The sequence below is a fragment of the Haemaphysalis longicornis genome, unplaced genomic scaffold, assembly GCF_048455015.1.
Source record: "Haemaphysalis longicornis isolate Haplotype H1 unplaced genomic scaffold, Haemaphysalis longicornis Haplotype H1 scaffold_1, whole genome shotgun sequence".
In the NCBI taxonomy this organism is placed as follows: domain Eukaryota; kingdom Metazoa; phylum Arthropoda; class Arachnida; order Ixodida; family Ixodidae; genus Haemaphysalis; species Haemaphysalis longicornis.
This window is the reverse complement of record NW_027526203.1, coordinates 97691597-97763685: the sequence shown is the minus strand read 5'-3', so window position 1 is coordinate 97763685 and position 72089 is coordinate 97691597. Positions and strand designations below refer to the sequence as shown.

At 47.5% G+C, this 72089-nt stretch overlaps 1 pseudogene; it reads right to left on the bottom strand.

Moving 5' to 3' along the window:
• Positions 1 to 50197: 50197 nt before the first annotated feature.
• Positions 50198 to 51079, bottom strand: LOC144143103 (serine/threonine-protein phosphatase 4 catalytic subunit pseudogene; annotated as a pseudogene).
• Positions 51080 to 72089: the final 21010 nt, after the last annotated feature.

Below are 72089 nucleotides of genomic sequence, written 5' to 3'. Positions count from 1 at the left end.
ATCGTCTGCATAGATAATGCACGTTATTGATTGATCCACGTTTACAATATCGTTGATATAAAGGTTAAATAAAAGAGGTCCTAATATGCTTCCCTGCGGTACACCGCGTTTGATTTTTCTGGGCGTAGATGTTTGCCTATTTATACACACACACTGGTAACGGTCACTAAGGTAGCTTTCTATTAAATCGCGCACGATGCCTCTAACCCCGTAATAAGACAATTTTTCTAACAAGGTTTGGTGATCAATCCGGTCGAACGCCTTCGTAAAATCTATGAATACGCCTAGAGTTAGCTTTCTTGCTTCAAAGTATGAACTCTTTTTGATGCAACAGCGCTGTCTTCGTCGATACATAAGACCTGAACCCGTACTGTGCTGTTGTAATCACAGAATGAGAGTCCAAAAATTTATAAAACCTAGTGAAAATGATTTTTTCTAGAGCCTTCGAAAATATAGGTAGTACCGATATTGGCCGGTAATTACTCATTTCGTTTTTGTCACCAGCTTTATAAAGTACTGCGACTTTAGCATTTTTCATCCGCTTAGGGAACGTACCTGTGCTTAAAACGATATTATAAATATGGGTCAGGCAGGGTAATAATAAATCAATAACAAAGATAACCGGTTCCATTTTTATGCCGTCAATGTCCTCACTTTTGCTTTTTTTAAGTTTCATGAAAACGTTGTTTACCTCAGTTTGCTCCGTAGGGTCAACAAATATTGAGGGGGCTATAGGTGTTGGCATGTGGCCTAACGCATTTCCGTCGTAAGTACTTTCTGACAAAGAAGTAAAGTACGCATTGAATTTATTGGCTAATGCTTTTCCTTTAAATATATGATTGTCAATTGTAATTTCGCCGACACCGGCCGTCCCTTTACTCGAAGATATAATTGTATTTAGTTTTTTCCACATTTGCTTGACATCTACGATACCGTTAAAAATAGTATAGTAATAGCCGCGTTTGGCTTGCCTTAAAGTTTTTGCAAGATTGTTTCTATGGGCCTTAAACGCTTTCAGTGCATTCAAATCGCGATTTTTCAAGAACACCTGATACAGCCTGTTTTTTGTACGTATCATTTTTAATAGACTTAACGTTACCCAAGGTTTACGTGCGCGTTTTGGCTTTGTTATTTCTTTGTACGGAAAATGTTTTTTATATACAGATGAAAAAATTTCTATGAAATGGTCATATGCGGTATCGGCCGTAGAGCACGCAAAAACCCCGTTCCAGCTTGTCCTGGAGAGTTCATCTCGGAACTGTGACAGTGTAACCGCGTTGATGTCTTGATGTATTATATTCATAGCGAATTCTTTTGCCGTATTGTGCGTATCAGTGACTAAATAGATAGGCAAGTGGTCGCTAAGTGTCACATTAATGGTACCAGAAAATAGGTCATGAAGCGGTAGATTAGTAATAAAAAGGTCAATAAGAGTTTCACTAGTTGCAGTGATACGTGTGGGGGTGGTTATTACGTTAAACAAAAAATGGGAATCGAGAATCGCGGATAATTCGCCCTGTTTAGGAGTTTTTGTCAGCATATCAATGTTTAGATCGCCCCCTAAAATTAAAGAGTATTGGTTTCCGTTTACAAACGAAAAAATAGCCTCTAGACACGCGAAAAATTCGCTCAAGTTACCATCAGGTGGCCTATACACTACCGCAAATACGAAGTTGTCGCATTTCGCCCAAATTACCTCAATGTCCGTTGTGGACCGAGAAAGGTCATCGAGGAAGTCGCAGGTAAATCCTAATTTTATGAACATGCATACACCGCCACCCCTTTTTGATTTCCTGTTCAAAGAAACGGCACTGTATCCGTCTAAATGTACGGAATCAAGATCAGTGTACCATGTCTCAGTGAGCATTATAACCGAGAAGGAAAACCCGAACTCGTTTATTAAAATGCAAAAGTCATCATATTTTCGGCGTGCTGACTGCATGTTCATATGTAAAAATGTTAATGGCGATTTACACTTTTCGACAATATCTGACCTGAGTGTGGTTTGACTAATACAAGATAAAGTCATTGCTGATTAGTATGGGTCGACATAAAAGTGCTTTGAGTTTGATTGATTGTGGGGTTTAACGCGCCGACGCAACGCAGGCGATGAGGCGCGCCGTAGTGGAGGGCTCCGGATTAATTTTGACCACCTGGGGATCTTTATCGTGCGCCGAAATCTCGTACACACGGGCGTTTTTGCTTTTCGCCTCCATCAGAAATGCTTTGAGTTTGCAGACAAGTAGTGACACACAGTCAAATGGGAAACAGACAATGAAAAAAATATATATATATCACTGTGCCTACAGGTTTCATCAACAAGGGCAGAAAAACGCAGCCAAGTTCTTTCCCAACTCGTGTCGCGATACAGGCATAAACGCAAGCAATCCAGAAAACAGCAAAAGAGGCACCTACGAACCAGTACGTCGAAAATTAAAGCGTACAAGACAAAAAAAAATAAAAAAGCAAGCAGCAGCTATCGCAGAGAACAAATGCGGGGCGAACAGCGCATGCGCATATGGCCCTTCCTCCGGGTAGACTATCGCAACATATACCACTATGTGTCCCCGTAACACATATGACCAACATGATAAGATGCACGATAGCACCACAAACAGCTCCTTCGAAGCGTGGAACATTAGTCTTATTTTCCAGCTTTCATAATGGGTTGACCATTTTTGCAACGTCCCCACTGCATGAAATCTTTATTTTTGGAGCGTTGTCCATGCGCCGTGCGAAAATCTTGCCATTTTGCACCCAAACGTATTTCCAACCTGTTTCGCGTTTGCGTGCAGTAGCCTGGCCTAGCAGACGTTTCAGCTCTGGGCATAGGTGCTCGTTAACAAAGAACGGCTCCTGCGAGTCAAGGCTACGTCAGAGCACTTGAGCCGGGCAGCACGCGCTTTCTCGAGGAAGCAGTCCCTTTTCTGCCTCCGCGCGAACTGAACTACTACGTTCTGTTTTGTTAGGTTGGCGGTTGGTACTCTGTGTACAGACTCAAAATCGGCTTCAACAAGCGGTACACCTACTTTCTCGCCAATTTTGATCACTGTATCTTTAAGGTTTTCAGTGTCGTTGTACGGGATGCCTGTGAGCTCCACATTTGCATTACGAGAATACTGCTCAAGGTGTAGCAGCCTACTCTCATGTTCTTTCACCTTTTGAGAAAGATCAGCGCACGTGGCCTCTAGCAAAGCGTTGGTCGCCTTGAGCTGTATATTTTCAGCCTTTACATCTTCACAATCAGTGTTTAGGGAAGCCACAGAGGACTTAAGTTCCCTCAGCTCATTCCGAAAGTCTCGCTCGAGTGCTTCCTTGAAGCCTTTGAATTCAGCCCGCAATCCACGCTTAAGTTCCTCGAAAAGTGATCTTATCTCTTTCGCCATGTCTCAACAAACCAAAACAGACAAGAGAACACTTGTGGCAGCACCAGCAGTAGCAAAACGAAACAGGCGAAAATTCAGGAAACAAGCAGGAATTTGGGCCCAAACCTGCGTGAAAGATGTGTAGCGTTTTAGTCCTCGAACTTCGCTGCCGCCTCTGCTGCCATGTGAAAGACGGGGGCGTTGTTCAGTCAATTTGTAGTTTCTGGTCGGGGTTGAGGAACCAATGCAAGTCGACGGTCCAGGCAGCGTCACAATCACACGGCGGCTGACGTGGAATGGCCTTTCTTGATGCAGATGAAGATAGCTGGGCTGATATCAGCGCATCCAAGCCGCCGCACGATGCCGGAACAAAATATTCCACAGTCCTGCGTGAAAGATGTGTAGCGTTTTAGTCCTCGAACTTCGCTGCCGCCTCTGCTGCCATGAAATGTTAAATGGGTCGTGAGGGGATTTTGGCGAATTCAGAGTTGTATGCATTGGTATTTAGAACTGCAGTGATGACAACAGACTGAACATTTTTTTTAAAGCACAATGTTTTGTCATCCTGCCCATAGGCTTTTCATCGAACGTGTGTTTTGGCTTTCAACCCCATCAGTTTATTTTGTATTGGCTGTACACTTTCCATAGCTTGCCGCGGCCGGTTGTTACAGCAACGCTGCACACCTCTACCCCCAAATGGTTTCATCGCCGTGCCAAAACCCATATTCGTTGGCAAAAACGCCAAGACAATCGAGGCCTAAGACGCCGAGCGCATGCTTCAGGCAAATCGGGCATACAGCACAAAGCTCTGTTTCGAATCGGCCAGCGCCGCCGTACTTTCCCGCATCACTGCTCGGCTGTGCGGCGAAGCCACTGCATGCGCCTTTCAGCCGTCAGGTGCCACCATGTCGGTGACTCATCATTCACGTTGGAACAAGCCGGCTCAGACGCTTGGCTATCGACGCATTTCAAACTTCAACGGTTGCCGGCCCGGCGAGGCGCGTCGCAACCCGCCCAAGGACACAGAGGCCCCGCGATCTCAGCGGAGTCCTCCTCTATTCCCTCTCCCGGACTCAACGTCCGCCGAGGTATCGACTGCTCACGAACTCTGGAAAGAGCGTTGTGTGTGTCTGTGACGTTCGTGGCGTGTTGCCGCTTGTTGGCGTTTTGACCGTTACCGCTTTTGGGTATAAATAGAAGCTCCGCAAGCGCTATAATTCATTCCTGTTAGAGCAGCGAATCCACGCTGACACTATGCTCGAGTCCTGTATTGTAACCTCGCCCGTCGGGGCATTGTTCGTTGGCTTCGGCTCACCTCTCGCTATGAAGAAAACAGTTACGTTAGCCTACGGCTTCTGGACTTCTTCACGGCTGCAACAGCGGCTGGCCGCTCGCATCATACACGCTACCACTCGTATGTCGGAGGCCACGGAGCTCGGATCGGGTGCCCCCACTCGGTCGCAACAGCTCACAATTCGTTTATGAAAACCACAAAACAAGCATCCAAACCGCATCATGGATGATAAGACACCTGTGAACAATGCTTCCCCTCATGTGTTCCTGGTAAAGATGATGTTTGCTGATTATCTTTGCAGGCTACTCAGCACTAGCGTCACCAAACAGAGCAGTTCTTGCCCAAGACGCCGAGCGCATGCGTCAGGTTAGGCAGGACCCAGCATTTGCCGCCAGAGAAGCCAGCTCAGTGTGAGTAGACAAGGTATTAGAGTACCGCCTCGTGGGCAGTTTTGCGAGATTGCCGCATCTACGGCCTCGCTGTTAACTTCGACAGCGTCGTTTGCTAACAACACCACCGAATCCGCAGCATAACAGCATCTTTGGACACACTTTTGCTGCTGAAATGCTGTTACACGCGTCATTTTTTAACACGAAAGTGGTTTATTCCCGGATACACGAAGATTTTGCTGACGTCATATCCGTCACGGAAGTGACTCTAGTACAACGAAGCAAGCGGCCTGTAAAGGATGCATCTCTGCACACATGGTCTTCTTGCGGGGAAGCAACCTTTAGTACTAAAGAGTACGTTATACTTAGGGCTGTTCATTTTCCGGTTTTATATTTGAACACGAAAGTGTTTCATGCCAGGGTACACCAAAATTTCACTGACGTCATATCCGTCACGGAAATGACGCCAGTATACCTTTGCTGAATCGACCAGCCAGCAGGACGTCGCTCTCCCCGCACACCCACAAGAGAGCCGCTGACCCGCAAACATGCACAGCTGCAGATTTCTCTGCACATTTCCCTTTCGTGTTTTACTGATTCCTATGACAGAGGAATCAACCACAGTTTTTTATTCGCATTCGGAACGACGTCAGTCGCGCTGCGCTGGTAGCGGGCTGAGCAAGGCAACTTGGGAACAGTCACCACTCCCATGAGGTTATAGCACATTGAGGGGGATAAGGACGAATGAGCACAATGACTGGCGAGGTCTACGGAAAGAGCCCAGGTTCAAAACAAACAGACTCCGTTCAAACAACCGTCACAACTTTTTTGCGTCATTGGTCTACGTCACACGCTAGGTGGAAAATTAATCCTTTCTTGTCCATCCTTCTTTGTCAGCGTGGGAAGTTCCCATTATTTTCGCGCTTATGTTATCTCTGTGTGCGAAAAACACATGCGCTCTGCGATAAACGTTGCACCCGCGCATCACCATAATGGGCCTCGTGGCGAGTAAATGGATCTCAACGTTAGTCGTACATTCTCGCAACCTCGTGGGTGACCGCTCATTAGTCCTAACCAGTACGTCACACCTGGTCGGCGTGGCATCAAGATAATTATTTCCACTGTCCATATATACGAAGCTTTTCTTCGCATGAGTCCAATCCGTCTGAGCATGATTTCAAAAACAAGAGAAAATTTTGTTGACGGGCCTAAATCGAACGCTTTCAAAGCTAACTTGCCCTAGCTGACATGTAAACATATCATATAATAGCTTTGACAGCGTTGCATTTCGGCCTGGTCACAAATTCTTGCTTGTTCCTGCAATTCCGTTCAGGTGGATATGACTCCATTAAAATAAATACTCACATGTTCGTCGTCCTTATCCGCTCCATTAATACGTAATTTTTACGTCCCTCTAATAAATGACACACGAATTCTTAGGCTAGCTATACGCGATAATTTTGGTATGTCTGCCTGTCTGCTGCCCGATTCAGCAGCCCGCCGAAAAAAGAAGGCTAGACCACGAGGATATATAAACAAGATGGTGCCAAACTACCAAAAATGTGGTCATAGCTCAAGCGAAAGGTCAGGCAAACTTTATGTACATAACGGAAAGTAGAATCGTTCTTTCATTTAAAACACACGTTGGATAGGGTTTTACGATACAACAACCAAACTAAAACTACGTGCTCATAGTGGTGCCAAAGGAGGGCAAGATAAAAGCAAACACTAAAACAAAACATTTCCGCTCATGCTGCTTATAAAGGAGTACTGACACGAAATTCGGAATCCTAAAAAAATGATATAATTAGCTCCAGTAGTTTGTGCAGATGCTTTCCAGCAATTTTTGTAACCAGCCGCTTCTGAAAACACATTTCAAATCAATTTCAATTGTTCTGTCCGCGAGCTACCTTAGATTTCCAGCGCAAGCGAAATCACCATCAGCGTCACGAAAGACATTCCGCACGCCGGGAACCGGTCGGTTCTGGACCACGTCGGGTAGCCCTTTTTGGAAGCGGAAGCACTCTCGTGCGCTGCTGTTGCGCCAGGCTGCGTCTCTCAACGGCATCGTTAACTTTGGCAGAGTGGCCAAAGATTAGCGACATGCTTTCAAAGACCATAGGAAGGCACAGATCATGAGCAGAAACGAACTGGAATGTTTTAATAAGAAATTAAACTCTGCAACTAAAGTCTAATTACACGAATTTTTAAATTACTTTTCAAATTTCCCGCCTCCCGGTTGCCGCCGGAAGCTCAGGCGGGCCAATGAAGACCTCGTGAGACCACCGCATATGATGCGGAAACGCTTGTGACGGCAGGGGTTTTTGGTTAAGTCACAACTTACCGTTCTGTGGCCCCCAAAGTCTGACGTAATAACGTCCCGTATTGGCGAGAACTGCCATCTGTGCTGCCGGAGACCGAGATCGAGAGTGGTAGAAAGCAATGCATTGCAACTATTTCTATGCTGGGCTGACTGCTGATCGGTTTTTGCTCCATTTTTATTAGTAGTGATCGAAGAGGTATTTTTACAGCATAAAAACGAAAAAGTTAAGATCTGGTGTCAGCACTCCTTTCAGCAAAACAACAAGCAGAAAATCAGAGAAAAGATGCGCGCTGTCCCAAAAGATGGCGCGACCAGGGCAATCGCGGGAACATTGAATTGAACAAGCCGTTTTTGCATTCATCGTTACAAGAGCATGAAGTAGGGGAAAAAGAGTGATGGAGGAGATGAGTGAGGGGAAAGAGAGAGTTGTGGCAGAAGTGGTAGAAGACTATGGTCTTTCGACGACATTTGCAGCGAGGCAAATGTCGTCGACTGAGTGCGGCATCAGCGTGGACAAGTTCCTGCACACCTTGGCGTTCTACCTCGACTCCACGTTCGTCGCCTACAATGATCAACTGTACCTGCAAAAGACCAGCGTCTGCATTGGCTCCTCCTTGGCACCGGTCCTCAGTGATGTGCTCCTCGCCGCGTTTGACAGGACGCTTCAGGCATCTCTACGTGACTTGGGTGTGGTGCAAGTCTTCCGATACGTGGAAGATTTTCTTGTCCTTTTTTAGGCTACGCCGGATACTTCATCCGAACGCGTGGATGAACTTTTTATTGTGTTTGTGTCCGCCCTCAAGCCCCTGGAGCTCACCAAGGAGGTTCCCGAAGAAGGCTCTATGCGTTTTCTTCACTTACTGCTGTCGTTCCAAGTTCGTCACATATGCTGGAGGTACGCTCCTAGAAGCAAAAAAAGGGATGCCGCCATATTCCTCGGCCCATTCCAAGCTTACGAAGTGTTTGGGGGTGCTTGCTGCTATTACGGCTGAACAAACGTCGTCCCTGGCCCTCGTCTCACATTATTATTCAAGCGAAACTTGCAGCCTCTCAGTGATATCATCCGTTGTCCACACAAAACGCACTGCAGGAAAGCCAACTCTCTCTGACCTTGATGATGATCGTGGGTGAAATGGAGAGAAATTAAGACGCTTCCAGCGGTCGGAACTACCTCGCGCTGTGAAGCCGACGCCTGTCCGATTGCACCACATCGGCACCATCGGATTTGGAGAGGTGTGTTCAGGTCACACTAACGGAACCCTATTCTTACCTTATGTGTAGGGTGAGGTGGCGGGATGTGGGTCCGCTGGGTTTTTGGTTCGTTCATTTGTGGCTCGGCTTGATTAAGGAGAGCTTCGCGTGCCCCCATCATTGTCGTTTCGGCAGAGTTGTAGTTGGTTATTTATTATTTTATTATTATGTTATCATTATTGCTTTTTTTTAAACAAACTTTTCAGAAAATTTCCAGCTTTCAGACCAGTTGCTTTAAATAGCTGACGCTCGTCCATCTGCAGAATACCATGTGCTTATAATGAATATTCCGTTCGTCTTGATATATTCCAAAGCTCTTTTACTTTGTTCTCTAATGAGTGAAAAACGGTTGTAGCGTAAGTACGTTATGTCATTCCCAATCTATGGACCGTATTTATTTTATGCAAAATGTGTTCTTGCATGTTTTTCACTTTTCCTTGTTTTGTGTTGCTTGAATATCTGTACGTTTTAGTGTCAGTGTTGGTAACGCTGAAGCTTTTTTTTCTTTTTTTCATTTTGGAACTTCCCGCCTTTTTGTCAGGAACCCTTGGTTTTATACGTATACTCTATGTCATGTTCAATCAATATTTGCTTGTATAGCTCCTACTTTTCACGTCTCTTGAACGTTTCGCTGGCCGAGTGCCATGGCTTGCAACACAAGGCCTGTCTTTTCTTTTTTGACCTTTTGTTCTTTTTTTTCCTTTTTTTGCTTTCTAAAATTTCTGTAACTATTTTTTACTTTATTGTTTTTGTCATACATATTGTTTTTGTGTGTTGTCTCGTCTTAATTTTAGTGTTTTTTTGTTTTGTATGGTGTACCAGCACCAAGACCCTAGGGTTGTTCCGGGGCACCGAAAATAAAGGTTGACTGATTATTATTATTATTATTATTATTGTTCTCTGCGCTGCTTCAAAACACTTTGAGACTGTACTACATACACTACTCTCTTTCTGCGTAAAAACTATATTATTACCTCAGAAGCACGGCTTTCTCGCTGGGAGATCAACCACCTCTAATCTTGTAAATTTTATGCTGCATACTTCGGAAGCTGTGCAGGGAAGAGGACAACTCGATGTCGTCTACTTCGATTTGAGCAAGGCTTTTGATGTGGTCTGCCATGATATATTATTTATAAAGCTGTGTCAGCTCGATTTACAACCATCCATCGCATCCCTTTTATGTAATTATTTATCTGGTAGGTCATGCTTCGTGCATGCAAACGGGCAGTCTTCCCTCTCCTACGAGGCCACAAGTGGTGTCCCTCAGGAATCTGTTCTGGGGCCACTTCTTTTTTCAATTTTTATAAATGATATTTCCTCAGTAATTCATGATTGTCACTTTCTCTTATATGCTGATGATGTCAAAATATTTAAGGCTGTTTCAAACACCGCAAGCTGTTCCGCTGTCCAGCGAGCGATCACGTCTTTTTCAGATTGGTGCTCACGCAACAAACTCTTTATTAATACATCAAAAACTAAGGTACATCATCAAAAAAATAACATACATCATACAACATACAACTAACATACATCATACATCAAAAAACTAACCTACACTAGAAAAACTGACAGCATATTGTTCTCCTATAACATTAACGGTGAAGCACTACCACGTGTTGGGGAGGCTAAGGATCTTGGTGTTAATTTCGACAGTAAATTGAGCTTCTCCCCGCACATCCGGGAGGTCACTCGGCGGGCCCTCCGATCTCTCGGCGTTATATGTCGCCTATCAATAGAGTTCAAGGAGGCGGGCTCTTTTCTGAAGCTGTACACGACTATTTGTCCTCCACAGCTGGAGTATGCTTCTGTGGTATGGAATTGCGCATGCAAAACACTCTGTATGCATATTCAAAGTGTCCAGAAAAAGTTTATCTCTATCTTCAATCATCGCTTTGCTAGCCATAACAATTTTGGGTCATTCTCTGTACCGATGCTAGAGTGCTTAAACTCCAGACGTATTAGGGCTGATCTTTTTTTCCTGTTCAAAATTATTCATGGCACAGTGTCTTGTGGTGAAATGCTGCAACATCCTACACTCCATGTGCCGCAAAAATCCACCAGAAGATACGCACATTTTTTTAATCCAAGCTATCTGCGTGGCTTGTGTCCCATGTTTCGCCTCCAGTGTACGTACAATCAGTACAACAAATATTTACACATATTTAATAATTCCTCGAGACAGTTCCGCAAACATGTCTGTGAGCTTGTCATGTAAGTGACCTTTTTTGTCCTCTGTTCACACGCGGTCACTTGAGCATAAAGTGATGACAACACAAGACTTTCTTTTTTATATATTCCCCTTATTCCATGTCTGGTTTCCTTTACATGTACGTTCCTTCCATGCTCCTTTTCTTACATATAAGCTATCTTGATTCACTCCGTTTCCGTGCAACTAAACTTTGTTAACATTTATGTATATTTTTGAAATTATCTGTGTATGACGACCACTGGCGTGATGTCACATGCCTTACTGCAAGGCACTGTACTTGTTTGTGTGTATGTGTGTGTTTGTGTTTTCTGTGAGTGCATGTATATTCTGGTGTACCACAGTGTGTAATTTTTGTGTGCGTGTGTCAGTATCGGTGTCCTTTAATTGCATTACCTGTGAGGTGTGGGCATCTTACATTGCCTGTTTTTTCTTTTTTTTCTTCGTGCGCCAGCACAAAGGCCCTCCGGCTGTTCCTGGGCACGTTTATAAACGATTGATTGATTGATTGATTGATTGATTGATTACTATTAATACTATTATTTTTGTAAATTTTCTAACTGATATATTCAATAATTGTCTAAAAACAAACGTCTTCCCTCGCACGTGAAAAATCTCTCGAGTGCGTCCAATCTCGAGTACGTCCAAGCTGTTTGAGACAGCGCTTCACAAAGTCTTATCAAGTTCTGTACAAAACGTCCTGATACCTAACCAGCATGGTTTTGTATCGGGAAGGTCGACAACAACAAATCTCGCCTGCTTCATGGAGCAGGCCTCCGCAGCAGCTTCAGAGAGGGGCCAATTGTACGTTGTATAGTGCGACCTGAGCAAGGCATTCGATCTTGTCTGCACCTCTTTGTTACTTAATAAGCTTTTACTGTCTGGTATTGATGCACCACTCGTGGCATTGTTGTGGAGGTATCTACACAATCGGTTTTGTTATGTGAGTGTTAACGGCAAGAAGTCCGCTATCTACAGGACAACAAGTAGTGTGCCCCAAGGCTCCGTGTTTGGCCCTCTGTTGTTTTCTATTTTTATAAACGATGTGTCAGCTGCAATCAAGAAGTCTTCGTTCCTAATCTATGCTGGCGACATCAAAATATTCAAACGTATTGAGTCCGCCAGGACTGTGTTTCCCTCAACAAAGATGTGTCCTTGTTCTCTAAATGGTGTTCAGAGAATAGATTAAATCTTAATAAAAAAACAAAGGTCATCTCTTATAGCCGAAAAACAAACATCCTTTACTTTCCTTACACCATTGACGGCGGCCCCCTGTCCAGAGTTCATGGTATCAGAAACCTTTGAGTGCTGTTTGACAGGTCCTTAACTTTCTCGCCCCATGTCGATCAACTTAATCGGCGGGCTCTTCGCTCTCTTGGTGCTGTATGCAGATTTTCACGGGACTTTCGGTCTCCTAATTCATTCCTGAAACTATTCAAAACACTTTGTATTCCTCAACTAGAATATGCCTCTGTCGTGTGGAATGGAACCTGTCATTCTAACAGTAAACGTATAGAGCGTGTTCAGACCAAATTTCTATCAATATACAGGCATCGTTTTTCATCTGCGCCTCCCGGGACTGCCTTAGCAGTATCCAGATCCCCATTACCTGTCTCTCTGAATTGTCGGCGAATCCGCCTAGATCTTCTTTTTCTATATAAACTGCTTCATGGTGTTATCTCAAGCCAGGAACTACTTGCACTAGTCAGCCTTCCTGTTTCGCAAAAAACAACAAGGTTTACCCGCCCTTTCCATAATGCTAAAGCCCTCAACACCCATTCCCCCCTCCAAAGAGTGCAGGGTCTCTATAACTGTCACTCCGGGAAACTTGATATATTTCAACGTCCCCTTTGGGAGTTTTCGAATGGGTTAGCTGCGATACTATAATTATTCTTCTTTTCGGCGCAGTTTTTTTTGTTTGTTTTTTATGTGTGCAATGTCTTCATAGTTCTTGTTTGTTGTTTGTAATTCCTGTATGGTCTTGACTTTGTGGCTGTAACTGCTTCATCGACTTGTCATATATTACTGTATGCTACTTGCCTTCCATCACACACGATATACTGTGCCGCGAGGAGCCACAGTGACGTGTGTGTGGTACTTTGATCTTCTATTGCTGTAATTTCATAAATCAGTTCCAGTATTTTGTTTCATACATTCATGTTTAATTGAAGCCTCGTGTTTTCACGTATATCTGCGGATATGTTTTTATGTCTGCTTGCTTCACCCAACTGCTGTGACCATTGTTCCACATACGTTTGCCATTCATCCACCATTAGAGTTTCTTAATCGCCTAATTTTGGTTGGAATACCTTTTTATTATCGTTTGGGTTAATTTTTAATGCTTTTTTTTCTTCGCCCGTCCTTCTCGTTGACTATTTATATTGCGAGCTTCTGCTGTATATTAGTGCAGCATTTTGTCTTCCTCAGTGCTCCAGAACCAAGGCCTCGGCTGTTCCTGGGCACTCTAATGAACATTGATTGATTGATTATTATTGTTATTCTTCTTATTATTATTATTATTAATATTATTATTATTATTATTATTATTATTATTATTATTATTATTATTATTATTATTATTATTCTCAGCCGTCTCAGAAACCGGCTGAATTCTGGAGGTATGTACGCGGCCGTTCTAAGGCGTCTAAAGAACACGTTAGCCTGCTTAATTCCGATGGTGAAGAGGTTGAGGATGTTGCCACCAGTTTTGCTCAGTACTTTCATTCTGTCTTTCAACTGCCAGATGGCAACGACGAACGCCTATCGTTTAATAACTCTAATTTTAACACACTTAGGTTCGATGAAAAAATTGTCAATGATAGCCTTCAACGGATGAAGCCATCATTTTCCTGTGGTGCAGATGGAATTCCAGCAGCCCTCATGAAGGCTTACGGGAACATTTTTGTGCCTGTCTTAACTTCCATTTATAATAACTGCTTACTTTTAGGTAAATTTCCTCGTGCATGGAAGATCGCTCGAATTTTTCCAATATTTAAGTCTGGTGATAAGTCAGCCGTTTCTAACTATCGCCCGATCTCACTCCTTTGTGTCGCCTCAAAACTCTTTGAGTCAGCTCTGCACAAAGTTCTTGCTGCCTGCGTCAAGAATGTTGTGCTACCAAATCAGCACGGCTTTTTCTCGGGTCGATCGACGGTCACAAATCTTGCAAGCTTTATGACACAGGCTTCGGCTGCAGTTTGTGAAAACGGCCAGTTGGACGTTATTTATTTTGACCTCAGTAAGGTGTTTGATGTGGTGAAGCATCAGTTATTAATTAACAAGCTTGCTAAGTCCGGTGTAGACGCAAGCCTTGTTGCCTTGTTGTCCAACTATCTCCTTGACCGGTCCTTTTATGTAGATGTTAACTACAAAAAGTCTAGTGTTTACCCTGCAACAAGTGGTGTACCCCAGGGTTCCGTGCTGGGTCCATTATTGTTTTCTGTCTTTATCAATGATATGTCAACAGTGTTAACAAACTCTTCTTTTCTTCTCTATGCTGATGATGTCAAACTATTTAGGCACATTAGCGGTGTTCAGGAATGCTGTGCCTTGCAGAGGGATGTGTCGGAATTATCGGTCTGGTGCAGGAAAAACTGCCTAATTTTAAACCCCACTAAAACAAAGGTTGTCACCTACAGCCGGAAAACCCACCGTCTGTTGTTTTCCTACAGTATTGAGGGAGCTCCTCTGCAAAGGGTTGAGGAGATTAGGGACCTAGGGGTGCTTTTCGACAGTACCCTCTCTTTTTCTCCTCATATTAGGCTCATCACCCGGCGAGCACTCCGAAGCCTTGGAAATGTGTGTCGGATTACAAAGGAATTCTCTTCTCCAGATCCATTTCTAATGTTATACAATGCAATATGTATACCACAGTTAGAATATGCTTCAGTTGCCTGGAACGGCATCTCCAAATCTAGTAGTGAATTAATAGAACGTGTGCAGAAGAAGTTTTTATCCATATTTAAGCACCGTCATCACAATCACAGTTTTCATCCTGATTCTGACTTATCCATAGTCCCTTCCATCCCTTCCTTGAACTGCAGACGTATGCGTGCAGACCTTACATTTCTTCACAAAATTGTTCATGGTGACCTTTCTTGCGCAGACCTGCTTAACTGTTTAGAGTTTAGTGTACCACAAAAGCCCACCAGGTCGCATCGCCCGTTCTTGACCGCTGCGCGCAACTCCAATCATTCTCCTGTGCGCAGAATACAGAATTGTTACAACCGCTTCTTTGAATGCCTTGACATCTTTCAGAAATCCTTTACAGTTTACCGTACAACGCTGTTGAATACAGTATGTTAAACACCTATGATATGTCTGTCGTTCTTTTTTTTCTGTAATTTGATTTCTCTGCGGTTGTGTCTATCCAACTGATAGTTGCCTATTTTTGAAACTGTTTACTGTCATTTGTTCGTTTTTTCATTTGTCTCTACACTCTTGCCGTTGTTTTTGTTGTATTACTGTCAAACTTTGTTGCTCTGCCTGTCGTGTGGCCTTTACGACGGGCAGAGCAACATAGGCATCTTCTTTTTTTATTTTTTTACCTGTACCCACGCTCCGCCTGTGCTTTATTTCTGTCATTTTCACTACTTCAATTTGTGTGTGTCTTGTCGCTTGTTTGTTTCTTGCTATATGTTTCTTGTATTTTGTTTTCATGTAACTACCCGTGCGCCAGCACTCAGGCCTCTGGCTGTTCCTGGGCACGTAAATAAACATGATTGATTGATTGATTAAACATGATTGATTGATCACCATCTTGTGCCAAGATGGCATCCAGCACAGATGTCTGCGTGCTGTGCTCCGCTGTTTTTTACGGCAGACAGGAGTATTTTCGATGCACATCGTGCAAAAAACGTGCGCACTCCAAATGTATTCAGCTGCCCGACATGGAGCTGCAAGCTGTGAAGACTGGTGAGAGGACCTTCCAGTGTAATCTGTGCCTGTGTTCGGCGTCGGAGGTGGTGAGTAGGCCTAGTGACGATTCCGTAAACGAGAGCCTGCCGGCCACGCAGCCACCCGATCCTCAGAACAGCGCTCCTCGACCAGGCGACCTTGGAGGGGACGCGACCGACATCCGCGAAATGCTGCTCCACGCTCTCGAGAGCCTTTCATTCCTGACGGACGAGGTGGCAAAGCTACGAGAGGCCAACGACCGCTTGAGCAGGGAGAACGCGCGTGCTTTCGCCCAGCAGTCAGGCATAATTGCTTCTCTGCGGGCGGAGGTTCGCAGCCTTCGAGGGGAGCGGCTCCCGCGGTTACCGCGGGCCGGTCCCTTGCCTCCCGAGCTGCCTGCCCCCCCCCCCCCCCCCCCCCCCTTCGACACCTGAGCTCAACGTGACGATGGCGACCCCTTCCACGCAGGGAGTGGACCTTTCATCCTTTGCCACTGTTGTGGCGAAGATAAACGCAGCGTCTACGCTTTCAGCGAACGAGCAGCTGACCCCAGCCCCTTCCGAGGCTTGCCTTTTGTTAAATGATGCATCCGGCAAGCCACCTTCCAACGACTCGGCCCAGTCAAACAAACGCAGAGGGAGTGCAGTGTGTGTGGGTGCTTCAGATGCGTGTAGCATCTCCGTCGTTCGTTCATCTAAGCGCCCGAGACACATCTTCGTGTCTAAACTGTCACCGTGCACCACTTCAGCCCAACTGACGGAGCATCTTTCGACGGTACATGTCATACCTCTGGCTTGTCAGCGGCTGAAGACTAAGTACAGTTCATATTCTTCCTTCTGCGTTACGGTCGATGAGGACTCCTTCGAGCGTTTGAGCGATCCTTTGTTCTGGCCGAAGGGCTGCCTTTTCAAACCTTTCCGCGGAAAGCTGCATGCCGAAATGTTCTGTTCCACTGATGTCCCACACGATGAAAAAAACTAACAATTGGGTGGACATTTACTATCAAAATGCGCGCGGCCTTCGCACTAAAGCGTCCGAATTTTTTGCTAATGTACTTTCCTCAAATTTTCCAATTATTGTAATTTCTGAATCCTGGCTCTGTAGCGACATTAGCTCAAATGATTATTTCCCTCCAAATTACCAAGTTTTCCGCAAAGATAGGAATTTTACTGGGGCTAAACAAAAGGGAGGGGGCGTATTAGTTGCGGTCAATTGTGGTCTTCAGTGTAAGAGGCGTCAAGACCTTGAGGGCGACAATGAGTGTGTCTGGCTGGACATCCGACTGACTGGGGGCGAGAGGCTCTTAATAGGGGCGTTTTATATTCCCCCCGATGTTCCTATTTCTTCGTTCAATGAGCTACTTACTTCTGTAGAAGAAGTTTGCGCTTCACACCAAAATCACCATTTTATCATTCTGGGGGATTTCAATGCACCTGGTGTACAATGGGACAGTCAAACTAACCAGCATTAGAATTATTACGTACAGCAAAAATCTCGCAATGTTTTAGACTTCCTAAATTTCACATCCATGGCACAACTGAATAACATCAAAAACTGCTCCGAAAATATCTTAGACCTCTGCTTCTCAAACATTCAGAACGCGCGAGTATCAATGGTGGATATTTCTCTTGTCAAACCCGACAAGCTTCATCCTGCATTTTCAGTTTCGGCTCCCGTTTCGATTCGGCATTGTGGTACCTCACTAAAGTATAATGAACTCTCTTCCTTCTGTTATGCACGTGGGGATTAAGTTGGCTTGTATAGCTTTTTTTCTTCGTTTGATTGGTCGGAAATTCAAGAACTCCCTGATTGCAATGCACAGGTCGAATGGCTCACCGAAATTGTCAAAAGCGGTATGGACCAATTTATTCCCAAGTATAAACCAAACCACTCCAAGCACCCACATTGGTTTTCGAAAGAACTTCGTACGACTCTTAAATTAAAAGACCGCTGCCACAGAAAGTATAAGAAAACCGGGAGTGACGAATGGAAACAGAACTTCTGCTCTTACCGTAAATTATGTAAAAACCTTTATGAGCGGGACCAGCGCTCCTATCTCGATTCTGTAGAGTAGTGCGAATTCTCAGCCTGAAACATTTTGGAGATACATCCGGTCCCGTAAGAACAACTCACATGATCTTATCAATCTTGTAGATTCCTCTGGGGAAGAAGTTCATAATGTCGCCAACCACTTTGCTCAGCACTTCAGTGCCACATGCGGCCAGCGTGACGTCTCTGAAATGAACATATTGTTAAATCGCGTACAAGGTTCTAGCTTAGTGCTTTTGGACGAGCAGTTGGTTTTGGAGAGCCTAAAGCGCCTGAAACCGTCATTGTCATGTGGAGCTGACGGAATACCTCGAGCGATTCTCAAAACATACGGCAGCATTTTTGTACCTGTTTTGACGGTGATATTTAACCAGTGTCTAAAAACAAACGTGTTCCCTCTCGCGTGGAAAATTTCTCGTGTGCGCCCTCTTTTCAAGTCAGGCTCCAAATCGGATGCAACAAACTACAGAGCAGTTTCTCTCCTTTGTGCTTGTTCCAAGCTGTTTGAGACAGCGCTGTACAAATTACTGTCAAGTTCTGTACAGAATCTTCTTGTAAGTAAACAGCACGGCTTTATATCAGGAAGGTCGACAACAACTAATCTCTCCTGCTTCATGGAGCAGGCCTCGGCAGCCATTTCTGAGAGGGGCCAGCTCGACGTTGTCTACTGTGATCTGAGCAAGGCATTTGACGTTGTCTGCCACACGCTGTTACTTAAAAAGCTTTTACAGGTAGGAATTGATACACCACTCGTGGCATTGTTGGGTAGTTATCTAGATAACCGGTTCAGTTTCGTTAGCGTGAACGGGCAGACCTCTGCTCTGTACAGATCAACAAGCGGTGTGCCTCAAGGCTCCGTGTTGGGGCCTCTCTTGTTCTCCATTTTTGTTAATGATGTGTCAGCCGCAGTTAAGATGTCTTCTTTCCTTCTTTACGCTGACGACATAAAAATATTCAGACGGATTGAGTCTATTAATGACTGAATGGCCTGGAGCAAGATATATCCTCATTTTCCAAGTGGTGCTCAGACAATAGGTTAAATCTTAACTCTACAAAAACAAAGGTCATGTCTTATAGCAGGAAAACGAACCGCACTTTATTTTGCTACAGTATTAACGGCAGTTACTTGTTTAGAGTTGAAGAGATCAGAGACCTCGGCGTGCTTTTCGACAGTGCCTTAACTTTCTCACCTCATGTCACTCAACTTACTAGGCGGGCGCTACGCTCTCTTGGGGCTGTATGCAGGTTTTCTCGAGAATTCCGGTTTCCTTCTTCATTCCTAAAACTATTCAGAACGCTTTGTATTCCGCAACTAGAATATGCTTCTGTCGTTTGGAATGGAACCTGTAGTTCCAACTGTCATCGTATAGAGCGTGTACAAACCAAATTTTCATTAATATTTAGGCATCGTTTTCCTTCGGAGTCTATCCCTATAACTGTTTCTCTAAGTTCCCGGCGGACCCACTCAGACCTTCTTTTCATGTACAAATTGCTTCATGGTATTATTTTATGCCCGGAACTACTTCAATCAATCAGTTTTCGCGTTCCACAAAAAGCTACAAGGCTCGCCCACCCTTTTAAAGCAGCTGGAGCCCTCAGCACACGTTCTCCTCTTCAAAGGATGCAGCATCTGCATAATGTTCACTCCGAGAAGCTCGATATCTTTCAGCGTCCTCTTCGGGAGTTTTTGGCCGGGTTGTCAACTCTGACACACTAGGTTCACCTTGGCAGTGCTCTTTTTCTTCACTTATCGTCCTGGCGTGTGCATTGACTTCACCGAGCTTGTTCTTGTTCCTGGTTATTCGTGTATTGTTTCTGATACTGCGACTGTAATTATCGTAGAATTTTTCTTTTTCTGCCGTTTTTATCATTAAAAGTTGCCATATTCACTTTATGCGTCCATTTGAAACTGAAAATTTACGCTTCCCGAATCTTGTAAAAACTTTCTTCTTTTCACTCACCCTTCCGTATAGTTACGCTCATTGTAAGATCTTGCAATTGACCAGACATTACAGTTTCTATTGATTGTGTAATGTTGCCTAAAATTACACTATGGTATTATTCTTCTTTGAAGTTGTAGTTTCTTCTTATTTTTTGCTCACTCACAGTTCTTTTGCCAGCTGTTGAAGCATTTCATTGCTGTCTTATTCCTTTTCTGTGCGCCAGCACGACTTGATTGTGTAAAGTCGGTTGGATTGCACTGTTTTATTTCTAATCTTCTTTGCCGTTTTTGTAGGTCTTTCTTTCTTTTTTTTTTTGCTCACTGAGTGTTTATTAGCAAATTGTTGATGTACTACAGTGCTGCCTTTTTTCCTCTGAGGGCTCCAGCATGAAGGCCTCCGCTGTTCCTGGGCACTATAATAAACATTGCTTGATTGCTTGATTGATTATTATTATTATTATTATTATTATTATTATTATTATTATTATTATTATTATTATTATTATTATTATCGTAATATTATTATTATTATTATTATAATAGTCCCGCAGCATGGCGCCCAGCCGGGATGCATGCTTGCTCTGCTCCTGCCCTTTTTTCGGAAAACAACAGTTCTATCCCTGAGAAAGCTGTGTAAAACGTGTGCACGCAAAGTGTGTGACCTGGCCGGACGACCAACTGGAACTTTTGAGGGCTGGATCGCGCCCATTTTGCTGCAACTTGTGCAATTCTACCAAGTCGGGCGCTAAGCCTAGAGACGAGATGGAGGCATCCCCGACGGAAACGTGTTCTCCGCAGCCCAGCGCTCCCCCGAAAAGTTCTTCTCTCTCCCCTCCGGGTGACCCTTGTGGTGAGATTGCCGGTCTCCGCCGTCTTCTCCTCGTCGCGCTGGAGGGAATTTCTTTTTTGAGCGACGAAGTGTCGCAAATGCGAGAAGAAAATGAGCGCCTCCGAAAGGACCATTCCCGCGTAGCCGAACATCAGGCTCGAATCGTCGCCTCCCTCTGCTCCGAGGTTCGTTTTTTACGTGAGGAGCTGCCCCGCCGTGTGACCCCCGCGCCTGCGAAGTCCCCGACGGTTGTTCCATTTGAAGCTTCCGTGATCCCCTCAACCTCCGACAACCCCTCGCCCTCCGACACGCCTCGAGACACCGAGACCAGTCCTATTTGCCCTACGCCGACAGCTCGTCAATCCCCTTCGGAGCAACGCGTTGACGATCCTGCCCGACCCCCTTTGACAACAATTGCCACAAAGGGTGAAAAGAATACAAAGAAGAGAAACAGGCCTGCATTCCTTGGAGCCATGGAGTCGTGTGCACTGTCGGTGGTTGAGCGGCCGCAGCGTCAAAGGGCACTATTTGTTTCAAAGTTGAGCCCTGACACTGCCACTGCTGACCTCAAGAAGCACATCGAATCTCAAAATATTTGTCCCCTTTCCTGCCGGTGGCTGAAAACAAAATATTTGTCGTACTCCTCATTCTACGTCATGGTTGACGAAGAAAACATGAAGCGTCTGAACGACCCCTCAATGTGGCCGCGTGGCTGCATTTTCAAGCCATTCCGTGGGATTCTACATGATGATATGCTCCATCCTTCAGAGTCTGTAATTGACAGTGAAGGTGTGTAATTTGGACATCTTTTACCAAAACGCTCGTGGTCTACGAACTAAGCCAACTGAATTCTTCGCTAATGTTATTTCGTCTTCGTTTCCTGTCATTGTGATTACCGAAACTTGGCTGTGCAATGAGATTCCCTCATCAGACTATTTTCCATCAAGTTACAACACCTTCCGCAGTGATCGTGACTTCAGTGCAACCAAACAAAAAGGTGGTGGTGTACTTATGGCTGTAGATAATTCTCTGACATCTGTTCGCCGAAGTGACATTGAAACTGTTCCTGAATCAATATGGGTCGAAATTAGCCTTGATCGCTGCAAAAAATTGTTGATTGGGTCCTTCTATGTGCCGCCTAGCATTACCCCAATCTCTTTAAATGACATCATCTCTTCCATTGAAAATGTCATAGCTTCACATAGGAAGCACAGGATTGTTGTTATTGGTGATTTTGATACCCCTGGTATCGACTGGAGAATACTTAAATATTCTCATTACCATCAATACATAGAGAATAAATGCGGCCTGCTATTAGATTTTCTTGCTTTTAATTCCCTTCAACAACATAATTCTATTGCCAATCCTTGCGGTAACATATTAGATCTGTGTATTCCGAACAATCAGCCTATTTAAGTGTCACTCTCTGACGTTTTTCTTGTTCGTCCCGATAAATTTCACCCACCACTTAAACTAACACTCTCTCTGTCAGGGGAAAAACAGAGCTTTCAAAATAACATCGACCAATCGCCCAGATTTGCTTTCAAAAAAGGTGACTACGTTGGCTTACACCGTGACTTATCCTCCATTGACTGGTCTATGGTAACTGGAAAAACCGATGTTGATGACCAAGTAGATCAGCTTACGGAACTTATCTTAAGCAGTATGCGCAAATATATTCCACAATATACTCCTAAACTCCATAAATATCATCCCTGGTTCTCGTCTGAACTTATAAGTGCTCTAAAGCATAAAGATCGCGCACACAGAAAGCTTAAAAGCACTCCATCTCTCGAGCGCAAGGAAGATTTCCGATGCTTTCGAACTCTCTGTAAACGCCTATATAAACGGGATCACAGTTCATATATTGCACACTTAGAAAAAGGCGCCTCTGACAGGCCGGCTGAGTTCTGGAAGTATGTACGCAAACGGTCTAACAAAAGTGAAGAGCCTTTAATACTACTGGACTCCGATGGAACAGAACTACAAGCCGTCGCTGACTGTTTTGCCACGCAGTTCTCTTCCGTTTATAAAGCCTCTGACTCTAGCACTACTATCGAACAACATTTGGAAATCAACACACCCAATGCTCTGTCGCTAGATGAAAATCTCATCAGCGAATGCATTAAGCGCTTGAAACCATCCTTATCATGTGGTCCAGATGGTATCCCCTCAGCCATACTAAAAGCTTATAGCAGTATATTGGTCCCAGTACTGACTAGCATATTTAATAACTGTCTGATTACTTCCACATATCCTAGCATGTGGAAAATTGCTCGTGTTGTTCCAGTATTTAAGTCTGGCTCTAAAACTGATGTCTCGAATTATCGACCGATTTCTCTTCTCTGTGCCATGTCAAAGATTTTTGAGCGGGCCCTTCACCACATACTGTCTTTTAATGTGAAAAACTCATTGAATAATAATCAACATGGATTTGTCCCTGGCCGCTCAACCGTCACTAATCTTGCCAGTTTCATGACGCAAATATCTACACCTGTATTCCAGAGAGGACAGGTCGACACCATTTACTGTGACCTCAGCAAAGCGTTCGATGTAGTCAATCACTCAATGCTTATGGTTAAACTTGCTCATTTTGATGTTGACACCGCTGTTGTGAATCTGTTGCATAGCTACCTTCGTTACAGATCATGTTATGTTGCCGTCAATGATCAAACGTCCTCCTTTTACAAATTGACCAGCGGTGTACCTCAGGGTTCGGTATTAGGCCCACTCCTGTTTTTAATGTATGTTAACGACGTGTCTTCTGCCATTCGCAATTCTTCTTTCCTTTTGTATGCAGATGATATAAAGATATTTAGGGAAATTCATTCATTTAACGACTGTCGCTTGTTGCAGTCTGATTTGTGTTCTTTTTCAGAATGGTGTAAAAACAATAACCTTTCTCTCAATATTTCAAAGACAAAAGTCATGAGTTTCACTCGCAAATCATCTAGCGTATCTTTTTTATACTCTGTCAATTCTGTATCTTTATGTAGGGTTTGTGAGATCAATGATCTCGGCGTTCTCTTTGATAGCACCTTGCATTTTTCAGCTCATACTAAGCGGGTTGCTATGCGGGGTCTTCGTTCTCTCGGCTGTGTTTGTAGAATATCGAGAGAATTCAATTCTCCTATGCCACTCCGCAAATAATACACCGCAATATGTCTTCCTCAACTTGAGTATGCATCTGTGATCTGGAATGGCATCTCTAATTCCTTAAGTAACGTAGTTGAGCGTGTCCAGAAAAAATTTCAAAGCGTTTACAACCATCGCTTCGCTAAAAATGACTCTAGCTCGTGTTCTAACACCGTTGAACTATTGTCACTGCCTTCACTTCGCTGCCGGCGAAATCGCGCCGATCTCTTCTTTCTTTTCAAGCTCGTTCACGGTACTATATCCTGTCCTATACTGCTCAATAGTATTAATTTTTGGATTCCGCGGAAGCAAACAAGAGAGAGCAGGCCGTTTCTTGTAACTACCCGCCTCTCTCAGCACTCAACCCTCAACAGGATACAAAGTCTTTATAATTTTTATTTTCTTGACCTCGATGTTTTTGATGGGTCACAGTTATCGTTTTCCTCCAAGGTTTCTACCGTTATGAGATAACATCACATGTGCAATTTGTTTCTATCCTTCTCTTTTACTTTATCTGCCGCATTGTTGTATGTATGTATGTATGTATGTATGTATGTATGTATGTATGCATGTATGTATGTATGTACGTATGTATGTATGCATGTATGTATGTATGTATGTATGTATGTATGTATGTATGTATGTATGTATGTATGTATGTATGTATGTATGTATGTATGTATGTATGTATGTATGTATGTTATCTGACTTTTCGTCATTATCATTGGCTATTTCTCATACTGTATTAATCTACTTTTGTCCTGTCGTCCTAATATTTCTGTGCGCATTGTGTGTCTGATAGTTTTCTTTTGAACAGTCATCTTTTCTATTGTGTTATTCTTAGTTTTTTTTTTTTTGTGCGCCAGCATCAAGATCTCTGGGTTGTTCCTGCGCACGTTAAATAAATGATTGATTGATTGATTGATTATTATTATTATTATTATTATTATTATTATTTGTTATGTACCGTATTTGTTATATGCGAACTGTATTCTTGCTTGTTTTTCAGTTTTCCTTGTTTGGTGTTGCTTGAATATCTGTACGTTTTAATGTCAGTATTGGTAACGCTGAAGCTTTTTCTCTCTTTTTTTTTGTGGAACTTCCTAACATGTTGTTAGAAAACCTTGGATTTATACGTATACTCTATGTCATGTTCATCCAATATTTGCTCGTATAGTTCCTATTTTTAAAGTCTATTGAACGTTTCGCTGGCCGAGTGTCATGGCTTGCAACGCTAAGCCTGTCTTTTCCTTTGCTACTTTCTGTTCTTTTTTTCTCTCTTTTTCCTTTTTTTTTGCTTTCTAAGATTTCTGTAACTATTTTTACTTTATTGTTGATGTCATACAGGTTGTTTTTGTGTGTTGTCTCGTCTTAATTTTAGTGTATTTTTTTTTCGTTTTGTATGGTGTACCTGCACCCTAGGGTTGTTCCTGGGCACCAAAAATAAAGGTTGATTGATTGATTGATTGATTGATTGATTGATTGATTGATTGATTGATTATTATTATTATTATTGTTGTTGTGTAGTTGTTATAATTTTTTTTATTTCTTTTGATGAGCCGCACCCTCACCAGCCAACAGCAGCTGGTGGAGTGGGCGGTCGCCGCAGCAAGGAGCAATTGAGTACTGTAATGAGGAAGCCACCACGAGGCTAGCCTTCAATGGCACACCAGTAAAGGTGTTTATTCCCTCTCTTTATTCAGGACTCAAGTATTCAGTGCTGGGAAAGGCGAAAGGAGGTGTAGGTATGCGTACTCTCTTCTGTATCCCTGTGGTATTGTTCACACAGATATGAGAGCGCGTATCCCGGAGGCGTGTTTCCAAACGCTTCTCTGCACAGAGCACCCACGTGACATGTGTGGTGTCCGGCGCTAATCTTTTGAGATTAGCGCGCTAACTAACGCGCGCTAATCTTTTCAGCACGTGCCAAACGAAGACCACCGTTCAACCTATGTGGCCTCGGTGTAAAGTACTGAGTACTGGCGCTGACGCCTTCGGTTCGAGCTCCATTTTTTTCATGTCACACTATTTTGTGATTTTCTGAAAATTAATATGCAGGAAACTAATGTAACGATCAATAGCCTCGGGACAACACAGCGGTTTGAGATAGGTGGCGAGACAGTGGAAGTGGTAAGCGAATATTTTACTTAGTCCAAGTTGTGCCCGCGGATTCCAACCATGAGCCAGAGATAATTAGAAGGATAAGAATGGGGTGGAGTGCATTCGGCAGGCATTCTGAGGTGATGAATGGCAGCCTACCATGGTTCCTGAAGAAGAAAGTAAATGACAGCTGCATCTTACTCGTACTCACCTACGGGGTAGAAACTTGGAGGCTCACTAAGAGGGTTACACTTAAATTGAGGACGACTCAGTGAGCAATGGAGTGGAAGATGATAGGTGTAACATTAAGGGACAAGAAGAGAGCGGAGTGCGAAAGGGAGCAAACGCGTGTTAAGGACATATTAGTAGAAATGAAGAAGAAAAAACATCCCGCCATCTCCACGAAGTGAATGATGATGAGAGGGGCGAAGCTAAAATGCTTATCGGTGAAACCATGAAACATTGCTGTAGGTCTTCTTGACGGCGCGCACCATCTGAATGAGTGAAGGACATAAGGCGCGTTCGTAGCCATGCCCGCGTCTCGGTTTGTAGCGCAATGGTAATTGCGCCACGTACCTCTTGTCGGGGGCCAGAGAGTCGTGGGATCGAAACTGGGCGCCGCAGAGTCAAGACCACCACTTCTCGCTCGCAAAGCTTGAGACTTCCCACCGCTCCGTTGACAAGCCATCGATGACGTCGATGTTTGTGGTGATTATGTAGGGCTTGTTTGGGACGATGAGAATCTCCATGGGTAAGTTGGTGAATTCGGTGTGTGACATTTCAGCCACCCAGGCCGTCGCCTTTTGCAGAGTGTCTTGTGTCGCGTACCCCCGTTACGTGTCTTGAGCTCGCACGTGACGAACGACAACCTCTTCTTGTTCCTCTCCTTCTTGTTGGGTAGAAACGAACGCGTTGAAGGTTTTGACCTCTTCGGCAAATCTTTGGTTGGCCAATCCCTAGGGGTTCCTGCCACAATCATCATCATGGTGCCGTGTAGAGCAGCAACAAGGGACGGGACAGGGCCCGAGCAAGAGGAGCTTCGCCCCTAAAATGAACGTGGGCGGGCCATGTAATGCGAAGGCAAGATAACCTTTGGTCATTAAGGGTAACAGAATGGATCCCTAGAGAAGACAAGCGTAGCAGGGGGAGGCAGAAAGTTAGATGGGCAGATGAGATCAAGAAGTTTGCTGGGATAAATTGGTCGCAGTTAGCACAGGATTGGGGCTATTGTAGATTAATGAGAGAGGCCTTTCCCCTGCAGTGGTCGTAGATAGGCTGGTGATGATGATGATGACTATTTTGTATACCTAATGGTTTCTCTAAACTGAAATCTACGTGTTGTTTTTGTTAATAATGGTGCTTTGGTATCTTTTTGATCGCTTTAGGTTTGGGGCACAGCCAATGACCACGTTCAATTACCATTCTGCATGCGCGAACAGACATGTCACGTGGGTGCTCTGTGCAGTAAATCGTTTGGAAATCCGCATCCCGGAGGAGGTGATGCCCACTTCCGGGAGAAAGATGAGCTGTTCTCTCCACCCCTAGCCCTGAGCAGACCGGCTGATTGCACCGTCACATCGCTCTCTGTATATCCACTAAAGCCGTGTGGACTGTTCGCCAATCTACCAAAACCATCAACACCAGAAGACTCCGCACATCTTTCTGAGCAAGAGGACACCAAAATTTGTACGGTTCGACCAAAACTTCGCTTTTTACGGCAACATTCCGACACCGATCGTGGGAAGGCCGCTCGGCCTAACCGCCAACGCCGCTTCCCAGACGCCGACCGAAGCCCCATGATGCCTTCCCCGACTTACCTACAGGATCACCGAAGGCGGCTGGCATCACCCGATGGCCACGGACAAGCAGGTAAGGGCCACCAAGATCATTTTACGGGCGGGAGAGACCCTTTCGCTTGCCTCGCTCGGACCCATAGCTGCAACACAAGCACTAGGGATCATGGCCGGCCTTACCCCGAACGAAATTGCAAATGCCACCATGCAGGTAGAGGCACAAGACAACATAATAGCCATCGTCAAACATTCGGAAACAGCCATCGATCAACTGCTAAAAACCACCCACATCGCAATCGGCGGCCAGAGTCACCCGGTCAGGACTTACCAAGCAGCAGATGGCCAGAGTCTCCCCGTCAAGACGTACCAGAATTAGCGACTCGACTGGGGCCAGTTGGTTCATTCTGAACTTAAACAGCGCAAATGACAACGCTTGTCTGTGCGCTTGTCTGTGCTTCTTTCCTAGTCCTTCTCATTTGCGCTGTTGTTTAATTTAAGACTTACCAGGCAGCAGACACATGCCGCGGTGTTGTCCAACAGATTACGCCAAACACGCCACCCGAAACCGTGAAGCATAACATCACAGCTCCGGAATACACAATCGTAGCGGCACGGATGATGGGCCAAACTACGTCCGCTATATTAACCTTCATGGATAATACGTGCCCACAACCATCAGGTACGGCTTCACGCAAATACGTTTCTTCCCTCACCCACCCAAAGTTCAGCAATGTTTTAAGTGTCATTCTCTTGGTCATAGGCAGGATGTGTGCACGCACCCCACCACGAAATGCCCAGAATACGGCCACAACAAAAAAGAAGCAGCCCATGAATGCATAACCAGATGCTGTAACTGCAACAGCCCCCATTCAGCGCTAGAGAAAACCTGCTCCGCTAGGGAAGAGGCAAGCCCGTATACTCTCCCAACCCTACCAAGGAAAACAGCAACCACCAAGCAATGGGAACAGCTACAAACAGAGAGGAATCAGCTACACGCAAATCGTAAACCCAGGCAAGTACATCCCCACACACAACAGGTACGCCCTTTTCGAACAAGCGGAAGGACATGTCCCGCCACCGAATACCAAAGAGAACTTCCCACAACTCCCAGCCCTCTCAGAACCCCACGAACGAACTGAACAATCTTTGCAGGGGCCTCAATCACAAGCGTAGACCGTGCCACCCCAGACACCCAAGAAAAGGACTCCGGAAGGACAACGGAAAGGACAACGGAAAGGGAAAACTGCATGCAGTTTATTACTCCAATGGAGACCCAGGAAAACAATGAGCAAGCACTTTAGCCAAAGCGCACGCGGGAAGAACAAACCCCGACCGCGCAAACTCCAACACTAGAATCAATTCAAACCGCAATAGCAGCACTCACGACCACCATGCAAAACATAAAACGAGAAAACTGTTACGTACAGCAGAAAAAAAATCCAGCTGAAAGCCATGCTAACATCCACACAGAAACAAGAAGAAATAAACGACCACATCAGAAAAGAATGGGCAATCTGGAAATAAACATAGAAAACATCCTCAGGATACATCAACAACAACATGGCGCGACCGCTTAAATTAATTCATTGCAACTGCCGTGGCCTACCAAGAAGGAAAGGCGAGATTCAAGCTTGGATGGCCAAAAAGAACCCCTAACCCGACCCCTAAGCCGCGCCGCCCGTTTTATTTGCTCCAAGTACTCTAACAATATCAGCGTCACCGCACTAAAACAATCATTGAACTTGCCGTCACTTGAATCTCGTGGAATAGTTTGTCTGCTCTGCCTTATCCACGCTTTTTTCTATCGCCCTCAATCACAGTACGACCTCTTACAACCATCACACAGAACTTCATCCCGCATTAACCACAGCCACCCTATAGCACCAATCAACGGCCGCACCTCAGCCATGAGCAACTCCTTTTTTCCCAATGGAATAACTCTATGGAACAACCTGCCTGATAACATAGTCACGTGCGGCAACCGCCAAACCTTCCGAAATAAAGTTACAAACAATCACATGTCACAATCTGAGTGAATGGAGCTAACATATGCCCTTGTAGAGTACTTTTTGGAGCCCTGTTTTTTTGCCTTCATGTATATTGCAACAGTTTTTGTGCCACTATGTTTCTCTTTTTTTCCTTTTTTCTGCTGTTTGTGTTCATGTTTGAGCAGAAAATCATACCTTGTACGCTCCCCCTTATATAATCCCTTCAGGCCTTTAATGGAGAAATAAATGAAATGAAATCAAATCAAATTCACTGAAAATTCCATTGATGACCCGCCTGGTGGGCCGGATTTTGGGAAGGACTTGTAAGAACGGCCAAAGAATCACTGAATCGCCGTTTTGTCTACTTCTTGTTCTTTTTTGTGTCGTCTTTTGTCCGCGCTGATCCTTAATCGTGAACGTGCACCGAATTGCCCAAATCACACTCCTCTTACACTCAGGAAGCTTTTAGAAGTCAGATGTTCTGGCTATGATGAACTTTACACTTCACTCCTAGAAGTTATACCAATTATCAACTCTCGGGCACTGACTACCCTTTCAGCATCCTTAGAGGAGGAACCCTTAGCTCCAGCACATATTTTGATCGGCCGTAGATTGCTGCCTGTACTTGAAGGCGAGATTTTGGAAATTCAGAATAAGTGATCAGATGAATTTCGGGGACGCTCGCTGCGGCGGAAAGAGTAAGGGATGCTTTATGGAGTAGGAGGCATAAAGAATACACACTGCAGCTGCTGCCCGCCCAAACTAAATAACGTATCTTAAAGCTACGCTAAACTTGGTGATATCGTCGTCATTGTGAATAAGGAAGCACCAAGGTCTCCTTAAGCTTTGGCGGTGATTGAAAAGACTTTTCCTGGCTCAGACAACAAAGTTTGCCTTTGTCTTCTCAAGCAGTCAGATGGATCTCGCATTATACGAGCAGTGCAGCATCTGTATTGCTTGGAAGCTTCAAAATAATGCTCCTATTTTCGCTGGCGCGCGGATGTTAAAAAAACTAGTTGGCCAGACGAGAGCACTAACCCACGCGCATAATTGTACAAGATGTATACCATATTTTTTCACCCCACGCATGATAGTCCTCTTTTATATGTTTGGCTATGTGTCACTAAACACCTCCTGTTGCACGATGTACCTGACGGGCTCTGGACTGGAGATTGCTCCTCAGCAGCTGTAGGTGCGCTCCGAATTCCTGGGGTGACAGTCTCTGCCTCTGCATCAGGTCCAACACAACCCTTGAGCTCCCAGGTCAACCATCACACCTAACAAACCGGGATATCGGCCTCGAAGACTGCGTAGAGCGCCACAGAATGTCACAGTAGCAGCGTGCGGGTACGCGGTGTACTATGAATGCAGGATGTCCTAGTTTTGGCAAGAGGTAACCCGTGTTTGAGACAGAAAAATTGAGTGCTGTTTTAAACATCCTGCGTCGTTTCCTTCTCAGGTACTTTGAACACCTGACCAATTTTTGCCCTGACCAATCACTTGAAGTAGGTTGACTTGCTCATGCTACGAACTCTGGATACGCAGATCCTAGGACGTTGTCTTAAAGGAGCCATGAAGAGAAAATGCAAGTTGGTTTTATTCGAAAGATTTCGTGTTTTATAGCTCCCCAGCGCTTGTCCGGATACAAACGGTGCTTTATTCACTGAGAAATTAAACAATTTAGGTTAAAATTTTGATTTTCCCGCTCAATCGTGCGTTTTCGTGGTCCCAAGTGACATCACAGGAACTATAGTGTACTCAGGAACCGACCGCTCTGCAGCCTAGAGTACCTTCATTCAAGCATCCGCCGTACAGGGTAGAGACACGTAACGCTGGCGCCGCCATGTTCGGTTGCTCGCTCGCCGCCGAAGCAAGTCATTGTGTCAAAACCGCGCTAAAATTATCGCCGCAACGCGGTTTACTGAAGAAGTTTGAATCATATTGTCTGTTTCGCGTTGCTAGGTCTCGTGGGAAACGAAAAGAATAACGCGTTGAGCCCGTTGGCCCCATTGCGGCGGCACGGGACCGTTCAAAAATTGTCTCCACCCTGTACAGCGGTGTTGGTTTGTTCCCGCGTTTCTTTACGTTCCGTAACCTAGATGGCGCCACCATACCGTGGCAAGCGTTTGGTTTGTTTTTGCCCGCATTTAAACCTGGCTTGTTTTTGTTCTGGGAGAAAATATTCGTTCCCTGAAACAGTGCTCGCTCGACAAATGGGGTCACGTAAGACACCGTTGCTTGCGTCAATCGGCCAGTGTCGTCTGCGACAACCCCAAGCCCCGTAGTGCTGTGCAGCTAAACCAAAGCATGCTGTGCGCAGTACGAACAGCAGAACGCATCAGTACTTCTATGTTTACATGTGCTTTCGTAACTTCCACTGTTTGTCCCATCATTCTTATTGCTTTGTAAAGAATGTGACCTAAATTTAAGCGCAAATCGCTCGTTCGTCTAGTTTGTAAGCTCTACCTAATTTGCGTCTGCTTCTGCCAGCCTCCGCCAATCGCAGAGCTCAGCCCATGTGACATCACAGGTTCTGTTGCGGGAAATGAGCTGGTGGGTCGCATGACCATTCCCGTTTTTCCTAATTATGTAGCTTATTTGAGCGAAGTTTACGTTAAAAGTGGTGTCAGTATGATTCGAACGAGACAATCTTTTGAATGAACCAAACTTGTGTTTTCTCTTCATGGCTCCTTTAAACATGTTTTATGCCAACATATAACGCCACTTATTTCACGGTTAATAGTTATTTTAGGACAGCTGTCTTGCCCCCGGAGTGGGGAAAGAAACTGCTATTTTTGGCAAAGAAACATAATTAAGCGTGTCAAAAATAATCTGATGATGATGGTTGGGTTTTTATGGCGCAAGGCCGACTAAGGGCAAAGAGCGCCAGAGGAAAGTTTATTTAATGAAGTGAAGTGGTTACCACAAAAAGGTAGGCAAAAAAAACATGTCAACCGAACATAAAAAAATCAGTTGAAGATAATGGTGATGGCTGGTGTATAGGGCCAGATTTGATTATGCGTGATAGGAAATGAGGTTTAAAAACTTAACGTCTGACAAATACTCAAACACACGTTTCACAGAAACGATGGCATCGTCACCTAGAAACAGCGATGGGTGTAGTGGGATATGTTGTCTGTAGAGTTCTCTGAAGTGTTTGTGTCGTGTTGTGTGAACTGCCTTGCATGTGATTAGTATGCGCACTACGGATAGGGCCTCTCCGCACCTGCTGCACTGGGGTCTAGAAGATCCCGTCAGCAGATACGAGTGCGTTGCATGGGTGTGCCCTATCCGTAATCTGGCCAAGGCGACTTCAGAGTATGTATTACGTGTGTCGGTGGTGTATGGTCCCAAGTGAGATTTTATTACGTGTAACTTGTTGTCTGTTTGTTCACTCCGTGTGTTTGCCATGTTTTGCGAAGTTGTTGTCTGATGTGTGGTTTCACGTCGGTGTAGGGTAATGTGGTTATGTCTACTGTATTCAAGAGTGTAGCAGGAGCAGCCATTCAGTCCGCTGCTTCGTTCCCGGCTATACCACAGTGGCCAGGGACCCAGCAAAGAACCAGTTCAAATTTGCGCACATACACAGACATAATACCCTTGACAATCAGATTGACAACGTGGTTTTTCGAAGGCACTGTTGACAACAGTGCCCGCACAACACTCAGGGAATCTGTATAGATAATGGATTGTGGGATGTGGCTTTGAAGTATATGATTGACAACAAGAACTACACCGTAAGCCTCTGCCGTAAAGATACTAGTATGACTATTCAGAGTTCTAGTGACACTAAGGCCGGGCCCATGCGCCGCGCAGGACACAGAGCGGGCAGTTCTAGAAGCGTCGGTATAAAATTCGGAACACTCATACTTCTGCTGCAAATACAAGAAATGCTGCAGAATTGCACATGTGGGAGCTCGGTTTTTATCTACATGTGTGAAAGATGTGTCGCATGATACAGGGCGGAGATGCCATGGTGCTATAAAATCCGTTAGAGAACTTTGGATTGTATCTAAAAAGGAGACAGCAAGCTCTGACGCTTCCTCACTAACTCTGTAAGAGAAGGGCGCGGAGAACGATGGTCGATCTAAAAGGAGTTCAGTCATGGACGCATCATGAAAAACTGATTTAAAAGGATGGTGAGGCATGGATGAAATTTAAAAGCATAAAGGAGATCTGTGTATGCTCGCTGACATTGTAGGTTCCATTTGTTGCACTCCACATAGAGGCTTTCGACCGGGCTAGTGCGGAAGGCGCCCCACGCCAGGCGGAGCCCGAGATGGAGCACTGGGTCTAGCATTTTGAGGGATGTTTTACTTGCTGACCCATAAACAACGCTACCATAGTCCAATCGTGAACCTATCAAGCTGGTAAAAACACGTAAAAGAAGTTGTTTGTCAGCACCAAAAGAGATGTGCGATAAACCTTCAGGATATTCATTGTTTTTAAGCATTTATGTTTTAGTTCTTTTATGTGTGGGATGAATGTGAGCTTTTCGTCAAAGATGATACCTAAGAACTTGTGTTCCTTTTTTACAGGTACAGAGACACCGTCGAGTTGAATGTCTGGATCCGGCCGAATGCCACCCCTCTTGGGAAACAAAACACAAGTGCACTTCCCTGGATTAAATTTAAAACCGTTGCTGTCTGCCCAACCGGCAAGCTTGTTCACACCAAGACGGACTTGCCGCTCGCAGACAGACAAGTTGCAAGACTTAAAAGATAATGGTACGTCGTCTACATACATTGAACATGAAATCGACGGTGGAAATGCCTTCCGAAGAGAATTCATTTTCACAATAAACAAAGTGCAACTTAAAACTCCACCTTGCGGCACACCGTTTTCCTGCACATGAACCCTAGAAAGTTCAGTTCCAACTCGCACGCGAAACGTTCTTCCAGACAGGTAACTGGCAAGCGTGTTCACCATGTTACCCGATATGCCAAAGGACTTCAAATCGCTGAGGATGTCGTACCGCCAAGCAGTATCGTACGGCTTCTCAAGATCAAAGAAGACTGTCATACAGTACAGCCTGTGGAGGAAAGCATCTTTGATATACGCCTCTAATGCAACGAGTTGATCGCTGGTAGATCGCCCCGCCCTGAAGCCTGCCTGGCAGCTCTAGAGAAGACCATTGTACTCAAGAAAGTACACGAGTCTCCTGTTTATCACCTTCTCGAGGAGGTTGCACAGGCAGCTTGTGAGGGCGATGGGCCGATACCTAGCGGGAGAGGAAGGGTCCTTTCCTTCCTTCAGGAAAGCCACTACTATGGCCTCCCTCCAAGAGCGAGGAATGTGCCCCAAAAGCCATATTTTGGTGTATAGATGTAGGAGTGTTTCAAGAGTGTCTGGGTGCAGGTGTTGTATCATGGTGTATGTGATTTTGCCTGCACCTGGAGCTGAAGGCTTACTAGTGCTCAGAGCAACCTTCAGCTCATGAATTGAAAAAGGAGAATTGTAAGAAGTGTGGTACTTGTTGTTATCACGCAGGGACTTCTTTTCTACAGATGTTTTGTGTTTCATGAAAGTGTTTGTGTAGTGTGATGAACTGGACACGTGTTCAAAGTGTTGTGCAAGTGTGTTAGCCTGGTCTTCCAGTGTGTCCCCTGTTGTACTAACCAGGGGTAGTCTGTGTGTCTGTTGTCCTTTTAGTTTTCGTATTCGTGTCCATACTTTGTGTGTGTCAGTGTATGAGTTGATGGAAGTGAGGAAGGTGCGCCAACTCTGCCTTTTCGCCTCACGACGCACTCGCTTCCCAAAAGCCTTTGCCCGTTTAAAAGAAATGAGGTTATCTGACGTGGGGTACCGGCGAAGGACACCCCACGCCTTGTTCTGGGCCTCTCGCGCCCGACTGCAGTCCTCGTTCCACCAGGGTCTCCTTGGGGTGCGGGACACACTGGAGGCCTGGGGAATGGACTTTTCGGCAGCGTCGAGGATGTGCGCCGTGACGAGTTGGGCGACTTCCTCCACGTGTAGGTGTTTTATGGATGTGTGGTGCAGTTGAGATGTTTGTGTGAATGTGCTCCAGGTTGCTTTTGATTCATTAAACCTTTTATGGGAAGATGGACTGCTCGGGCCTATACCTATATACGTTAATGAAGCGGGGAAATGGTCACTACCATGTGGGTCTGTGCCCAGACTCCACTCAAGACATGGAAAGAGAACGGCGGAATCAATAGCCAAGTCAAGATGCGAGTATGTATTGTGTCCTACGTTATGGTATGTAGGCTGTTTTTTGTTGAAAAGGCATGCTCCGGAGGATGTAAGAAACTTCTCTATCAGGCGACCTCGGGCATCCGTTCTGGAGGAGCCGCAAAGAGAGTTGTGCGCATTAAGGTCGCCTGTTAGTATGTATGTTTCCGGCAGCTGGTCAACCAGTGCCTCGAAATCGGAGCTCAGAAGTGCAAAATCTGGAGAGATATAAATGGAGAATACCGTTATCAACCTATTAAATATTATTGTACGGATCGCTACAGCCACGAGGACAGTGTTTAAAGGGAGAGTGTGGCATGCTAATGATATCCGGGCGATAATGGCCACTCCTCATGAAGAGTGGGTGCGGCCAACCCTGTCCTTTCTGAATACCATGTACCTATTTAAGAAATTTGTTTGTTTAGAATTGGGGTGGGTTTCCTGGGGACACATGATACTTGGCTGACTGGCATGCAGAATCTCATACACATCGTCAAGATTTTCAAGGAGGCCTCTGTAGTTCCATTGGATAATGTTTTCTGTTTCCATTATTTAAATTTAAGAATGACTGGAGTGTGTGTTCATGTGTCGTCTTTCGGGGCTGTTACTCTTGGATTGGGCTCTTTGGGCCTTTCTGTAGGCTTGGAAGTCGGTGGCCGCTCCTTGCGCTGCGTTGCAGGCAGGAACGGCCCGACATCCATCTCGTCGTCGGATGTCCGAGGGGTGCCCGACGGACTGGGCCCCCCGGACTTGGCCCCCCTTCGGGAGCCCTTCGTTTGAGCCGCCACCATCGGGGGCGCCAGAGGTGGCACGGGCGTAGTGGTGGCAGTGGGAGCCGTTCGGGGCCCGTGGTGTCCATCACCTCGGTACCCTCCAGCGCACTGGGGGACGGGGAGACAGGGGCGGGAGCGGCACCGGTCCCGACAGAAGTGGTTTGCACCACAACCGCTGCTGCCTCAGCAAGCGGCGTGGTGCCGGGTTGGGCTGCGTGAGGCAACTCAGCGGGGGGCGGGGGCGGGACCAGGTCAGACTCGCTGAACTGGGTCCCTGTGGACACCAGACGCCGCTCCGCTCCCCGGCGAGCTGCGTCGGCGTACCTCCCCAAAGGGAAAGAGGCGAACCTCTTTCTCGCCTCTGGTAAGGTGATGTTCTCAGTGACCTTAATGTTTATGATCTTCTTTTCTAGTTGGAATTTTTCGCACTTGCGGGAGTATGCTGCATGCGGCCCCCCGCAGTTTACACAAGTGAGGGTTTCGGATGGGCAGTTCTCGCTCGGATGATCGTGCGCCACGCATTTTGCACACGTCGTTTGGCCACGGCAAGAGTTTGTACCATGCCCGAACCGCTGGCACTTAAAACAGCGCCGCGGATTCGGAATGTACGGACGGATGGAGCAACGGATAAAACCTGCATGTATGTGTTGTTGAAGAACTGCGCGGTCAAAAGTCAAGATAATGTGCTTGGTGGGAATCTCCTTGTCGTCTCTGCGGATAGTGATGCGTCTCACGGCAGTGACGCCCTGATCCTTCAAGCCGGCAAGGAGGTCCGCATCCGTTTCGTTCAGGAGATCTGTTTCGGATATCACACCCTCCGAGCTGTTGAGGCTCCGATGGGGTGTGACCCTGATGTCGAGATCAGCCAGTCTAGTCTGAGCTAGAAGCTTTGCAGACTGCTGCTTGTCATTTATTTCGATTAGGAGTTCACCAGACCTTTGTTTTTTGCACTTATACGATTTTCCTATTATGGCTCCAAAATACTTGGCGATCAAGAAGACTGACTGAGATGCTAGAGGGTGGGTTGGATTGAGGGATTCCATGACAAGAAATCGAGAAAAATTGTCCGGTTCAGGAAATGTTAAAGATGGCAATGGGGGAAAAGATATTTCGGTGCGGCCCCTTTCCAGGGACCGATCACGTTTGGGGGGGGGGTTGTAAATACCATAGGGCATAGTATAAATGCAGGGAGACTGGGGTACTTTCTTCTCTGATCTTACCCTGGTAGTCAAAGAGGTCCCGGATCTCCCTGCCTGGTAGACAGGCAGAGAGCCCGTCGGCCGGAGCTTGACCAAGGCTCCGACGGACACCGTTTACGGCTTCTACTCTTCACCTTTTAACACCTCGCCACGGTTGGACACGGCTTATGTATGGGAGCTCGGGGTCCGCGGTGTCGCTGCTCACCGTCACCATGAATACTCAAGGTGCCCCGTGCGGGGGTCAACAATAATCTCAAAGCCATGATAATTGTTTGCACGGAGCAACACAAGGATTAAGGCGCAAGCATTACCTGAGATTGATTTGCCGAGTTAACAACTGTTTCTCTTTCGTTCGCATTCACGCCGGGTCACTTGAATGGGGATCTGGAGGTGTCCCAACAATAAGGCACTTCCTAAAGAAAGGGAAGTGGATTGCTATGCTGCCCCGTGCTGAGACTATACGTCTGCGCGTCGGGGACGCTGTACGTCGTGTGCCTGAGCATATAGATGTTGGGGGACTTCATCAGGCTTACCTTTACAAACGATACGGCACAGATGTCAAATTCCCATTTTGCAACGTGTTCCCCTATTGTACCCAACCTTCAGCGACACTTCGAAAAACTTTGTATCTCGCAAGCCTAACAGCGCACTGGTTCATTTACTGTGAGAACCCCATTTTCGTGCATACCTCCTATGCGACTGCAACACCGGTGACCTACTCATTCGGTTCACATAGTTCTCAATTAAAGGGAAGGTGTTTGAAAATTAAAATAACAGTTGACCAGCAGCAAGTACACATTGAATATTTCCCGTGTACAATATACTTTCGCAATACCTGCAATAGAAGTGGCGCAATACGCAAACAAAAGTGGCCCCAAGCTCCGCCCCCATCTCGGCGCGCGATGCCGGGTGACAGAAAAGGGGAGGCGAAAAAAAGTCATAGCTGAAGTTCCGGTCAGAGCGGCCGCCTGTGCCACGCCCTTTTCGCCGTGTTTTTTCAAGAGGCTCGCAACAGGGAGAATGCCATTCCGTTTTTTTTTTGTTCTTTCTTGATAGCACTTGCGCAATTTTCGTGTTGAAAAAGTATCCATAAACACCAAATCAGACCTCCGTTACCATGCCGGGATGTTTCATAACATACGGAAGCGGCAGCCGATGTGGCGGTGTTTGATGACAAAGAATATACTACCCTACGTTGGATGCTTTCTAAAATGCTCTAATGCATTTTTTTTTCGTTTTTTGTTTTACAGCGGCGGTCATGGATGTTTACATCTGACCGGTGATATAGGAAGGATAATGAATACTGATGTACCTTGGTCCGGGTTGTTTCGTTCATTTTCAAGAAAAAAAGTCATATTTGTTCAGGAAATGCCTATTTCTTTAAACGCGTCGGTTTTCTATTTCTGTGGGACTTAAAACTGTGCTCAAAAACCCGAAACTAAAACACGGTTCCAATCCTGATAGAAATTATCTGCCAGCTAATAGGTAAATAGTATTACCTCCAAAGTAAAAGAGCCAAGACCACCACATTACTTTTTTGGATGTATACCTGCCGTAAAACGATCTTTGTCTGGAACGGGTACGCAACTGGCTAAGGGTGTCTGATTCTTTGTCCAGGGTGCGCTGCTGTATCTTAGGGGCTATTCATTCCGCGAGCCTGCGTAATATAACCTGCCAGCAACTTGTTGGCGTTAAATTTCACCTGTACTTCTGCGATATTCGTTGGCAGGAAGCACCCCGAAGCAAAATGGCCCATAAATCACGATGAGACTACGAAAAGTTGGAGCAAAGAGTGAATACACGGCCTTTGTCCGACTAGCGGCTAATGCTTAAACATAGCGGTGGGCAAGCAAATGATTTCTTATCACAAACCTCTGGTGATTGTTACCAAAAGTAACATAAATACAACCTAACTGTGTAGTCCGGCTGGCCTGTTATAACGAGGTGGCCGTATTATATGACAGCAGAATGCGCAACACACATGCGAAAATCTAGCCCTACTAGAGCCACTAATTCTGCGGAAGCACCAGCATGCTACAAGGTTTCGAGAACGAAAGCAAGGCAAACAGGAAGGCGCTACTGACTGAACCAGGGCAGGGATCTAGGGATCGAGGAGGCCCGTATACTATAGCGCCGCTGCCAGAATCGCGTGGGTGAGCACGCCCGCATGCGTGTGTGAGGAGGAAGTGTGGACTGGGGGACAACGAACCAAGGCATCTGGGCAGCGGAGTCCGCTCATTAGCTTAAGCATGCACTGGTAACAAATGCTGCCCCCCGTACACGTTAACAGCGCATCGAAGCCATGTTTTTGCGCAGGCACGTACCTGCTTCTCGCTGGTGCATTTTTATACGCTACTTATTCTTAGGCTTGAATGGTTTCTTATACGTGACAAACAGTTAAGGCAGCACCTAATCTTAGCCTAAGCAATATAAACGCCCTATGTTGGTTGCCCAGTTCAGAAATGTTCTGACGAAACCCTCCCGCCGGCGTCACAAAGTTCCTGTTTTGGGATTATTGGTCGCGTAAAGCAAATTCAAGCTCCAAGATACTTAAACCAACTTGTCGCGCAGTTATAAAAGGACCTTGCTGCATGTTCAAAACACTTAACTGCAAGCTAAATCGCGGAAAAGGCAAGCGTCGCTACCGCTTGATCTTTCCGAATGCTTCCGACCACCCGCGCGGCCGAAGGGTGTCCTCCTTTGACGTCATGAAGAGCGCGACCAATTACAGGCGGCAAAAACGAAGAGCGATCGTCTTTCAAACGGGAGCGCACGTTCTGCAAAATAAATGACGATGGAACTCCTGTACGATAAAATTCAATCAATGTGATATTTGGAGTCAGCATGCGAGAAACTATATAAACCTGCCTCTAACTCAAATTTACTCAAAAGCGCTTCAGCTTCCCTTTAAAGCAGTACAGTTTTGAGGAACCGCGTTCTCTCTCTTCTCTTTTTCTAGGTCGTCTTACGAACAATTAATCGGCTGTTTCATTTATACTTCAGTTATTCCTTCCGTTCCCCTCCTTTTGCATTTTACTATACCGTTGGACCTTGTTGCCTACATGACTCTCTCTGTAAACCTTTTATCAGGTTCTCGTAATTTTTGAGCAGTATTTCCACATAAGACGTGTTCAAAACAAAATTCGTTTCGAAGACTTAATTCCACAAAAGTTCTTCACGCACACGCGTGGAAGAAACAGCTCACCAGCCGCGGTGGAGGTCACAGTGGGCTTCAGCGTGGGCATGGTGAACGCAGTGGTGGGAAGCGCAGCTCCACAAATCGTCGGCGTCGGCTGAGTCGGCTCTGGTGTCTTGTCCAGCAGTGTACCACACGGGGTCAACGAGGCAGCGCCCGCTTCGCCATTTGGCGTGGGAAATCCGGCCGGTGGTTGCTGGGTGCCAAACTTGACATAACTAGGGGAACTGGGGATACTTTGTTTCGGTGTCAAACACAAACGGGAAAGAAAAGGCTGATTAAAGTGGGATGGTGGGCATAGAATGAAACAACTTACGACAAGCTGCCTCAGTCCCGCGCAAACGTTTTGACAAAATTTGCCTTGTGAATGACTCGTGTTGTCGGAATCGTTACATCGAAGTGAGGCCTCTACCTTTTCGTAAGATATGTCTCTGGTATGCTCACCATATGCAAATTTGAATCGTTCTCCTTGTGATGATGATAGCTATTGGTTTCCCCTTTGTAGCGGGGTGATGACATGTCATCTTACCAAAAAGGACTAATATACTTTTGTTTTATACTCTTGATTTAATACTAGCGCTGCTTAGGGCTGGCAAAAAAAGCTTATTAGGCACAACATACTTTTTTTTTCTCTTGCAGGTGGTAACTGTCCTAGGCAATATTCCCCTCTCTACTTTTCGTCCACCAGCATTCTAATCTTCTTTTTGTCGCCTCGACAGCCTTGAAGAGAACTTCCTCTGTGCTACCCTGAAATCCTTGGGCTTCTGGAAGCCGAATATTTCCCTCTTGTAGATTTGGATGGACACCCTCACATTCTAACACTATGTGCTGCATAGTTTCTGTTTCTTTTCCGCAGACGACGCATACCCCATCATTTTGTGAATACTTCCCAACAAATCTCTTAGTTCGCAAGCAACCTGCTCTAGCCTCAAACAGCAAAGCACTGCCCTGGGAATTATCGTAGAAATTTTCCTTTCCGATGTTCAATTTTTCGGCCCTGGTCATCTCTAACCACGTTTTAGCTTCCATTTTTTTTCTACATTTATTCGTTTCAATCTGCCTTGCTTCTTTTTTGGTTAGCTTGGCTGTTCTGGATTCTCCTCTGTTCTTTCCGTATTTCATCGTTAGCCTTCTAGTCTCCCTTAACCACCGCGTGTGCATGCTTTTCAAGTATAGGTATCTAAAAACTTTAGCTTTCCACATACGTTGATCCATTTCTCTCGACCTCATCTCAAAACACACTTTACTCTACTTCTCTAACTTCAAGCGATGCCCAGCCCATATGAGGCTGCGGTCCTGGTGGTTGTCTGGTCTCGTCGGCTTTGGTGGCACCCGTCGACTCTGGCTCGACTTAGCTGGCGGCTTCTCGCTGTTTACATTCGTGGTAGGGGGGGGGGGGTGTCCGCCTACCGCATCGTCGTGGCTGGGCTTCGTGCTCGCCGCGACGGTGGCCGCTTGGCTCACGTCCATCCTCTCCTGAACACTTGCGTCGTCGCGCTGTTTCGTCGTCGGCGCGCTCTCGGAGTTGCTTTGCTGCGGTGTTGCCGCAGCTCCGGTTTGCACCTCCTGACGCTTGGGCGGGTTGCCCTCCATAGAGAGTGGCGTGCTTGAAGTCCCGTCCACGGCCGCCAAGTCTCCCGTGCCGCGGGCGGCTTCCTCGGCCTCCATGCCGCCCATTACGAGTTCGCTTGAGTCGTCACCACCTGCCGGCCCAGTCACGTTGGCGTAGGTACGAACGCATTGTGCGTCCGTGTGTCCGAAACGCTGACAGCATAAGCAGTGGGGAACTTAGCACTCCCTTCAAACATGTCCTGTCGCGTGGCAACGCAAGCACTGCATGGGCCGTCCCGCAGCAACCACAAGCGCCAACTCGCCCGCCCCACGAATCTGATAAGGCAGGTCGTCCAGTTTTACTCCGGCCTTGAGCTTCAGCGTGATGGTCCTGGTCGTCGACCCTTTGTCGTGAACGCCTTGAACGCGCCAGTGCTCCTTGTTGACTTCGGTAACTCGCCCTAGCGCCGCGAATGCAGTTCGGAAATCCTCGTCGTCGACCCCTTGCAGCAGCCAGTAAAGCTTCAACCTCACCTGCTGATTCTGCGGGGCGAAGATAAGGCAGCGGCGCCCCTTAACTTCCTGTTCGCCGGAATCCAGCATTTTGTTCGTAGCCTCTGCGGTGTTGAAGGTGACGGCCCGGACGTGATTAATCTGGTACGCCCACAGCGCAATCACACCCTAGAGCATTCCAGTCCTGGCGAGCATATCCCGAAAATTTTCGACTCGGTACGGTCTTGCCTTCACGTCGCCGTGAAGAAAAACGGTGTTTGCAACAATTCGCCCGGTTGGCAGTTGTGGCAGATAGATCTGATAATCGCCTTCAGTTTGCGCCCTATTTCCGCGGCCGGCCTGGGCCGCTATCTCCGCTCCAACGGAGCCAATTTATACACGACCGCACGCTTCGGTGACAGGAAGTGGAATCACACTACAACGACGTTTAGACAAGGTAAATATAACTGGTAGCGAAGCTTCCATAGAAGCCCATACGTTCAGAAAATGGCGCCTCTTAAGCTGCTCATGGGGCTTAGCGCCATCTGTGTGAGGAGGGAACACTTCCGGCGGAACAAAAAATAAACAGGATGTGACGCAAGATCCGGTCAGAAAGTGACGTCATTTTAGTGGCATTAGCGGGAAAATTTGACTTCAAAAGAGCCTTAGCAGGAATCTGATGGCTGAGGGCTCATGTCATTGCCATCTGACGCAAGTTGGCGAGCCCTTGGCGTGTGTGCTTCAAGTCAACGCCAGCTTATACTCGCGACTAGAGAAACTTACTTTACCATACTGTCGCGTGATTCGCCTCGGTGTTTATAAAAGCATCTTGCATCTTCTCTGAACCTTTATTCTGTATTAATGCCTTGCACTGCTGTATAAAAGCAATCAGTTGCTTATTTTGATTGCAGCGGGTGGCAAACGTACCCCCCCCCCCCCGACTGGAATTTTTTTTCTGCCTTGAGATACAGAGCCCAAAATGACACTTGACCACTCTCTCCGGCCCCCCTTTTATATAAAAAACGTGCCCACTCCTTACCCCGATACCAATTTCTACCAACGCCGCTGCTAAGTGTCGCACATACGCAGGTTGCGTGCGTGCCTTAAGTATAGATCAAGGTTATATAATGCCTGCTCAGTTTGTGTGCTTCTGTTCTAAGAGAAGAAATAACGCATAGTCATGCTATAATCAAGACATTTGAATTTTATTCCAGGATAAACATAAAACAAATTTACCACACTGCACAAAATGAGCACGTATACACTAAGTACAAAATGTTCGTGGGCACTACATGCATTATGATTTTCCTTACGCGCCGAAAAATTGACTTTACCAGTAACACATAGCATCATGAGCAATATTGCTCATAATGCTATGTGAAAGCGTCAACAGCAGAACTACTTCGAAACAAGAGAAAAGAACTAGGCACTGCATCTTGACATAGAAAACCGGGCCGCAGGAATGCCGATTCACGAAAGTGCAGCGAGAACACTGCAGCTGTCCCGGCGTCTTATCAAGTAGACAAGTGTTTCTACAGAAGTTCACTCAGCATTCACGCCTGCAATTTCCTGGTTGCATTATTAGGCAAGTGTCCCAACAGATAAGTAAAAAGAGGAAAAATGGATCAATGCAAACGAAAGCGACGGCAGTATGTAAAAGCACATAGCAGGAAAGATCTGGCAGCAGCGCAGCACGGAGCAGCACAACACAGTACTGCGCTAGAAATAATGCTTGCGCATACAAGTGCGGGAAGCACCGAGCACTACAAGCGTTATAATGCAATAGAGAAGACACTGAGATAGACAATTAAAGCGACTCGTTTAAATTCGAGTGGTACTACGCCGAAAAGTCCTTGAGTAATTGACACAACTTGCTCTGAGCCAGCCTGAGGTGAAATCAAGAGATAACTGTGACATAACAAAGCTTTAGACCCATTTTTTCGAAGCACCACCACTTTCCATGAGTGAAACTTGATTGATTGTAGGGTTTAACGCGCCGACGCAACGCAGGCGATGAGGCGCGCCGTAGTGGAGGTCTCCGGATTAATTCTGACCACCTGGGGATCTTTAACGTGCGCCGAAATCTCGTACACACGGGAGTTTTTGCTTTTCGCCTCCATCACAAAAACGGCCGCCGCGGCCGGGAATCGAACCCGCGACCTCGTGCTCAGCAGCGCAACGCCTTAGCCACTGAGCCACCGCGGCGGGTTCCATGAGTGAAACTTAAGCGCAAAAATTTTTAAACGGACGAGAAAGGGAACGGCACAGAACGGCAAGCGCCTGTGCCGTTCCCTTTCTCGTCCCTGTAAAAATTTTTGCGCTTAAGTTTCCCTCATGGAAATTGTTCACCAACTAGCTCGTCTCTCCATTTTGCACCCCCACGTCCCCTTACACAACCCCCCGTGCACATATTAACAGTACAATAGTTTCGCGTTACCTGTGGAAATGAGAGGAAAATGGTGCAGTAAAACGCCATGTGTACGGGAGTCGCTGCTGCAACCTTGTACAGCACATCGTTTCTGTAGGTACCGACGAAAGCGCTCCGCTCCAACCGTTGGCAGCATCGTCCCGTAGTTCACCGTGCCCGCCGGGGACGGTACTACACGTGTTCACCGACGATACAACGCACCTCGCAACTCCACGCACCGCAAAAATTAAGTGCACACGAAATTAACAAGGAAAAACGAATGCAAATGCGCATCACCAAAACACGCGAGGGGCGTTTCCTAGCAGACGAACTTTAGGAGCGCCTTTCCGATCACTACAAGCACTGCATAACAGAGCAATGACATGTGCCATTCTTCAGAGGGCGCTACAAAAAAGGTTTTTGAGCATGAACAGCATTTTCATAAATTATTTATATACTGTGCCTAAATAAATGTTATTGAGAAATAAGTATAGTTCGTAAAATATAAATGTTGTTTTATTGTTGAACAAAACTTGGTTTTTTGTTACTAGTGTTTGTTCCCTCCTCACCTAGTCGCGCTTCAATCGCCACTCCCATAAGCCCCCATGCTGATGTCGCTGGCAATAGGTTCTGAACCGCTTTTTGCCCGAACCTTCGCTACCATTTATATTTACCTTGGTTTAGATGCGAAGCATTTAATGCTCGGGGCTGTGTCCCTCCCTCCCTTGTTGTCGTTGTTCGCCGTCCGCACTCTACTGCACATGCGCGTCTCTTCAGCCCCGTCAGCGTTTGGGGTGAGGTCAGCGCAGCCCACTATAAAAATAAATAGTTAGGCGGCGCCCGGTTTCGATTCCACGACTCTCTGGCCGCAACGTGGTGCTCTTCCCACTGCGCTACAAACCGAGACGGGAGCATGTGCTACGAACGCGCCTGATGTGCTTCCCTCATTCAAACTACGTCAAGAAGCTACTGATACAACAAAGGCACGCGAAGCTAACGTCAACGAAAACGACGAACTGACAACTAATGGGAACTTCAGTCTACCCCATGGCTGCTTCGCATACTAGTCAGGGTTCCCCAACGGGAAGATGGTTAATTTTTAGATGCGAAGCAGCTTATGGTCGAGCCTGTTCCCTCCGCCGTTGTATGGGCGCCGTTGTGCAGCGTCCACACCCCCACTGCGCATTCCTGGCCAGGCACCAGGGATGATGATTGTGGCAGGATGCCCCTAGGGATTGGCCAACCAAAGAATCCATCACGAGACAGCTTCGCGTTCAACCACCATCGCCATCTTCCCGTAGAGGAACCCTTAATAGTATGCGAAGCATTCATCCTCTTCTCTCCGGCATTCCTCCTCTCCTCTACGGGATTGCGCAACGAATGGCAACACCTGCGGCTCCGCGCGCGATAATGCGAAGCAGCGTAGGGTTAGATACGCGACGGTAGCCGCTGCATACTCCGCTGGGGGCGCCACTCTAGCTCCGCGGTATAAATGACGCGCGCGCGCGCTCCGCTACCCTCATGCTCCTCCCGCAACGTCACGATCAAACTGAAAACTAATGGGAACTTGAGTCGACCCCATGCCTGCTTCGCATACTACACAGGGGTCCCCTACGAGAAGATGGTGAATTTTTTTTTATTGCCATACTTTTACACAACATTTGAAGCAATGCAAACAACACAATAAGGATAAAAACGGCTTGCCAAAACCCTGCTAGGAGAAAGCGGCTAAAATATCTTGAGGTCCGTTAGAGCCTTTATCACGAACCGCCACTCCGGAGGGTCAGACTTCGATCATAATTCGCAAATCTCGGCCCGCTAAAGCACGTCCCAGAAAAAAACTCCGTCCCAACACTCCAGGAACACATGTTCTACTGTCTCGAGTTTTTTGCACGGGTAGCAGTCAACCCCCCAAGGAAAGTATTCTTTCTGCCACGGTTTTACTGGAAGCATGCCTACGTGAAGTTTAAAAAAGAGTTCACCCAAGGCGGCACTACCATACGTTTTACACGTTTTGGCACGTCCTGCCCAGGCCCTGCACGATACATTGTCCTGTACAACAGCATAGGTAGCACAATGCAACCAAATCACGGTACAAATTTTTCCGCGTAACGCTTGATAAGTACTCTAAACTGAAACGTGCACGCAAAAACTGGGTGGCTTGAACCATTTCATGGAAGTAGCCCTTGATTGCCACCACAGCCTAATGTGTGCAGATGTGACAACAAATTCAGGCAACGCCCTGGACAACTTCAGCTGGCACACAGTGCGCACGAAATGATTGTTCACATCACGAAAGAACAAAAAAGAACAGAAAGCGATTGGCGACTTGCCGCAAAAACAAATGGGATAAAGAAAGGCCCCCCTCACGCACGCGCCGAAGTAGGTTCGTGCGGCTTGTCTTTCCCAGGCCGATTCCCAGATGAGTATTGCGAACACCCGGTGCAAGGCCTGTACATTAGCCCGCGAACAATGCAGCACTTGAAGCACATACTATATTTTGCTTATTAGAAAGACGTTGCACACTGATGCCCTTGCGAACATGGACAGGCAACGGCCTTTCCATTTCTCCGCGTTTTCGCGCAGTTCAGCAGTCTGTCTGCACCAATTGGGGTCTGCATCTGCATAGTATTCTAGGGGCACTCCTAAGTACTTGGCTGGCGTCGCCTTGCAGCTGATACATTGAAACACACTTGGCGTACATTCCCAGTCCCCGTGCCAGAACCCCCAGCATTTTTGACAGTTCATTCCACTGCACTATATTTACAAAACCATTTCAAGTTGTTTACAGCAGCACTTACGCTGTTCCTGTCGACGCAAAAATGGCTATGTCGTCAGCATAGGCGAGCACACGCACTGTGGAGGACTCTAACCGAAAACCGTTGATTCTCTCACTCCTTATGATACTTAAGCAAAGGGCTTCAATGTACAAACAAAAAAGCAACGGTGACAATGGACAACCCTGACGCACGGCTCGTTGAACTTGTTTTGCTTACCGCTTGAATTGATTTGCTTACCGCAACACGGACAGTACAACACCCATTGTACGCCATGCGCACTCCCTCAAGACAAACAACAGAACCTACGTTCACATGCTGTAGCATATCTAAAAGAAGTTCATGGGATACCTGGTCAAAAGATTTTGCCAGGTCTATCTGTAGCGTTCCCAATGCACCGTGCACACTGTCACAACATTCGAGAACACTTCTGGCAGTATGAGTACTTGTCACTATTGACCGCCACTTTATTCCGCACGTTGGGTGCGGTCCCCCAATATCTTTTATTACAGTGTGCAAACGACTAGCTAACATTTTCAGTAACACTTTATAATCAACGTTTCTCAAACTGATTGGGCGATACGCAGAGATATGCCTCAGTTTGTTTTCGTCCTCTGATTTGGGTATAAATACTGTATGTGACACAAGAAAGGAAGGTCACCACTCCTGTTTTGTACGACTCGGCGTAGACGTTCCGTAGAAGACGGCTAATGTCATCCTGAAACTTTTTATAAAAAGCTGCGGTCAGGGCATCAGGACCCGGCGTCTTCCCTGGGCTCAGCTCGTCAATAGCCCTCCTTACTCAATAATATCCCTTTCTAGGAGTGCTGTTTTTTCTTCGCTCAGGCATGGCAACAAACACAAACTCGTTTTGAAACTATACTGCATCACTAGACTGACGAGCAAACAACTTCTCATAGTATTCACAGAAGCTATGTTCGATGCTTGCCTGGTCGTAGCACAGAGTTGATGTTGTTGTTGGTAAACTTTATTGACACACACACAAAAAAAGACCCCCAAAGTCCAGGGAAAATAATTATCTATACACACGGGAGGACCTGACGAATGTGAGCCGCCATAGTGTGCCATCGTGTTCGATTTCCACTATCGTGTTTTTATGTGCATATCTTTCTCAGAGCTGAGTGCCTTTTTAGTCGGCGCTTCTCCAAGCAGGAACCGTTCAGCTCTCGCGCATACAAGCGCACCATGATACTTCTCCTTATCTAATTCCTAGAGCTGCGCGTTTAGTTTTCGAATATCATCCTTGAAGGTTCCGGGTGACTTGCATTCCACACTGCAACGACAGACTCCTTGGCCGGTGCTAGCTTAGTCTTAAATATTCGAATGTCGTCGGACAGCACTCAAGCCATGCCTGCCGCGATCACCTAGAGTGTCGTAAGACGGCGCTCTAGACACTGCGAAGGTATTTTATCTGGCGATGAGAATACTTTCCGCAGCAACTCTCACCTCCACTTGGTCTTCATGCGCTGCTGATTAACGGTTAGGCACTGACGTAAGGAGAGAAAAACCGTGAATGGGAGCAAAGCGTACCACATCTGCCATAGCTGTTGCTATTTTAGTTCAGCGAGCAGCTTCTAAAGTAATTGTACCAAGTTTTCACAACTTATAAACTCTAGCATGGATATGAAGGTGATTCTTTCAGTTAGTGTGCCTGTTCTTAACTCCCGCAACTCGAACGTTGGTCTCCAATGAGGAAAACTTGCTAGAAATACTAACTGCATCTTCGTCTCGTCGTGAAGGCAAGCGTGAACGTTCGCTGTTAGTCGCCTATCTACAAGGTTACGAAAGAGCAAAAAGACAATAAAGGCATCCGTATTGTGATAACACACTAGTTGAGAGACCATTGTATGCGTCAATGTAGGTTGTACAAAGATACCACTGATACTCGGTTTTTTGCCGCAACAGGACGTATCCTCTGCCTAATTGACGCGTGTTTGTTCGATTAACCTCTGCCGTCCCCTAAAGGGTATTTTTTTAGTTCTGGCGCCAGAGGAAGTAGGAAAGCGGTTGCTTCCTGGTTTATTTGATCCTAATTGGATGCCGCAACGAAGGTGATGAACCCTGCTTGTGCGTTCCCGTCCAGCTGCAAGATGGCACCGCTATTTCCGCTAGTAGAGCAGTAGTTTGGGGCGGAGAAGACAGTGACCAGGCTCTTCTGGAAGTGCCAGTGGAACCCCGCCATGGCTAACTGGTGGGCACGGCAGACGAAGCCAATGCTGTTGGTGAAATTGAACTTAAACACGACGTCACAGCCGAAAACGTAGCCGGCCCCTCTCGTGTTCGGCCTCCAGCCTTCTATCTCTTCAGGGTCTGACCACAGAAGGTCGCACATGGGGCCGATGGAGGGCACTTCCCGTAAGCGCGGAATGGTGCGTATCTGATCTAGGGTGTTGATGGACGGAGACAGGCCGCCGTGAGTACAAAACACCCTCCCGTCGACCAGAGCGCAGATGGGCAGAAAGTCGAAGACGTCCGTGCAATAGCGCCAAACCGCTAGAGAGCCGTATTTGCGGTAGCACTCGTCATAAAACCCGAACACTTGAGTGATGTGCCGGCTTTCGTGATTGCCCCTCAGCAGCGTTATACGGCTCGGGTAGCGGACTTTTAGGGCCAGCAGTAGGAGGAATGTCTCTACGCTGTTTTTTCCCCGGTCTACGTAGTCTCCAAGGAAGAGGTAGTTCGTCTCTGGCACGTTTCCCCCAAGCTTGAAGAGCTCTAAGAGGTCTGAAAACTGTCCATGGATATCTCCACAGACGGTCACGGGAGATACCACTGTCTCAAGATTTCTATCTAGTATAAGCAGCTCTCGCGCCTTTGTGCAAAGCGATTTAACCTTCTCCTCCTCGATGAGCTCGCACCTTCGAAGCCGCTCGATGTGACGATCCAGGTCACTGTGGAAAGCCATGCCGCCATCCACTGGGAAGCCTGCATGCGGGTGGAACATAAATGAGTTGTGAGAAACGCGAGTCAGTAATGAAAAGGGCCCATGCTTGCATTGCAGACATGGCAAGCAGCTTCGGCGTGAACTAGGCTACGCTCAAAATAGCTAGGCTGGGAAATTTACGATAGTTGAATTTTGGACCAAAAGTAACTTAGGAAAGCAGCTCGGGATGAAAGGTAAAGCTATATGACCAAGGCTCGACTGGGTGCGGGGTCTGAGTGACTAAGGCGTTGTGCTGCTTAGCCCAAAGACGCGGGTTCTATACCTGCGGCAGCGGGCGTTTATCGACTGGAGGCTAAGGATGAGATAACCCGCGTGTCCATCTTTCGACGCACGTTAAACTTTTTTCAATATGGTCATCATCGTCATCATCATCATCATCATCAGCCCATCTACGCCCACTGCAGGGCAAATGCATCTCCCAATATTCTCCAATTACCCCGGTGCTGCGCTACCCGCGATCAATTTATCCCCGCGAACTTTCTGATCTCATCTGCCCATGTAACTTTCTGCCGCCCCCTGCAACGCTTACCTTCTCTAGGGATCCACTCTGTTACCCTTAATGACCAACGGTTCTCTTGCCTTCGCCTTACATGCCCTGCCCACGTCCATTTCTTCTTCTTAATTTCTACTAATATGTCTTTAACGCGCGTTTGTTCCATGACCCACTCCGCTCTCTTTAATTCATTGCGGGGTTAACGCGCCGACGCTACACAGGCGATGAGGCACGCCGTAGTGGAGGGCTCCGGATTTATTTCACCACGTGGGGACCTTCAACGAGCGCCGATATCCCAAACACACGGTCGTTTTCGCTTTTAGCCTCCATCAGAAAAGCCGTCGCCGCGGTAGGGAATCGAACCCGTGTCCTCGGGGCTCAGCAGTACGGCGCCCTACCACATTAGAGATTACAAAGTTCTTCGAATTATTCCGTGGCCATTCACTGCGGCGCTGTTTAGAGCCTAGGTGTAGCTTCGACACATTAGGCACCCGAAATTCGATTCCTTCGCTGGCTTTGTGGATAGCGCTCACTCGGCGATCCCCGTGCACCCCTTTCGGAAGTACATAAGGCAGGTTGAAATGCAGCGCACACATGCGGTGGCGTTGGAGGGAACCACAAAAGCCGTACACGGCTTTTTTCCTCCGCTATTCATCGGCAAGCAATGCTCACCTGCTTGAACTGCCTTAGTTCCATACTTATTTGATTCTGTTTCTCAAGTCATTGCGCTTGCAAAATGTCTATTCTCCATGGGAGGCATGTAAGCCTGTTCGGCTCTCCACTGCTGATATAAATTGGCTTTCTTTGTAATGTAGTTAGAGTGAGACCATACTAAATGCTTTATTCTAACTTGCGTACCACTCTGCAAGCCGATTTGCTGCACGGCCAGTACTTTTACGAGTTTCCTGAGGCTGATGTACGCGAGAAATGGCTAAAGATATATTGAGGGTAACTATAGTTTCCATCACAGTGTGATGGAAACTATAAACCTGTGTGGGATGTCGCACCCCCCAATTAGTATTTGTTAGGCCAGCTCGAGAGAACGGGCTCCCATTCTAGAGCGGAACAGCAACCGTAAAATTTCGCATTGTTCAGGCTCCCTTCGCCAGCAAAAAGCCGTCTGTTTTCGTGGAAAAAATGATACGCGCTGCTCAAAATGGCCTTGGTGGAGCTGCTTGTCTGAAAGTTCATGTGGCCCGTCTTATCAATTTTCTCTCGTGGACAGGCGGAGTTTCACACAAACATACAACCTCCTAAACCAGGAGCCAATGTAAGGGGATGTTCTGATCAATTGCAAGGAACTGTCTAAAATAAAATATTACAATCTGGCAAACCAATATGATAATAGTGTGGTTCGTTTTCGCATATTACGACTAAACACTATGTTTTAGGTTCTGATTGGTGCACGCCGGTATTGACTGGTACGGCGCCTACACAATTGTTCCCGCATCCACTAATTGCACTGAAGGCACAGCGAAGCAGGCGAGGTTGATTAGTCAAATGCAGCGCCAGGTTACGACGGGAGGTTTACCCCACAATTTCTCCGAACTTCTATCGCTCGCTTCATTGACAGAGCGACGCGCAAATGAACAGAGCACCGGAAAGATTTTGTCAACGTGCTGCTTGCATTGCTCGTCCAATTACAATTACATGAACGTATTCCTACGAGGGACATAAAATACGTTGTTAAAATTCGTTATCAATAATAAATAAATACAATAAGAACAGCGTCACTCATATACGGAATGACCAAAATGCGAAGCCAGGTGCACGGTTCAAGGCCGTCAATTTTCCGATATACTTTCGTTCCCACTGCCATCCTATAAGCACGAGAACAGCCTGGGACTGAGTGCTCATGATAAAGTCGAATAGCTTTAACGACAAATTCTGCACGGATGCAAAAAAAAAAAAAAACAGCACGCATATATTATGTCAGTACCGCACCCGCTCTGAGATGCTATAAAAAGGACCGCCTGAAAAAGTTAGTACCATTTACATTTCGCGGCTGTAGGGGCAGAGCTCGGTGATTGTCTTCTTCGCAGCGCCGCCATGCTAAGATAGCGCCAAAAAGACCGTTTCGCATAGGATTTCACAGTTTCCGACCAAAGGCAACGCCAATCAGAACAGCTTTTAGGAAGACTGCGGTGATCGTGTCAGCCGAGAATAGCTCAGCGCATATCGACAGTTTAGTGCCTTGCACGGAATAGCGTTTAATAGCGTTTATAGAATAGAATAGCGTTTCAGTTTCTTCAGTTTCTTGGCGTTTCTTTCGTAATTCCAAATTGACGCTGTGAGTTTGAGTGCCGAAAGCTCGCGTTTGAATACCGAAAGTTCTTGTTCTAACGTGAGTGTATGTGTCCAGACACTACCGTATTTACTCGCGTAATGATCCCGCATTTGTTTCAAGATGATGCAAATTTAGGGTGCGTTCATTACGTGGGGTACATTTTTGATAAGACTGACTTTATACGCACGACGTCGTGTGGTCTGGCGGAAGCCACTATACGCACGACGTGAGTGACGCGTCAACGCGGCAGCCAAAGCAACCGGCGCCGCGCTGTTTCCAAGCGGCTCTATCGCCCTTTTCCGTCGCTCAACGGGTCGCGAAGCCGATGGTTCAAATGACAACCGTACAACGCTCCTCGAAATGGGTTTTCGTTTAGCTTTTGCGCTCCGTATCGCAATAAAAAAAAAAAGCACAGCTGATGGTACGGATGCAAAGCACGACATAGAACCGGATAATGCATTTATTTCACCTACGATTGCAGCTATGCGACTTATTTAACATGCTCTGTGCCACATTACGTCCTTGACAGACCGACCATATTCCCAATTACCGATGGGAAATTTGGGGCTCTTAAATAACGTTCAGCTCCCTAAAAATAACCTAGGTTATAATTTTCACTCATTTTTTATCTTGGCTTAAAATCTGCATAGTCAATGCAGTTCAGAAGCGCTCGGTTTGCGATCGCATCGAACCCTAACGGATGGCGGTGCTCTTATCCAGCCTCCGAATTAATACTGCGGGGTGGAAGCACCTGTCCTATATTTAGAATTAACACGTATATGGAGGATTACGTTGACCGATAGCTTAAACAATGTGGCAAATTGTTCTACTCATGCGCGTTAAGAAAGTTACAGGTTCAAGTTCAGTTGCAACAAATTATTAAAAAACGAAGTCAGATGCAGCCCCATTTCATTTTATTCTTAAACGGATTTCAGTGACCACATGCAAGCCAATTTTCACCATTTAGAAATGAATACCCACGACATTTCATTTCAAGCACATCCACATGTGTGGAGCAATGCTAACAGCTTTCATGTTTGCTTTGGTCATTAGCCATTTACCTACACTAAAAGACTGAACGCCAAGAACTGCTTGGTTTATGTATACGTCGTGAAGGAACTTCATGTGCGAAGGGTTCGCGAGCCTGACCCCCCTCGACGATATGACGCCGGCACGCAAGAAACAGAAAGAAGCAGTTTATTCCGGACAATAAAACAAAACGGCATGCGTAGAAGTATCAGCGTGTAACATAACAGTCATGCGAGCAACCGCGACACTCAACAACAAATTGCACCGATCGTTCCGAAAATAATAGGGGGCTTTAATTAACACTCACGGCGATTTCCGCGTCTATTGTCCGATTCTGTTACCGTGATGTAAGAGTCTGTTGTCGCGTTTGTGTACTTCAGTACCTTTTGCAGTCGTTCAAGTCGTACACTTAGCCGCGAATGGACGACGTCCACTGTTTTTGTAGCTTTCACTACGAAAAAGGCGTTGTTCCAGAGCTGAAATTCTCAATGACGGGATCGAAATCGCTAAACCAACTAAATCGTGCCCCAGCTTCGAATGCCATGCCGCCTCCGTCGAAGCCGCCAAGGGGCTTGGGGAACCCGCCAACCCGTGTGATGAGGGCGCTTTCAGTTTTCAGCAACTGCCGCGTTGGCGCCATAGTCGCGTCGTGCGTATAATGGCTTCCGCCAGACTACACGACGTCGTGCGTATAAAGTCAGTCTTTTGCTAAATATTCTTGAGCACAGAAAATGCAAGCAAGTTGTTTGTCAAAATATCTGCGATAAGTCTCATGAACATAATAAAAATATAAACAAAAACATAATAAAACTCCGCACACCGCGGCTAGCCGCTTTGCAAAGTGTAGCAAAATGCCGTGTTAATTACGGAAACCGTCGGAAGAAGTTTGCTGCGAGGTGACAACAGTTCGACGAACAGTTCGAACGGTTCGAACAGTTCGACGGCTGCCACAATCGCAGTGCGGGACATCAAAACAGACATGGCTGTCGAAGCCGAAAACTGAGCGCGCTTTTTTCTTTGTCTTGTGAGTGCATTATGTGCAGTTAGAGCTTCTTCCTCATCAATACTGAACGCATACCTGCCAATATCGTTAATATCGGCAACTCTGCCACAAAAATGTAGCCATGTGCTCTGTGAAAATAAGGAAACCGAGGTACGCACGACCATCATCAGCTAGACTTGGCACACATACGACATATTGCTGCGGCTAGTTCTGGGTGCGTTCATTGCGCGGGAAATAAAAAAAAAATCAAAGTTGACCACAAAATTCCGGGGTGCGATCATTACGCGAGCGCGACCATTATGCGAGTAAATACTATTGATGCCACCTTGTGCGCGGCCGAGCCGGCTGTCTGTGGTCGCTTTGTATAACATATGCCGTTTAAAGTCACAAAAAACAATTGTGAGATGAGGGAGAGGTGAATGAAAGCCTAGATTACTTACTGCTCAGAAAACGAGATATCGTGGGTCGTCGAAGAATAGCAGGCAGAGTTACGTAACGTTTGATCTTTCAGTTACAACTAACACTTATTCAGCGTTTAGTGCCACTTTAAGCTCGGCCGCGCTCAAGGTGACATGAATAGTTTCTGTACACGCACACTCACGTTAGAAGAAGAACTTTCGGTGTTTAAACGCGAACTTTCTGAACTCAAACTCACAGATTAAATTTTGCATCACGAAAGAAACGCCAAGAAACTGAAGGAACTGATCTAAACGCTGTCCAGTGCAAGGCACGAAACTGTCGACATGGGCTGAGAAAAACCGCTTCGACGATTCTACCCAAATTCCGAATGCTGAGCCAAAAACCCGTTCTACACGAAGGAAATTTACCAGCGAATTCCCCGCTGCAGTGCCATGACTGCTTTGTTGCAATGGCAAATTGCCAAATGCCAAGCGGCGGTCACCACGGAACGTTGGCCCTTCGTGGAGTTGGCGATTTGCCCCCGCAACGGAAATGGATCGTTTTGCCGCACGAGTGGAGCCGCAGCGGCGAATTCGCAGGCAAATTCGCATCGTGCAGAACGGGCTTAAGGTCAAAAGTGTCTTCCGTGCGCTAACAAAGCACTTCACCCTCAGTCACCAGGGGCGCAACCGACCCCTGGGTACCCCCTTCGAGGCCAAGGCTGCTCAAACGCGGCGCGCCCTTCGCGGCAGATGGGTGTCCGCTCCGGACGGGCTCACCTGTCACTCGGCGTAGGATCCCAGCCGAAGGCGGTCTTTCGGGCGGGAAGGCCGCTGCTCAGGCAGGCCGCGGCGGCAGCACGAGCGGCAGGACCTGGCCGGCCGGCTACGAGAGTGCGCGGGACCGCTCGAGGCACCCGCCGCACGCTCCACATTGGCATGCATGCGCCAGAGAAGAAAGGAAGAAAACGAAAAGCGGGAAACAGAAACATCCATTATTTCGGCAACCCATTTCCTGTGCAGAATAAGTAATCTTTGTTATTTTTTGCGAATACGGATAATGCCCTTAATGAAATATGTTCTGATCGTGGAGCGTTGTATCAAGCCTTTCTCACTACCCCTTTTTGGGGTTCGCCACCCCGGTAAAAGGACGCAGAAAAAGGAGAGGAAGACAATAGACTCATGTCGCCGGTATTGTTATTTTGCTACAGACATTGCCTTTGCACACATGAGCTATTATTCAAGAAGATTTACTTCATTGGCCGATGCCATTCCTCAAATTTTAGGAATAAAATGCTTTTATCAATACTTAAGAAGCGGCATGTGCCTGGCATGCGTACTCGCGTGGAACCTTAAAGCGGCAATTTCGAAAATTTAACCGGCCTGAAAGTACCGGGAATCGAACAGTGACATTACTGGTACCGAAGCGCCGATGACGACCAGGCGGTCGCGACACTTGGGCTACTACAAAAAGATCTGTGTCACGTGCACAATTTCAATGAGCTTCTACGATGTCCACGGGGCAGAGAAATATTATTGCTTTGTTTCTGGAACGCTCTGCCATCGGAAGCTAGAAAGCCAGAAATACAGAGAATTGCTTGGTAGATGTAAGTGGTCGATTTCTGAGAACGGCACAGGTATATGTTATTTCGATTCAGCGCGCCTCTGTGCTCCAAGCTTGGTGCGGACCTCTTTTTCTTTGTGGCAGAGCCTACCACTGCGCGCACCTTCCCCGAGGGCGCCTCTTTGTCGGGGACTCGAGATGGCAGCGACAGTCGACAGGTCACAACATGCCGCGATAGGCCGGCACAGGGGCGCCTCACTGGCGGAGGGCCTCAAACTTCGGCTGCGGCAGGCGCGTCAAGCTGAGACACACCCCAATTACGCGCATGACTCTCGCGAAAACTCTTCTCTCCCGTCTCTCAGATTCACCTTGCGCCGCCCCTCACGAACTTCGTTTTGGAGCAGTGAATCAATGCTCTCAGTCTGCGCGAGTCCTGTACTGTCACCTCGCCCGTAAGGGCCTATATTTCTTCAGCTCACCTCTCGCCATGAGACCGGCGAAGTCCTGCGTCTGCCTCTGCGTCGACGTGCGTTGGTGGACACCTTCCATCACTTCAAAGTTATTTTTGACCGCTGAGGAGCACTTCTTTTCGATTGCTTAAACGCAGTAATCAGGCCCCTGGATTTGCCGTAAAAAACACTTTCCTTACTTCATTCATTGCTACGAATGCTTGCGGGCCAATTTTGAAATCCTGCAAAATGTATTTCAAGTTTTCACCGTCAAATATGAAAAAAAAGGGAACTTGATAAACAAAAACGCATTGCGGAAAATTTATATCCTTCCAACTTGGTGGTCTATATACCTTGATGTTATGTACGGACTGCTTCATAAGCGTAAGCAAAACAAATTTCAGCGCTACCTTGCTAAAAAAGTTACAGTCAAACTTCACTTGTACGTTAAAAGGCAAGGTACTCCGGCACCTTTTGTTTACTCAGTAAAAAATAAAAAAAAATAAAACAAAAACTCATGTTTTGCAAAGATTCTAACCATGGAATTTCAAAACAGAAGCCGAACTCTCAACCTCTCGACCACGCCAGCAGACTTGGCGGCGCCAAGAATTTGGTTTACCAAGTTAGGCTGCCACCGATTATTGTCGGGTGTGGTTTGTTTTGGCCGTATTTAAGAAATCTGGACAGTGATATCGCTTGTTTCTTGCGCACCGAACACCGACGCCGACCAATTATGCTGGTACTACAAGTGACGTAACCAAAGCTCCCTCATTTGGGTCAAGAAAAGCTATCGCACATTCCCGTTCTTCCCTACGCAAGCCAGGGTAGCCGCGAATGGAATGGGATGCGCCGCTGTAATTCTCGAATTGATAACGCTCGCTCGTCAAGCACCGATCTTTCAGACAAGCCCCTTCATTCTAATACTACAAGCGATGTATCCTAAGATCACTTATTCAACTTGCAAAAAGCTATCGCAAATCCCCGATCTCACAGGTGAAACCGAAACAAGCCACGAATGAATGAGCGCTTTAGACCAGAAATACCTTGCGATTTGTCTCAAGGCAGCCAATTACCGCAGGTTAAAAAGGAATTGATTGTTTTCTGCTAAAACGAAACGAATGACCCAAACCACGAGACGAACAGGAAACCCGGACGCTGCCGCCCGCTTTCCGATGCTTTCTCGCGCTGCGTCGACGCCTATATCTGGCGTGCATAGACATCGGCGTCGCTCGCGCGTCGCCATGCATTATCGGCGACGCGCGCTGACGCCTGTCGACACCGCCCTTTCTGGAGCGCCGCTCTCAGCTTTTGCAGCTCTGCTCTAGATAAGAGAGCCACGAAAGTTCACAGCCTTCCATATGGCCGCAGTGCAGCAACGCGCCAGCTGCAATGACGCCGTGGCAAGTTATTTCAAAGAGCCGATGGTTTGTTTGGCTGTTCAGTCAGTTTTGAATGTACCTGCTGGTAAATTCTGGCATCGCGCGCCGCTCGTTTAGGCCCACCCACATGCAGCGTACTTTCAGCGTTTTCACTCCCCGACGTTGTCCCGCGTCGACAGGCGTCAGCGCGCGTCGTCACGTGTTCTGAATTACACCGTAGCTTTTCACTACAGTGCAGCGACTGGTTTTGTCCTGCCCGCTACGGTAGCACGCTCAGTCCGGCGATGAAGTATTCGAGGGCTCTCGAGATTACATTGGTTAACCTACTGAAAATGACATTTGGTAACATTTGAAACATACGATCAAAAGATTGTACACTATTTACATGAAAACAGATAAACGCTTGAATACACTTAGGGAAACACATACGACTCGCGAGGGTCTCCTGGCATCTGCCCCCGTTCGCTCTCGTTCCATCGACTGACCTCGTCTCTAGCTTCCATCCAAAAGAACCATACACTGTAGTTTTATTACACAGACCACGCTTCCCAAAGGTTGCGCCACAACAAAGAGTGATGAGGACATACTAATTTAATGCACACTAGGCCACTGATAGGCAACAACCAACTCCAGATTTGCACAGAAATGATCACGTGCACCACTCCATCACTCTCAATCGTGAACCCCAAGGAATTAATCGACACACAAGTACAACACCAATGAAAACCAACCAACTGAAAGCAACTGTGAGCGCCGACCATCCACACAAGAGTGGCCCGTCCAAAGTATTGGTCATACGACGCGCGCCGACATTGCGCCCACGGCAAAAGAAATTCCCTTTTTGTAAACACGTCGCACACATTACAAAATGAGATATAACTCCTATGACGAATTGCGCGCACACCCCGTGACTTTAGCTACATATTGCCACAGTCGAGTCATTAGAAGGCAACTCTGAGGCACTCAAGAAGCGCAGGGCGGTGCCGTCAATCCCTCGTTCGCGCGAGATTGGGTGTGCACGGGAACACTCCGGCTAAAGGAGGAAGAGGTCTTTTCTCTTTCGCGCGGGCTTCCCTCAGCAAGCAGAGACGCCATTAGTCTGCTTTAGGGTTTTTGGTCTCTTTTTTATTAAACTATACCCCTTATTGTTGACCAGTTGCTACGTTTACGCTACATTTTTGGTGGAGGAGCCGGGTACCAGCCGCGAATCTCGCATGCACAGCGAGGACACCGCCTCTGAAGACCGGGCGCATGAAACAGAGCTGACGCCCGTTCATCAACGCACCAGTCGTCGGATTCGAGGTGCATCGCCTGAGTACGGACTTCTGCCCGCGACATCCAGGGCAGCAGCGGCACACCCTACGGCCCCAACAATGGCAAGCGACAACCTTACGCCTTGTCAGTGCGTGTTCCAACAGCCGCGAAAGGCTCCAAGTTTTCATGGAGATGCCTTCGAAGACGTGGAGGATTGGCTTGAGCTGTATGAGCGGGTCGCGAGATTTAATGGATGGGATCAAGCGCGGAAGCTGCATGACGTGCACTTCACCTTGGAAGACGGCGCGAGGACGTGGTGCGAAAACCACGAAGCAGATTTTACAAGCTGGGATGAATTCCGGTGCAGATTTCTGGAGACCTTTGCCCGGGGTGACCGCAAAGAAAAGGCTGAAGCCGCTTTGCGCTCCCAAAACCAGGGCCCCAATGAAAGCGTTTCGATGTACTACGAGGAGATGTCCCGTCTTTTCCGACGTGCAGACCCGAGCATGGCTGAGGATAAAAAGCTTCGTCACCTTATGCGAGGTGTGAAACAGGAGCTTTTCGCTGGGCTTCTGCGCAATCCCCCACGTACCGTGACTGAGTTTCTTACGGAAGCGACGACGATGGAAAGGACGCTAGAACAGCGTGCCAGACAATACGACCGCCACCCTGCTTGCGTGTCGGTGGACGTGTTTGCTTCGGCCTCGGGGACCAGTTGTGACACTTTGCGGGAGCTCATCCGCTCAGTGATTAGGGAGGAGCTTCACCGCCTACAACTGCCTCAGGCCTCACCGACGTACGCTTCTCTGACCCAACACGTGAAAGAGGAGGTTAAGCAAGCGGTTCAACCACCGGTGAACCTCGACATGCCGCCGCCCTCACGCATCTCGGAGAGCGCGATGACATACTCCACGGTTCTGCAAGAAGCCCCTACGTACGCTGCTTCGAACGTCGCCGTTGCTACTACCGACGCGTACGCCCCGTCGTCTGCTGGTGTCTTTATTCGTCGCCAGCCTGGAAACTGCCCAGCCCCTCCTGCTGGACGGAGCGCCGTACGCAAGACGGGCGTGTGGCGTGCGCCGAGCGGGCTACCATTGCGTTTCCACTGCGGGGAGGCTGGTCATCTGTACAGGTCGTGCCCCTACCGTCGTGCTGGCCTTCGAGGTTTCCCTCCAAACGCGCCCTGCCCTCGGAACGGTGAAAGACCTGCCTAAATCCAACAGTATCTGTTCGCGCAACGCGCTCCATCTCGCCCGGAAACCACGCCAGCATCGTTCCGTCGTTACAGGTCGCCGAGCCCTCGTCTCTCCTCTAGCTCGCCTGGGCGGCGCTCGCCCCGCCCGAATCGGGAAAACTGAAACCAGCGACCTCTGGAGGTGGGGCCGCTGAAAAGACCGTCAGCAAAGATCCTCCATCGTGTTTACGAAGACGTACATCGCAACCGACGCATCTAGAAAGTTATGGGAAAAGAGCCACATGTGACCTTGCCGTTAGTATCGACGACTACGACGTGACTGCGCTGGTGGACACAGGTGCGGATTACTCGGTAATTAGTAGCAATCTGGCAAGAGAGCTGAGGAAGGTACTGGCGCAGTGGACTGGGCCTCACATTCGCACGGCAGGCGGTCAGCTGGTTACCCCTACAGGCCAATGCACGGTTAGGGTTACTATACGGGGGTACACCTACGTGGGCGATTTCATCGTACTCCCGCAATGCTCGAGGGACGTCATACTGGGTATGAACTTCCTGTAAACGAACGGCGCCATCATCGACCTACAGACATCGACCATTACATTCTCCACCGAACGAGCCATCGCCAGAAACGATTCAGAAGCGGGGCAATTCTGTGCCCTCCGCGTAGTGGACGACAGCGTGGTGGTACCGCCACGAAGCAGCGTAATGATCCTTGTTAAGGGGGACGTGGCTGAAAGTTGCGAACGGCTAGTGGCAGGCAACATGAATTTGCTTTTAGAACGAAAAATTTCTGTCGCAAGGAGCCTTATCCGCCTGCATAACGGCTGTGCGAATGTGGTGCTGACAAGCTTCGGGAACGAGCTTCAACACGTCCCAAAAGGCACCGCCATCGCCTCCTCGCAAGAATTCGTTCAAGCGGCACAAGTTTGCACTGTGGGAGAAGGTGGGCATGAAGCATCGGCTCCGAAAGACTTTGTCGGGTTAATCCACATCAGCCCTTACCTGTCGGCAGAGCAGCAACGGCAGCTGACAGCCCTCCTTGAGGATTTCCGCGAATGTTTCTCTACTTCATCGAAAGTTCGACAAACCCCTGTGGCCAAACATCGCATCATCGTCAACGAAACGACCAAGCCAGTCTACCAGCATCCCTACCGCGTGTCCTATAAGGAAAGAGAAGCCATCCGGACCCAAATAACGGAAATGTTACGAGACGACGTGATTCAACCGTCGACAAGTCCGTGGGCATCCCCGGTTGTGCTGGTCCAAAAGAAAGACAAAACCTTACGATTTTGCGTCGATTACAGGAAGCTAAATCGTGTAACAAAACGAGACGTATACCCTCTTCCACGAATAGACGACGCCTTAGACCGACTGCGTAATGCAAAGTACTTCTCCTCTCTGGATTTTAAAAGTGGGTACTGGCAGATTGAGGTTGACGAGCGAGACCGAGAGAAGACTGCGTTTGTCACACCCGATGGGCTTTATGAGTTTAAAGTACTTCCGTTTGGTCTCTGCTCGGCACCCGCGACGTTCCAGCGAATGATGGACACTGTCTTGTCCGATTTAAAGTGGCAGACATGTCTGGTTTACCTGGACGATGTCGTCGTGTTTTCTGCCACCTTTGATGACCACCTACAACGACTTCGACTAGTTCTTGACGCTATAAAGTCAGCTGGTCTAACTATAAACCCAAAAGTGCAACTTCGGCTACGAACAGCTGCGGTTCCTAGGACATGTCATCAGTTCAGACGGTGTCGCACCAGACCCTGAGAAGACGGCAGTCGTAGCAGCCTTCCCCCGACCAGCCGATAAAAAAGCTGTTAGGCGCTTCCTTGGCCTCTGCGCCTATTACAGACGCTTCGTAGAGAATTTTTCTGACCTGGCGGAACCATTGACGTGACTGACAAAAGACGACGTACCTTTCGCATGGCAAGAAGAGCAAGAAGTCGCCTTCAATCACCTGCGGGACCGGCTACAAAAAGCGCCAGTACTAGCTCATTTTGACGAACACGCACATACGGAGATCCACACCGATGCCAATAACGTCGGTCTTGGCGCACTCCTCGTTCAGTGGCAGGACGGAGCCGAGCGAGTTCTAGCCTATGCCAGCCGCACTCTATCAAAGGCAGAGATGAATTACTCCACCACTGAAAAAAAGTGTCTTGCCGTCGTCTGGGCCATCAACAAGTTCCAGCCGTACCTTTATGGCAGGCGGTTTAATGTTGTCAGTGACCACCATTCCTTGTGTTGGCTGGCAAACCTAAAAGACCCATCTGGACGCCTCGCCAGATGGAGTCTCCGCTTACAAGAGTACGACATGACGGTCGTTTACAGGTCCGGGCGGAAGCATAGCGATGCTGAGTGCTTGTCACGGGCACCTGCCGAGTCGGCAAGCCCAGACACCGACGAAGACTTCCCCTTTCTCGGAGTCGTTACTCCTGCTGAAATGGCCCAACTGCAACGAGAGGACCCTGAATTGCTTCTTGTCATCCAGTATTTGGAAGGTCTCAATGCCCAAATTCCGCACGCCTTTGCCCGCAACATCTCGTCCTTTAGCCTCCGGCACGGAGTGTTGTACAAGCGGAATTTCAGAAATAGCTCGGACGCGTTTTTACTCGTTGTACCAACAGCGATGCGCCAGGAAATTCTATACGCCTGCCACGACGAAACGTCGGCGGGGCACCTGGGTGTCAGCCGTACACCGGCGAGGATACGCCAGAAATACTATTGGCCGAAGCTATTGCGAACAGTTCAGCACTACGTCAAGAGCTGCCGCGACTGCCAGAGGAGGAAGGTTCCGCCTTTGAAACCAGCAGGGCTTCTTCAGCCAATACAACCACCGATGGCCCCTTTCCAGCAAGTAGGCATGGATCTCCTGGGCCCATTTCCTACCTCCACGAAGGTGAACAGGTGGATCGTGGTGGCGACCGACTACCTCACGCGGTACGCGGAGACAGCATCTGTCCCAAGGGCAACTGCGGCTGAGGTAGCTCAGTTCTTCGTCCACAACATCGTTTTACGGCATGGAGCTCCCCAGATTGTCATAACGGACAGGGGCACTGCTTTCACAGCTGACCTCATGCAGTCTGTCATGGTACTAACCCACACATCTCACAGGCGAACAACTGCTGACCATCCGCAGACCAATGGCTTGACTGAGCGACTTAACAGGACCCTCACCGACATGCTCTCAATGTATGTCGACATCGAGCATAAAACGTGGGATGAGATCTTGCCATACGCAACTTTCGCGTACAACACCGCAGTTCAGTAGACCACAGCCATGACTCCATTTCAGCTGGTTTATGGTCGCACTGCCACTACGACTCTTGATAGCATGCTTCCGGTCCATCAGGATGAAGACGGCGACGCCGACTATTTCGTGCAAAGAGCCGAGGAAGCACGCCAGCTAGCACGGGAGCGAATTCAACGTCAGCAAAGTTCCGATGCTGCTCGTTACAACGAGCACAGGCGGGCCGTGTTCTACGAACCAGGGGACGCGGTTTGGGTTTGGACACCAGTTCGACAGCGTGGACGTTCTGAGAAACTGCTTCGTCAGTACTTCGGGCGATATAAAGTTATTCGCCGCCTTAGCGACGTCAACTATGAAGTGGCACCTTATGGAACGGCACCCTGCTCCCGACGCGCCAGGCTAACTCCAGAGGTTGTACACGTGGTCCGAATGAAACCGTACTCAGATGTAGCCATGTCTTCTAGAGTGCTGATGGACAGAACGTTTTCCCTGCCGAATCCCTGTGATGGTTACCCTTCGGCAATGAAGCACTCCATTACCTCGTTCCGGGGCCGTCATCTATTACTTCTGGGTGACCCGCACTTCGAGCATCGAGACGATGCTTCTTCCGAAGAGGGGGGCAATGCCACAGTCAAGTCATTAGAAGGCAACTCTGAGGCACTCAAGAAGCGCAGGGCGGTGCCGTCAATCCCTCGTTCGCGCGAGATTGGGTGTGCACGGGAACACCCTGGCTAAAGGAGGAAGAGGTCTTTTCTCTCGCGCGCGGGCTTCCCTCAGCAAGCAGAGACGCCATTAGTCTACTTTAGGGTTTTTGGTCTCTTTCTTATTAAACTATACCCCTTATTGTTGAACAGTTGCTACGTTTACGCTACAATATAAATCGATTCCACGAGAGTGAGTTGAATCGAGAAAAAATGTCCCCGCATTTCCCCGAGGGGAAGAATGTGGAAGTGCGAATGCAAAGGTTGAATTTGCGCGGTTCGGTAATGTTCGCGAAAGAGAGATCACACACACACACACAACTACAAAGAAAGAAAGATGCATTTATTCACAGACACCTATTTGTGTTGTCGTTGTACTTGATTGCTAGAGCGGATCTAAGCTTTGAAATTTCGTGTCAGTACTCCTTTAAGCGGGTGCATTAGCCCTTCTCACGCCCGATTCCTGGCCAATCCCCCACGTGGGTATGTGCCATGCACTGACACCTATTTGTGTTGTCGTTGTACTTGATTGCTAGAGCGGATCTCAGCTTTGAAATTTCGTGTCAGTACTCCTTTAAGCGGGTGCATTAGCCCTTCTCACGCCCGATTCTTGGCCAATCGCCCTAAGTGGGTATGTGCTGAAGAAATTAGGAACTCTTCTTGGCCAATCGCCCTAAGTGGGTATGTGGTGCGGACGGACGGACGGCGGTGGACGCGTGATTCAGGGTCGCTTAAGAAGTGCATTCGCACTTAAAATGGCTGCGGCTTAGCTCACCTAACCCTTGATATGCAAAGCGAAAGCTTGGTTTAGTCTGGGGAAGCATTACTTTCCATTGGTCTGCTTTTGTCTACGGTAGTGGTCCTGCTCCCGGCGTTTTGCGAGCCGAACGGCTCACTCTAACCGAGCTTCTTACACCAGCTGCGCACGCTTGGCATTACAGACACTCTCCAGGGAAGCAGTTCGCCGGCGATATCCACGGGGTAGTGAGACGCCGCTTGCCGACGACGCTTTAAGGCCTCCCGCTCCCGCGCAGCATTCAGACAAGACGCTCTCATCAATGGCCAAGATCGCACCAATTAGGCAGATGCGGCGCTCCTCTTAGGCCGGCGCGCGGCGAGTCACGGGGTCAGGCGGCGACCCAGCTGCGGAGAGCGCATGCGCCAAGCCGGCGCCTGCGGCGGAAGCGCAGCTCGGCGCGGATAGTCACTTGATGCGTTGCCAAGGCTATGGCGCAGCTGCGGTCAAATAAAGGTCCAACTGCTGGCAACAGTGAAGCTCAGCAATACTGAGTTAGTAAAGCTTTGCTTTAAAAACAGGCGTTTTTCCAGTCGACCAATCTCTGCATAAGTGACCTGGGTGAGCGAAAAGCCGCTAGGGCGAATCCGTTTGACCCACAGGCAGGGGATGGGTCGACCCGCTCGTCGGTCAGAGTGGGCTGGCCGTGAGGAGCTGAATAGCTGCTTTTCCGGGAACCCCTCCGATTCAATTACCTCAATTCTTTGAATGGAGTTAGTATAAACGGGGGAGGGGTAGAGATAAGCTGAACCCGCAAGTCGACTCGACTTTCTAGCAAACCGAAGATTTTCTGTTTTCGTACCGCTGTCTGCCTTCAGGCTACCGGTACTCCACCTCGTAGTTCAGGTTCGTGTTCAGAAATAAATACCAAAACTGCCCGTTTTACTTCTCCAAGCTTCTTTAAGTCGCCCGTTGTGGTGAGAGCGGAACTAGTGCATAATTCGGCAACGGGCTTCAAGGAAAATGTGCTGCGGTGGACAGAAGAATATAAAAATACCTAAATTTTCACACAGTTCTGTCGTAATCCCAAGGAGCAAGATTTCACTTTAATAAACAGGCCACACAAGAACAAGTTTTAAAGTTGAGTTTTCTTTGCCTGTATTCCGGGATTTACGGGAGCTGCTGGGGCTGCAGCTGCCCCCTGATTCGGTGTGCACCTGCGTTTTATCTTACATCAGATCAGGGGCGTATTCGTTGGTGCGCCATAGAGGGACCGTAATAATGAGAGACAACAGTTGGCGTGGCCGTTTATTCCAACACTCGGGCCAAGGAAGAAGTTCAAGCGGTGATGATGATTATTTACAGGTGATGATGATGCCGAGCCCATCGGGGCTAGCACTGATGATAGTGGGTGATTACGAAGAAGCGCTGGTAACATAACCGAAAGTACTGGGAGCGTAGTCACTGGGTCTCACATAATTTCCCCTCCGCGAGCGTAAGCAGCCTCCTGGCCGCGAGTCAGTCGGCAGTACGGCGGTTGAATGGCTTCAGCAGGGATACATGAACGATTTCAGTACCACGACGACGGCGATCTGTAGGCGGAGTTGCCGGCGTGATGCGATAATTGACAGGAGAAGTCTCTTCTAAGATTTGGTATGGGCCACGAAAACGGTGGAGGAACTTCTCGCACAGTCCGGGGACGCGAACGGGTGTCCATAGCAATACTTCATCCCCGGGCCGGAACCGCACAGAGTGATGGTTCACGTCGTAGCGGGTTTTCCGTTCGTGCTGCTGAATTTCTGTTCGACGTCGCGCGAGGTCTCGGCAGTGGGCGAGCCGCGAAACGTACTGCTCATGCGATAGTGCATCAGAGGCGATAGGAGCGTAGAAAAAACTGGATTCGGAAGTAATCGATGGGGAGCGCCCAAAGACGAGAAAGAACGGTGAATAGCCGGTAGTCTTTTGCTTTGCGGAGTGAGTGAGAAACATTTTATTGAGCCGGTGAAGTGGGAGTGGTTCCTTATTCCAGGAAGCCATGCGATGAGCCGGCAGCCTTCGCTCTGGAGGCCAAACGTGTCTGGACGTCCAGATCGCTGCTAGTCACCAGGTTTTCCCACAGCTCAGGGGTGGAAAGGGGGGATGGAAGAGGGGGGAGGTTGGGGTTGTACTTGCACTCTAATATGATGTGGGGAAGAGTACCGGGTTGTAAGCAGAACTTCCATGTGGCCGGGAATTGCGTGGGAAACATGCGATGGAGGCGGACTGGGTGAGGGAAAGTATTTCTTTGCAGTCGGCGAAGTAGGGATTCTTCTTCTTTTGAGAGTTTAGGATGCGGAGGAGGGAAGTGCTGTCGTTCGAACCGGTAATATTGAGTGATGTCTTGAAAAGTCAGTAGAGGGACGGACGGTTCGGTATCCTCAGTAGCCTGGAGGGACGGGGCGCAGGCTTGCTGGTGAGCAAAGTTATTGCCCGTAAGTGACGAATGGCCAGGAGTCCAAACGAGGGTGACTTTCGGGCAGGGTTGATGCAAAGACAGTAGTTTTAAAGTTGAGCGGGACACCCTTCCGGCTAGAACGCTTCTGCAGGCTGCTTGAGAATCTGTGATGATTACGGGGTTCTTCGTATGAATGAGAGCTAATGCGATGGCGAACTCTTCGGCAATCGATGTTGACGACGTCTCGATTGTTGCTGAAGCTACGAGGGCAGTCTTGGTGGTGACTACGGCTACTTGATGCTGTCCTTTGGGGTAGGTGCTAGCGTCCGTGTAAGAGACATCTGCACGCTTTCCATAGATGGTCTCGCGCACTTGACTTCGCGCTTTTCGGCGGCCTGGTTGTAGGTCCGGGTGCATATTTTTTGGCAAGGGGTGAACCCGGATAACACTTCTCCAGTTATGAGGGAGGGGCTGAGAGGCAGTGGATTGGCATGGGACGTGAAGACTTTTCAGGAGGGCTAAGCCCGCAGGTGTTTGGGTGAGACGGAGACGTTGACTAGATTAATGGCATTCAATAAGTTCTGACACCGTGTTGTGGAGGCCCAGTTGTAAAAGACGGGCCGTGGAGGTGTTCATAGGAAGATTTAGCACGTGTTTGAATGCTTTCCGTATAAGCCTGTCAAGGGTGTCCGTGTCACTTTTGGTGAGGTTAAGGTACGGTGCGACATACGTGACACGTGAAAAAAGGAGAGACTGGACCAGTCGGACCATGTCTTTTTCCTTCGTGCCACGGCGGCGGTTAGAAACACGTCGAAGCATGTGGGAGACTTGGTTAAAAGCCTTGGAGAGCTTAGACAAAGTTTCATTGTTACGTGTATTGGCCTGGATGGTGAGGCCTAAAATCTTAAGGGAGGACCCGGGCCGTACAGTATGGCCGTCGAGGTGGATGCAGACTGGTTCTTGTTCTTTCTGTAGAGCAGGTGGATGTTTACGGATTATGACAAGCTCAGATTTTTGGGGGGAGCATTGAAGTCCCACGGAGGAGGCATAGTTGTGAACGACGTCGGTAGACTGTTGACGGTAGTCTTGGATGTTTCCAATGGAGTCTGTGTCTGTCCATATGGTGATGACGTCTGCGTAAAGTGCGTGATGTATGTGAGGAATGGCGTCAAGTTTCTGGGGAAAATCCAGGAGGGCGAGATTGAAAAGGAGTGGAGAAAGAACTGAACCTTGAGGTGTGCCCTGGTCCCCCAAAGCGATAGGCTGGGATTTAATGCCACCTACACGAATAATAGCTTGCCGATGAATATGAAAATCTGCAATGTATGAGTACGTACGGTGGCCGCAGATTGTTTGATTGAGGCGGGATAAAATGGAGGAATGCCAAACATGATCAAATTCCCCTTTTAAGTCCAAGGCAAGAACGGCCCGAGGGGAGCAACGAGTCGCTAGAGCAAGGACTTCTTTAATTCGTAGGAGAATATCTTGTGTGCTGAGATGCTTCCTGAAGCCATACATGGTGTCGGCTATAAGGCCTTTTTCTTCAAGGAAGGGTCGGAGACGCTTCATTATCATTCTTTCCACTAACTTGCCCACGCAGGAGGTCAGAGAGATCGGTCTTAGGTTATCAAGATGAGGAGACTTATTTGGCTTGGGAATGAATCGTATTTCAGCCGTCTTCCACTGGGGAGGGAGGTGACCTGAGCTCCAGTGCGAATTGATGTGGTATAGAAGGTGATCCAGCGAGCCACCGTCCAGGTTGGCAAGAAGCCGGTAAGTGGCTTGGTCTGGTCCCGGGCGCTATTTTTATTGCATTCGAACAAAGCTGCTTCCATTTCGTAAAGTAGAAAGTCCTTATCTAAGTCACTGTTTGTCGATCCCGTGTAAGGAGGTGCGTTAAAGTTGCGAGAGATGTTCAAATATTTAGCCGTGAGTTTTTGGATGAGATTTTCGGGAGATCCGTTGAAGGGGGCGCTGTCAAAACAGCACACGACGAAAGGGCACGCGACAGAAGAGCACCGACATAACAGCACGGCGTCAAAAGGGCACCCGACAAAACAGCACGCGACAAAACAGCACGGCGTCAAAAGCGCACGCGACGGAACAGCACGTTGACAAAACAGCACAGCGTCAAAACAGCACAGCGACAGAACGGCACGATTTTATGGAACGCCTAAATGGGCAAATATTTTGATTTTAACGTGGATAAAAACACTTTAGTGGGCGGAAACTGCTCTCTCTGAGGTTCTCTTGACGTTTCGTTACTCTTTCTCGGGAAAAATACTACGGCTTTAATTATTACAGCATGTGGGATATCCAAAATGAAAGAAGCAAAAGCCAGGGACGACATTTGGTAAAACTTTTGTTCCTTTTTAGGTAGCCCTACAATTTTTACGATAATAATAATAATGATATTAATAATAATCATAATAATAAGAATAATTTTATTGCGATACTATTGTTCCTAATTGCTTCGTCACTTCTGTACTTCATCTGTACAGCACTCTGAAGCCTGTGTTTCCGGTGTTCCCGCGCCTTAAGATGGAGGGAAAGCCAGGGATGCCTTATCAGTGAACTTTGATCGCCCCCGCCGCGAGCTCGACTTGTAGGTGGCGACAGCGTCGCGCTGCTAGTGTGGATGCTCCGCTGAGCGGCCCGTAAGAATGCACACTATGGGCGCGCTTCGTGCCTTTTTCTTGCCGTATGTGCGCACGACAGGTGCAAACAAGAGTGGTATGCTGTGGTTCGGTTACTCAACGTTCAATGTATAGCATGGAAGCGGCAGTCAGTTTTAATTATTAC